Here is a 72,089-nt window from a genome sequence, read left to right as displayed (position 1 = left end):
TGAAGCCAGGAGAGTCGACTTGCTCAGGGACCCAGCCACCCACACCCAGTCAGTAAGAAAGCAGTAAGCTCACCTTGGCTCTCCCTTGACTTCCGATTTTCGTGGTCAGGGAGAACTTGATCCGATCCCAGGACCTATGTCGATAGCTGTGTGTAAGGCATCTGGCCTTTGCAAGTCTCAGTCTGCTCAGCTGGACAAATAATACCCTACCTCCTGAAAATAAAGTGTGACACAAAGCCAGCTGCTCAGAGGGCGCTTTGACTTCGGTATCATCACCACTGTTACCATCCTTGTGGCTTCTGATATTGAGTTGATGCCAAATCACACAGAAGTGGGGTCTGGGCTTATTGGAGTGTCTCAGGGACCCTCGATCCCCTGATTTAGTCTTCATATCTACCTCTGTCACAGACTCTTGCTCGTTTTCTCACCTACCATCTGGTTCAACTTCCTCACAATCTCCACATCTAGGTAGCATCTCCAATAAGGTGTAAAGTGATGGTCATTACAATTAGTTCATGGGAAATAGGTGGCTCTTAGCACCAAGAGAGTGGCTGCAATTTGAGACTGTGACAGTCCCTGGGGAAATATGGGCAGCAGGGGACCATGCTTTCTCTGTGTCAGCCAAGCCCTGCCACCACTATTAATCTACATATGACTTCCACTTCTGAAGCCAGGGTCAGGGACCTACCTCCAGCTTCACGGCTGATGTTCAAGGAAGCCCACCCACCTCATCCTTTTGGAATTGTGAATCACTACATTGTACACCTGTAACTTACATAATATTGTACGTCAACTATATTTCAATAAAAAATAATAATGGAAAACCACTTCTGGGAATGATTCACTGTGAGACCCTGGCATCAGAGATCCAACTGGTCACTATTCCCTTTCCTGGGATGCTGTGCTTGACCTTACTTCTCTTGGTAACTTGGCTGATGGGAGCACTCTTTTTTCTAAACATTTTTTTTTTTATTGGAGCAAAATTCCTTTACAATATTTTGTTAGTTTCTGCTGTACAATGAAGTGAATCTGCTATATGTATACCTATATCCCCTCCCTCTTGGACGTCCCTCCCAACCCCCAATCCCACCCATCTAGTTGTCAAAGAGCACTGAGCTGAGCTCCCTGTGCTATACAGCAGGTTCCCACTACCTATCTGTTTTACACATGGTAGTGTATTTATGTCAAAACTAATCTCCAAATTTGTCCCACTCTCCCCTTCCCCCTCTGTGTCCACATGTCTGTTCTCTACATCTACGTCTCTATTCCTGCCCTACAAATAGGTTCATCTGTACCATTTTTCTGGATTCCACATATATGTGTTAATATATGATATTTGTTTTTCTCTTTCTGGCTTACTTCACTCTGTATTACAGACTCTAGGTCCATCCACATCTCTACAAATGACCCAATTTCATTCCTTTTTATGACTGAGTAATATTCCATTGTATATATATACCACCTCTTTTTTACCCATTCATCTATCGTTGGACATTTAGGTTGTTTCCATGATCTGGCTATTGTAAATTGTGCTGCAATGAACATTGGGGTACATGTGTCCTTTTGAATTATGGTTTTCTCAGGGCATATGCCCAGGAGTGGGATAGCTGAGTCATATGGTAGTTCTATTTTTACCTTTTTAAAGAACCTCCATACTGTTCTCCATAGTGGCTGTATCAATTTACATTCCCACCAACAGTGCAGAAGGGTTCCCTTTTCTCCACACCCTCTCCAGCATTTATTGTTTGTAGATTTTTTGATGATGGCCATTCTGACCGGTGTGAGGTGATACTTCATTGTAGTCTTGATTTACATTTCTCTAATAATTAGTGATGTTGAGTATATTTTCATGTGCCTCTTGGCCATCTGTATGTCTTCTTTGGTGAAATGTCTATTTAGATCTTCTGCCCATTTCTTAATTGGATTTTTTTTTATATTGAGTTCCATGAGCTGTTTGTATAATTAGGAGATTAATCCTTTGTCTGTTGCTTAATTTGCAAATATTTTCTTCCACTCTGAGAGTTGTCTTCGCATCTTGTTTATAGTTTCCTTTGCTGTGCAAAAGCTTTTAAGTTTCATTAGGTCCCATTTGTCTATTTTTGTTTTTATTTTCATTACTCTAGGAGGTGGGTCAAAAAATAACTTATGGTGGTTTATGTCAAAGAGTGTTTTTTCCTATGTTTTCCTCTAAGAGTTTTATAGTTTCTGATCTTACATTTAGCTCTTAAATCCATTTTGAGTTTATTTTTGTGTATCATGTTAGAGAATGTTCTAATTTCATCCTTTTACATGTAGCTGTCCAGTTTTCCCAGCACCACTTATTGAAGAGGCTGTCTTTTCTCCATTGTATGTTCTTGCCTCCTTTGTCATAAATTAGGTGACCATATGTATGTGGGTTTATCTCTGGGCTTTCCACCCTGTACCAGTGATCTGTATTTCTGTTTTTGTGCCAATACCATACAGTCTTGATTGCTGTAGCTTTGTAGTGTACTTTAAAGTCAGGTAGCCTGATTCCTCCAGCTCCATTTTCCTTTCTCAAGATTGCTTTGGTTATTTGGGGTCTTTTGTGTTTCCATACAAACTGTAAAATTTTTGTTCTAATTCTATGAAGAATGCCATTGGTAGTTTGATAGGGATTGCATTGAATCTGTAGATTGCTTTGGATAGTATAGTCATTTTTACAATATTGATTCTTCTAATCCAAGAACATGGTAAATTTCTCCATCTGTTTATGTCACCTTTGATTTCTTTCATCAGTGTTTTATAGTTTTATGAGTACAAGTCTTTTGCCTACTAAAGTAGGTTTAGTCCTAGGTATTTTATTCTTTTTGTTGCAATGGTAAATGGGAGTGTTTCCATAATTTCTCTTTCAGATTTTTCATCATTAGTGTATAGGAATGCAAGAGATTTCTGTGCATTAATTTTGTATCCTGCAACTTTACCAAATTCATTGATTAGTTCTAGTAGTTTTCTGGTGACATTTTTAGGAATCTCTATGTATAGTATCACGTCATCTGCAAACAGTGACAGTTTTACTTCTTCTTTTCCAATTTGGATTCCTTTTATTTCTTTTTCTTCTCTGATTGCCGTGGCTGGAATTCCAAAACTATGTTGAATAATAGTGGTGAGAGTGGACATCCTTGTCTCATTCCTGATCTTAGAGGAAATGCTTTCAGTTTTTCACCATTGAGTATGATGTTTGCTGTGGGTTTGTCATATATGATCTTTATTATGTTGAGGTAGGTTCCCTCTATGCCAATTTTCTGGAGAGTTTTTATCATAAATTGGTGTTGAATTTTGGCAAAAGCTTTTTCTGCATCTCTTGAGATGATCATATGTGTTTTTTTCCTTAATTTTTTAATATGGTGTATCACATCGATTGATTTGCATATATTAAAGAATCCTTGCATTCCTGGGATAAATCTCACTTGATCATGGTGTAAGATCCTTTTAATGTGTTGTTGGATTCTGTTTGCTAGTATTTTGCTGAGGATTTTTGCATCTATATTCATCAGTGATATTAGCCTGTAATTTTCTTTTTTTGTGTGATGTCTTTGTCTGATTTGGTATCCAGGTGATGGTGGCTTCATAGAACGAATTTGGCAGTGTTCCTCCCTCTCCAATTTTTTGGAAGAGTTTGAGAAGGATAGGTGTTAATTCTCTAAACGTTTGATAGAATTCGCCTGTGAAGCCATCTTGTCCTGGACTTTTGTTTGTTGGATGATTTTTAATTACGGTTTCTGTTGCATTACTTGTGATAAGACTTTTTATATTTTCTAATTCTTCCTGGTTCCATCTTGGAAAATTGTACCTTTTCAAGAATTTGTCCATTTTATTGGCATATAGTTGTTTGTAGTAGGCTCTTATAATCCTTTGTATTTCTGCGGTGTCAGTTGTTATTTCTCCTTTTTCATTTCTAATTTTATTGATCTGCGTCCTCTCTCTTTTATTCTTGATGAGTCTGGCTGAAGGTTTATCAATTTTGTTTATCTTCTCAAAGGACCAACTTTTAGTTTTACTGAGTTTTGCTATTGTTTTCTTCATTTCTATTTCATTTATTTCTGCTCTGATCTTTATGATTTCTTTCCTTATACTCATTTTGGGTTTTCTTTGTTCTTCTTGTTCTAGTTGCTTTAGGTGTAAGGTTAGATTATTTATTTAAGTTTTTTCTTATTTCTTGAGGTGAGATTGAACTGCTCTAAACTTCCCTCTTATAACTGTTTTTACTGCATCCCCTAGGTTTTTGGTCACCTTGTTTTCATTGTCATTCGTTTCTATGTATTTTCTTTTTCTTCATTGATTTCTTTGGTGATCTCTTGGTTATTTAGTAGCACACTCTTTAGCCTCCATGTATTTGTGTTTTTTACAGGTTTTTTTTTCCTGTAATTGATTTTCAATCTCATAGTGTTGTGGTCAGAAAAGATGCTTGATAGGATTTCAATTTTGTTAAATTTTCCGAGACCTTATTTGTGACCCAAGACGTGATCTATACTGGAGAACGTTCCATGTGCACTTGAGAAGAAAGTGTATTCTGCCACTTTCAGGTGGAATGTCCTATAAATATAAATTAAATCTATCTGATCTATTATATAATTTAAAGCTTGTGTTTCCTTATTTATTTTCTGTTTGGATGATCTGACCATTGGTGTAAGTGGAGTGTTAAAGTCCCCTACTGTTATTGTGTTATTGTCGATTTCCCCTTTCATGGTTGTTAGCATTTGCCTTATGTGTTGAGGTGCTCCTACATTGGGTGCATAAATATTTACAATTGTTATATCTTCTTCTTGGATTGATCCATTGATCATTATGTAGTGTCCTTCCTTATCTCTTGTAACAGGCTTTATTTTAAAGTCTATTTTATCGGATACAAGTATTGCTACTCCAGCTTTCTTTTGATTTCCATTTGCATGTAATATCTTTTTCCATCCCTTCACTTTCAGTCTGTTTGTGTCCCTAGGTCTGAAGTGGGTGTCTTGTAGACAGCATATATATGGGTCTTGTTTTTTATCCATTCAGCCAGTCTGTGTCTTTTGCTTGGATCACTTAATCCATTTACATTCAAGGTTATTATTGATATGTATGTTCCTATTACCATTTTCTTAATTGTTTTGGGTTTGCTTTTGTGGGTCTTTTTCTTCTCTTGTGTTTCATGCCTAGAGAAGTTCCTTTAGCATTTGTTGTAAATCTGGTTTGGAGGTGCTGAATTCTCTTAGTTTTTGCTTGTCTGAAAAGCTTTTGATTTCTCTGTCAAATCTGAATGAGATCTTTGCTGGGTATAATAATCTTGGTTGTAGGTTTTTCTCTTTCATCACTTTAAGTATATCCTGCTACTACCTTCTGATCTGCAGAGTTTCTGCTGGAAATCAGCTCAAAACCTCATGGGGATTCCTTTGTATGTTATATTTTGCTTTTCCCTTGCTGCTTTTAATATTTTTTCTTTGTATTTAATTTTTGTTAGTTTGATTAATATGTGTCTTGGTGTGTTTTTCCTAGGATTTATCCTGAATGGGACTCTTTGCGCTTTCTGGAATTGCACAAATATTTCCTTTCCCATGTTAGGGAAGTTTTCCACTATAATCTCTTCAAATATTTTCTCAGACCCCTTCTTTTTCTCTTCTTCTTCTGGGACCCCTATAATTCAAATGTTGGTGTGTTTAGTGTTGTCCCAGAGGTCTCTGTGATTGTCTTCAATTCTTTTCATTCTTTTTTCTTTATTCTGCTCCTCGGCAGTTATTTCCACCATTCTGTCATCCAGCTCATGTATTCGTTCTTCTGTCTCAGTTATTCTGTTATTGATTCCTTCTAGTGTATTTTTCATTTCAGTTATTGTGTTGTTCATCTCTGTTTGTTTGTTCTTTAGTTCTTCTAGATCTTAGTTAAACTTTTCTTGTATTTTCTCAATCTGTGCCTCCATTCTATTTCGGAGATTCTGGATCATCTTTACTATCATAACTCTGAATTCTTTTTCAGGTAGGTTGCCTATTTCCTCTTCATTTATTTGGTCTTGTAGGTTTTTACCTTGCTCCTTCATCTGTGACATAATTTTTGTCATCTCATTTTTTTTTTTTTTGGTGGGTGGGATTGTGTTCCTGTCTCGCTGGTTGTTTGGCCTGAGGTTTCCAGCACTGGAGTTTGTAGGCTGTTGGGTAGAGCTGGGTCTTGGTGCCAAGATGAGGACCTCCAGGAGCCCTCACTCCAGTGAATATTCACTGGGCTCTGAAGTTCTCTGTTAGTCCAGTGGTTCAGACTCAGAGCTCCCACTGCAGGAGCTCTGGCCCAACCCCAGGCTTGTAAGCCAAGATCCCACAAGGTGCATGGGGCAGCAAAAAAAAAAAAGAAAAAAGAAAAGGAGCAGAACAATAACAAAAGTAAAAAATAAAATTAAATTAGAAAGCAAACATGTATGTTAGAAAGAATAAAAAAGTATATATATAGATGAAACAACTGGAAGGTAAAACAGAACCACAATAGTAAAAAAAGAAAAGAAAAAGAAAAAAAAAGCAGGAAAAAAGGCCTTGGCTGTGGGGGGTGGGGAGGCGGGGCTTAAGTAGGGGTAGGGTTTAGGTGGTGGATGGGGCCTATGCTTAGGACCCACAGGGCCAGAAAATGCCCTGAGGGGGTGGGGGGTGGGGCTTAAGCTCAATGCAGCCAGAGAGAACCAGGTGTGCCTCTGGCCTTGGAGGGGAGAGGATTGGGTCCAGGAGCCCAGCAGGCTTCCCAGGGCCAAGTGGGTGGGGGAAATGCCCAAGGCACCTCCCCTGATCCCCTGACCCCACATGGTCCCTGCTGCCCACCTCTCCTCCTCTTCCCCACTCTTCCCTCTCTCCTACACCCTTAGGATCCCCACAGCTGAGGGGGCCTCAGACGACAGAGGACCAGGCCCAGGAGCACAGCAGGCTTCCTGGGGCCGGAGTGGGTTGGGGAAACACCCTCTGCACCTCCCCTGATCCTCCAATCCCAGAGAGCCATCCCCACCCACCTCTCCTCTTCTTCCCCCGCCTCCCTCCTATGCCCCTAGGACCATTTCGTCCTGGAAGGGGCCTCTGAGGGCGGAGGACCTGGACCAGGAGCCCTACAGGCTTCGTGGGGCCTGACTGGGGGGGGGAGATGCTAGGCGCACTCCCCCATGATCCTCCAAGCCCCTGAGGGTCCCTCCAAGCATGGGAACGCCTCCCCCCTCTCAGCTACCCCTCAGGGGCACTTGCTTGTCCTGTCCAGCCTCCACTTCTTCTCTCCCCTACCTCCCCCCTCATCCTACCCAGTTGCTTGGGGGTTACTACCATCTCCTTGGGTGTTGTGGTCCCTCACCTGTGTCCAGCAGGTGCCCTAGGTGTGGGGAGATGGGAACTCCACATCCTCCCCCGCCACCATCTTGACTCCACCCCTGATGGGAGCACTTTTGGGGACACCAGAATCCCTGGAATTACTTGACCCAAGTAGCTGGTCTCCCCAGCATAAGAGCAACCATGTCCCGAGCCCACAGCCCATCTTGCTTGGGTCCTTCCTTCTCTCAACCTTCCTCACTCCCATGCTCACATCTACAGTCACACTTGGATGCTTAAGGCCCCTGCAGAATATATCAAGACCAGCATTCTTCTCACAGTCCCCTGGGGCATATTCACTCATCCAGTTAAAAACAGATATTGAAAAGATTCAGAGTGATTAGTGGTTTTAGCTTTGGTTCAGTTCATATTGCAGATCAAGAATTATTTGAAGATCTAGTTCAGTTGGTAGTTCAACTGAGAGGTGTGTGAACAAAGAATATTGCCTGCCACTTCAGTTAACAAAGGATGTTGTGACCATAAAGCCATCAGCCACTGCACCCACCCTTCTCCCCATCCCCACCACGCCACCCCGCCATAGTGTATCCTGAGGGGAATTCAGGAGGGAGAAAAAGAGGATTCTGGCCTTAGATAGTTAAGGTGCATATCAAAGGGATAATTTCAGTGAGCCCAGACTGTTGCATCTTCCCATACATAGAAAAGCAGTAAAATCATTAACTTGAGATGTCTGTTTTTTTGTGATTAGCAGCAATCTTTTGATGTCCCACTACACAGTTTTATTTCAGCAAAAACTCCAATATATCTTGGCTCTTCCCTGTCGACTGAAAAAAATGCACAACGTGAGAGTTGTGAGTTAAGTTTTACTGGGCCCGAAATGAGGACTATAGCCCAGGAGACAGCATTTCAGATAGCTCTGAGGAGCTGCTCCCAAGAGGTGGGGGGAAGGTCAATATATATGTGATTTTGGTGAAGGGGGAGTATATGCAGTCAAGCACATATTTTTTTCAGAAGCTTTCTGCTGGTCCCATGAAGGTCACTGCTGGTGACAAGGAGCAGACGTCACCATGAAGGATTTTAGTGCTTTTCTGGTTATGAGGAGATACAAGAATTGGGCTCATAAAATCGTCTCTTGAAAATATCTAACTCTCTGAAGACTTGTTCTGCCAGCTTTTCCAGAGTACAGAGGGCCTCATTCCTGATCTCTACACTGAACTCCTTTCAGGGTATGTTGAAGGTCAGCAGCTGCAGCAGCTCATAATTTGATCCTTGTAAAGGTAGATGGCAAGTGCTAATTTGTAGGTGATCCCTTATCTCTTTGGAACAGTCCCTCAGAGAGATCTGACAGGCTGTATCCCAGGCTTAAGTCCTCAGTAAGTCTGCCCAATAAAACATAATTCTCAGCTTTTAGGTTGTGCATTTTCTTTCAGTTGACAGGTGCTATATCCAGTCCACAAAAAAGAGAACCCCACACCCTCCTTCTGTCTTCCTGGCCCAGGAAGTGAGTGGGGTGGGGAGAGGAGGACAGGGTGGAAGGGCTTGGAACCTAGTGGAAACAGTCCCCTGACCTCCCTCTTCCATGGCGGGGGAGTTGTTGCTGGGAAGAACTGACCTCCCCAGAGCCTATGTTGCCCATAGCCTTGTGTCCAGGTGGTGCCAAATAGCAGCTCAGCTCAATGGAATATGAGCAGAAGAGCTGCCTGTCACTTCCAGGTTGGGACAGTGGAGATGCAGGTGGGAACCTGGGGCTGGAGTAGAGTGGATTCCAAGGAGAGTGGGGGACCTTGGGGGTCTGAGGGGAGAGGGCTTCTATATCTTGACTGGAGGAGTGGTTACATGGGCACATTTGTCAAAACTCATTAGTTGGTACACGTACATTTTATTGTATGTAAATCATACAATATATGAATGAAGCTAATTCTAAAAAAAATAAAATAACCTGGGCAAAAGAGCTTTACCAACTGTAAAGAGCTGTGAAAATCAGTGATTCATGATTTGTCCAACTGTACAATGTGAGTATAGAATTCTGTGGACCTCCTCAGATACAGGGTTTATGCTGGAGCCCAGGCTGGGACTAAGGAAGAATTGGCAGCAAAGGGCTTTATCTGGGTGGGAAGTCCTAGACCCTGCCCAGAAGACAGGAATCCAGAGTTAAGTGTGGACAGCCAAGGAAAGGAATGTAGACATTGAGCAGGAGTGGTGCTCTGCCCTGGTCCCTACTCTGGGTGAGGAGGCAGGAGCCAACAGTGCAAACAGAAGTGCATAGAATGGTGTGAATTACTCTCAATTACATCAGCAGGACAGAGCATTGCCCTGGGCATGTCCCTACTACTTCTCCATTTAAACTCCCTCCCTGTACTGTCTTTCTGCTGTCTTTCTACCTGCACCCTACAGTCTGAGAACCTCCCAGGATGGAAAACCAATCCTACTCCTACTTCTGTGCTTACCTCTGCCGTGGCCCTTTTCAGCCCTCGGTCTAAAGCCCAAGTCTTTCCAATGTGTGGAACCTCCTGGGATCTAGTCCTGCTCGCCTTCCAGCTGCCTTCCCAGTCCTCAGCCCTGATTTCCATTCCTGTGTGACTCTTTGCAGTTCCCCCAAAGTACCACTTCTTCTCATCGAGCCTGAGCGGGGGAACTTCCAGGAGGTTCTAAGAACAGGTCAGCTCTGGTGGTGCCCTCGGCTGCCTGGAGTCAGCAGCCACGTGAAGATGTAAGCAAGCTGTGCTGTGGCCTGTGCAGTCATGGTGGCAGCAGCCATAGAGATCTGGGGAGGGGATGAAAAGGGAGAGGGAATCCTGAGACACGGAAGCAGCTATAACTTTGGTGAGGTCAGCATGGTCTGAGGGAAGTGGGCCAGGGCTGCACTCTTCACTCTTTCTGGTAGTCCACCCTCTCCCTAGAGGATGGGGAGAGCTGCTTTCAAACTGGAGTCATCTGCATAGACGAGTATTTACTCCTTGACAAGGGGAACTATGTTGGCAGCTCTTACAACTGCAGGCATCAGGCATTATCACTATCTCTCTAGTAGTAGTGGGAAACTGAGGCACAGAGAGATGACATCTGTTGCCCAACGTTCCAGGCCTGGAATTTGAAGCTATGCCTCTGGCTCTAGAGGCCATGTCCCTTACCACCAAGCCATACTGGCTCTGATCCTGGCACCTTGATCCTGCAAGGTGCATGTGGATAAACTACTTCCTCCCAGGCCATGTAATTGAGGCCTGGCCCCTGGGGCATGCTGCACGGTCCTCTAGATTCTCTGCATGTCAGCAAGCTGGATGCAGAACCATTAACTAAGAGCCCAAGAATCCCAGAGGATGGGAGAACCATGGAATAGAAGGAGTCTGGCCCCTTCCTCACTCTCAGAGGGGAGCTGCCCAGGACAGCTGCCCAGTCAGGAACATCTATATGGGTTTAAATAACTGAGAAATCAACTTTCCTTGTATTAAACCCTGATGTTTTTGTTTTTTTTTAAACTAAGATCTATTTGTTACAGCAGCACACCTTAGCTTATTTTTAGTTGCAAAGAAGAAAAACAGTAACTTTATAGTGGAGAAACCTGGCAGATATGACCTTAACCAAGCAATCAAGATTAACATCACCAGTTGATACGACATATCAACATCATGTAACTCCTGATAAGATGCACTGGGGCTCTGTACCCATGTTCCATTTCATGCAAGGCTACAAGACACATCATTTCTGTGGGATTCTTGCCAAAAAGACATAGCCTCAATCTTATCCTAAGAAAACTTCAGACAAGCTCAAATTTCTGAAAAACTGGTCAATAAAATAAATACTCCAGAACTGTCACAGAGTGTGGGAGACTGAGGAGACATAACAACTAAATGCAAAGAATTGGATCCTGGACCAGAGAAAGGACATTAGTGAAAACTGGCAAAAGTCAAATGAGGTCTATTAGTTAGCAGTATGCTTTCAACGCTAACTTCCTGGTTTTAGTAATTGCAGTGTGGTTATGTAACATGTGAATGTAAGAGGAAGGTGGGTGAGGGGCTACTAGAACTCTCTGAACTATTTTTGAAACTCTTTGAGAAATCTAAAATTATTTCAAAATAAAAAAACTAAAATAAATAAATGAAAATGAATGTGGTGATGAGCTACCATCAGATGGCCTTTCTGGTGGCTTTGGTCTTAATCATCATCAGCAAGCCTGGACAATAAGGACCCACACTGGGTTACACCTTTAAAAGTTTTTATTACAGAAAACCCCATTCTTCCAAGTCCAGCTCAAGGCCCCCCTTATTTACTAAAACTGGGCTTCTGTGCATATTGGATTGAATGGTTTTCTTGCTCCCAGGGTATCTGCTGTGGAGTTGAGGACTCTGCCTTTGATTGTAGTTCTCTGAGAGGAGGGGCTGGGCCTCTGTAGCCATGTTCCATTCTGCACAAGGCTTAGAGACACCTAGTCAGCAGGGCACTGACAGCATTATGCCCCTGCCTGGGAGGTTAGGCAGGGGAATCTGACAACTTTCAGCAACCCCTGTGCACCCACTTTGGGTCTGGTGGTGACAGTGTCCTAGACAATGTCACTGTGGGCCCGAGACTACAGCCAGTTCAATTGCTGAAGAGCCAAATATCAGTGCTGGGGTCAACACAGGGCATTATGGCTGCCCCCCACCCCCCGAGTGTGAGGATGGGGACAGTGGCATGTTGATCCCCAGAAGTGCAGGGCTGTAAGCAAAAGATGCCAGCAAGGTGGAAGGGTCTGCTTCTCAGAAGCAAATTAGACAGGGATCAGGGAGGTCCTGAGAGCCCACACACAAAGGTGCAAAGATTTCAAAGGCAAGTAACTGGGAAGTGGTGCTGGACAGTGGCTTGAAGGAAGCCCAGCCCAGAACATATCAGGACAGATTTGGTCATTGAATGAATCAATGCTTTAATAATAAGGAATAATGTGGCTATCACAGGGCATTACCTGGAAGGCTGTGACTGCTACTGCTACTCACTGAGCAGTTAAACAGGGGACAGGGGGGTTTGAGGGTGCAGATCTCAGAGCAGCAACCTCAGCAGGAGAAGGCTGCCAAGGGTCAAGGGTGTGAAGAAGCCTTTAGAGCCAGTGTCACTGGTGGAGCTCGGGGGAGTGGGAGTGGGTGTTGAGGAGGCATCGGAGCTGTTTTCACACTTAAACTTCAGGAAAGTGACTCCTCCAACCGTCCGATTTCCAGGAGCCAGGAACTCACAGGTGGAGTTGCTGACATTGGAGCAGCCTTTCAGCACGAGCTTTGTCTCTGTGAATTCAAAAGAGACAGTAAGGACTTCACAGCCCCTTTGCCCTTCCTCCCCAGTCTTCTCAATGACCTGCAAGAGCTGAAACAGGTCTGTTCCTGACACAGGAGCTTGGAAAAAGGAGCCCAGGATCAAGAACACCAAATGGTAATGGCAGAGTGGCTGTGGAGGTGAGGGCCTAGATACTCTTTCCAAATCAGTCCTGGAGGAAACCGAGGCTCCTGGAGGTGGATGCGAACCTGAGCCCACGGGTTAGGGCCAGAGCTGAACCTGAGACTGAACTCTTCAGTGTTTTCCTGAGTAGCTGGCAGGTGGTGAAATCCAGGGACAGGCTCAGACCCTCCGTAGTCCTCTGCTCTCAATCCAGGAGGGAGTCAGCATTTCAGACCTGCTCCTGGCCTCCCCTCTTCTAGGCTCTGCTTTCCATCCCCACTCCTCTCTGGACCTGAGTTCTCTCTGCCTGAGTTTTCCCTGAGAAGAGGGAAAAACATACCATGCAGAGAGACCCCTGTGTCTTAACTCTAAATCTGTGTTGTGATGTGTTTAACCCCGTTTTAAGGCGCAGGTCCTAGGAAAAGACAAGGGAATTTGCAAAGATGTGATTGTGATTGCAGCTACCTTTTACTGAGTACTTACTATGTGTCAGTATTGCTCTGTAGGCTGCAAGTCAAACAGCCCTGGAGGAGAGGCAGCTCACAGGGGAGGAAGGGGCTGGAGGAGATGACTGGCTACTTGTTAGAGTCAGGGCTGCAATTTGAGTTTAAGACTGACTCCATACATGCTCTGAGAAGGAGGGGGAAGCCTCCACATCCCAGTAAAGAAAGCAATTCGTTGCTGCTTTAGAGCAAATATCAGTGCTGGAGGTTGAATTAGAGTGTGTTAGGAAGATGTGTTGCCTGGCACATGGCTACAGTATTTTTTTTTAGCATCTTTATTGGAGTATAATTGCTCTACAATGGTGTGTTAGTTTCTGCTTTATAACAAAGTGAATCAGCTATACATATACATATATCCCCATATCCCTTCCCTCTTGTGTTTCCCTCCCACCCTCCCTATCCCACCCCTCTAGGTGGTCACAAAGCACCAAGCAGATCTCCCTGTGTCATACAGCTTCGGCAAAAACAAAAACAAAATCCTACATTTATGGTGGCTTTGATCTGTCTGGCTTTCAGATTAAGTCAAAGGTGGCACAGTGGTTGAGAGTCCGCCTGCCGATACAGGGGACACGGGTTCGTGCTCCGGACCCCTGGTCCGGGAAGATCACACATGCCGCGGAACGGCTGGGCCCGTGGGCCGTGGCCGCTGGCCCTGTGCGTCCGGAGCCTGTGCTCCGCAACGGGAGAGGCCACAACAGTGAGAGGCCCACGTACCGAAAAAAAAAAAAAAAAAAAAGCCTTTTTTATTTATTGGTTTTATATTGAATGATGGTTAATTTGTATCTCATAATGGTTAATATCAAATTACTTTTGTAGAAAAGAACAGTTGGTTGGGTTTTTTTTTGAGAGAAATCATCAGTATTGTTTATTTTCAAGTTTGCAATGACTTTTTTTTAAGTATGAAATGCTGTATTGGTTGTACACCACCACCGCAGGGGAATAGATCATGGCTAAAATGTTAAATAGATTTTTTAAAATTTTGTTGTTGTTGTTGTCCTTTTTTCAATTAGTTGGATATTAAAGCCCCGTTTGACTCTTCCTTCCAGGTGACCCAAGCTGTCATAATCCAATACCTCTCAGTGACATGCAGAGAAGGGAAGTATACATATAAAAGGAAATAAAAGTCAGACCCACCCATACCTACAGAACAGCTCACCCTAGTAAAGAAATAAATGTCAGGAGTGACATGATGCCCTTAAACGAGCCTGGCTTGATTACAAGCCATAAGAGAACAGGGTTCAAGAGACCGACAGCCCAGGAGGAATGAACTCTGGACTGAGGTGGCAGAAATAGCAACCAGCTCAAAGCTACATTAACAGCCTCCCTATCTCAAAGGCATCCTGACCTTATTCCCTCTTCTTACTAACCTCCTCCAGGCCTTTTTTGTTAATCCAGAATTTATGATCCAAGGCATGACATGTTTTAAACTCAAGTCCCATAAAAAGGAAATGACATACCATTCTTAAATTCTGCAATTAGACTGACACATCTTTCTTCTTTATAACATTTCCGGGTTGTCTCATTACAGGAAGTTTCACTAGATCCATAACATGCAGAGCACCCTGTGTTGCTGGACACCTCTTCCTGTGGGGGATCTGGGTAGAGTAAGAGTCATTAACTCAGAACAGTGTTATCACAAATATCACGGTACTGCCTTGGGTGGAAGGGGAAAGGCAGACAAAGACGCTAGCCAGAGAGACCTCTCAGGGTCTCTCTGCATGCTCAGGAATCTCAGATCCTGCCATAAAAATACCAGTCATCCCATCCCATGTCCCACCAAAATATTTACAGCACACAACCTCACAGACCTGCCCTTACAGGCCATCCAGTCTTCAAGAACTGTGGTCAGTGAGGGTGTTGGGATGAGGAGGGAAAGGTAAGATTTTGAGCTAAAACCAACCTATAGCTAATGTCAACGGTAGCCAGCTATTCTGAACATTAGCCAACAGGTGTGTGACTATTACTAAATCTAGCTCCGAACAAACGAACACAGGCCATCATTTAACAACGTGACTTGGATAAAAAAAAAAATTACATTGAGACTCAGCTCTGCTATTAATGAACCATGCTCTAGGACTATGGCCACATTTTCTCCTCTTCAAAAAGAAGGCTTTTTTCCCTGGTGGCGCAGTGGTTGAGAGTCCGCCTGCCGATGCAGGGGACATGGGTTCGTGCCCCGGTCCGGGAGGATCCCACGTGCCGCGGAGCGGCTGGGCCCACGAGCCATGGCCGCTGAGCCTGCGCGTCCGGAGCCTGTGCTCCGCAACGGGAGAGGCCACAACAGGGAGAGGCCCGCGTACCGCAAAAAAAACAGAAGGCTTTGATCTAAGCCAACAGTTCTCAAATGGTGGTCCAGGGACTCCTGGGGATCCCTGAGACCCTTTCAGGGAGTCCACTAGGTCAAAATCATTTTCATGATAATACTAAGATGTTCTTTGCTTCTTTTACTCTCTTTCTCTCATGAAAATACAATGGAGTTTTCCAGAGGCTACATGTGAGATTGCAACAGACTAAGAGAACAAGCAAATCTGAGAACCCAGCTGTATTCTATTAAACCAGAAATTAAGGAGCTTTGAGAAAACATGGAGCAATGCTATTCTTCCCACTAAATATTTTTTGTTTTGGAAAATAGTTATTTCTATGTAAAAACAAATGTTATTAATGGTAACATGTAATCAGTTTTATTATTTTTTAGTGAACTAATAAATATTTTAAAAATTTCTTAGCCTTATTTTTAATACAGTTAATATTGATAGATATAGTCCACAGAAACAAACGTTATTTGGAGTCCTCAATAATTTTTAAGAGGTAGAGTCTTGAAAGAGGTCCTGAGGCCACACAATTTGAAAGCTACTAATGAGCATCTAGTACCCTCCCACATATCTCGGAGCGCTGTGATTTCTGTCTTTACTGAGAAAGGGGAAAGCATGGTAGTAGCGCTGGTTTTCCTCATTTGTTTCTCAAGTAGTTGTTGTATGTCAGCAGTTAATGTTACCCAAATATTCACTGAAGTGCCTAGACTTAAGATGTCCACCCAAGAGTGAGAACCATAGGTAGTGCAGGAAGGGACGGAGCAGGGAGGACAGAGGAAGGATGTGGCCAGCACCCACCTATGGTGTCGTTGGTGTCATTGCACGCCTTTCCTTGGCAACACTGGCTTGCAAAATGGAAGGTTTCATGAGCAGATACATGGACTGTGAAGGTCTCAGCCACGCTGCAATTATCCGCAGAGCAGGCCTTATCCTCATACCATGTGATGTTTCCTCCTACACAAAGGCAAACACAGGCTGTCAGTCCTGGGTACAGAGCGTTCAGGGAGGGCAAAGGTCCTGAAGAGCAACTGCTTTAGGCAAGGGCAGAAAACACACCCTCAGCTCAATGCAGTTTGGGGGACACTGGAGAGGGTTTCCTGCAAAAAGAAAAATCCTTCTCCGTGAGGTAGTTCCTTTGTTTAGCAACAGATTATCAGAGAAGCAGCTTAAATTCCAGGTGAAAGGCTGATGGGGAGCTTAGAAGTGGGTGGTTCAGGCTGACACACCCAGAGCCCACTGAACAGTCTTAGCATCTAAATATAGACAAGTAGATGTGATGGGTCTATGTGCAACACGATGTTGAACCTGAAGTTAATCAAGCTTCTAGACCAGAGCTATCCAATATGGTAGCCCTAGCTCTATGTGGTCACCTACAAATCAGTCCTCAGTCACACTAACCATATTTCAAGTGACCAATAGCTACATGTGGCTACCACATAGGACAGCATTGACATAGACATTAACATCACTGAAGCAAGTTGTACTGAACAGCATGAGTGCAGTTTACAGGAAAGACCAGGAGTAGGGGAACAAGTGAAATGACATTACAAAGAAGCAATCAAACAAAGCCAGAATATAAGACAGCTACAGGATAAATGGCCCCATTTCTCCAACAAATCAATGGGATTGAGCAAAGAAAGTGATGTTAGTTATTATTAAACAAATTAGACACAATAGACCTAACAGCAAAATGCAATGTGAGGATTTTGTTTGGATCCAGATTCCAATGCATCTACTAGAACACATCTTTGAAACACTTGGAACATTTTTAAGGTGGCCTGGGTATTACAAGAAATTTTTAAATTATAGCTAATTTTCTTAGGTGTGATAATTGTATTGTAGTTATATAAATAGGGGGAAAAAGTTCTTATCAGAGATGAATAGTGAAGTGTTTATAGGGGAAATAACATGCTATCTAGGGTTGCTTTAAAATATTATGGGGAGAGGGTAAATTAGGAGTTTGGGATTAAAATATACACACTACTGTATATAAAATAAATAACCAACAAGAACCTACTGTATAGCACAGGGAACATACTCAATATCTTGTAATAACCTATAATGGAAAAGAATCCATTTTCCTAAAATGGAAAAGAATTCATATATATGTGTGTCTGTGTGTGAATCACTTTGCTGTACACCTGAAACTAACAGAACATTGTAAATCAACTATATTTCAATAAAAATTTTAAAAATAAAAATAAAATACTATGGGGAAAAAATAGCAAAATGTTAATTGTTGACACAGGATGGTGGTTACATGGGAGTTCATTATAGTCTTCTACCTGCTTCTGTGTGTGTTTGAAATGTCCATAATAAAAAGTTTAAAATAAGTCAAAATGCTCTGAGAGAGAGGTAACAATCACGCCAGCAGAACACCCTAGAAGGAAGTCTGAGTGAAAATATGTTGGATCTGGAACAGGAAGGAACACTGAGAAGAGGGAAAGGGGGGCAGAAAATGGAAAAATGAAAACACCTAGAGCAAATTGCCTGCTTTGTAATGTAGCTAAGAGCTGCCCCTGCTTCTCACGTTCACTAATACAGGTCTAGCATGAAGTCTGAGTCAGGTGCCGCAATTCCAAGGAGCCACAGGGCTTGTCTGCTTGCTTGGCTCTACCACTGTTACTGACTCCTGCATGCTGCTCCTCCTGAGAGGCGCCTTCATGACCCCCTCTCTCCTTGCACAGCCCAGCCTTAGCCTTGCTTTCCTGGCCAACCCCTCCAGCACCTGCCCTGTGCAAGTTCCAGAAATGGGAATGATGAGCATCCCCCAGGCTCACCTAGAGAAAAGTTCGTCAAGAAAGTGGTACAGCTGATACTGGCATTTGCGGGACACTCAACGGCATTTCCGTAAACACAGGGGTCTGTCAACGAATTACACTGCACACAACTCAAGGATTCTGGGAAGACAAGATGTTCGGTATCGTCAACATTCAGGAGACATTTACAGAGTGTGCTCTGGCCAAAGCACTGCACTCACCTCAGGGTAAAAGAATAGCCAGGATGGCATCCCTTCCCTCTGGGGTCCCCCAAACTTTAAGCTGTGAGATGGAGCCACCCCCATTAAGTTTATCCCCACTGTCCACCATTCTCCATTGGGAAGACCCAACCTTGACCCACAGCACTGAGTGGTACCACAGGGGGCAGTGTGCACAGAGAGGTCTCATGGCCTCCACTGCCCACACCTTGACATGAGAGGTCACATGAGGGGATCCCAGGGCACCAAGAGTGAGAAGACCGTGGTGAGGTGGAAAGAGGGGTCTTCGTTCCAAAAGGGGGCCATGTGGTTTCCCTCACCTACAGCTGCAACCGTGAGCATGACGATGATACCAGCGAAGAGGAAGCCCTTCATGGTGCTGGACGTATGTCGTTGAGGATGAGGACTGTGGCCGCGGAGCCTTAAGCCAGAAGAGACACAAAGAGGGCAGTCTGGGGAATCAGAAGGCTGCTGGGGAGTGATATTCCCTAGGATTGCAATCAAACTTCAACAGACCCAGCCCATCCTTGTGACAGAAGGAATCAGCATCCTCAGCTGGGAGCACCGAGCCAAGATGTAGATTCCACCCTGCCCTTATATCCACAAAAGTCGGGTTTTCCCAATCCTAGATGCCTGCAAAGGCGTCCACACACAAGTACAAAACACAGCCCAGGGCATTTCCTACAGAGCCACTATGGGTACAAAATGGGCAGAAAGATGACTGCCAACCCCACTGAGGATGGGAGACCAAGAAGAACGCTGGGCTCTCATGTCCCAGAGCATAATGTCCATCCTGTAGGTGGTATCTTGCCACATTCACATAATGCATAGGAGCTCTGTCTCTGCCATCGCCACTCCAACAAGCAGGCACATATTGAGCACTTACTCTTGTTCCAAGCACTTATGTGCATTGATTCATGTAATTCCTCCACCCAGCAGGCAGGTACTATTTTTAGCATCACCTTATTTCAAAGGGGAAATCAAGGCCCAGAGAGGTTAAGTAAAGCACTCAAAGTCAAGGTTGCACTCCTGGGAGGGGTTAGAGCTAGATTTGGCCCAGGCCTCTAACCACACTGACTCTAACACACACGACCCCCAAAGCCCCGGACCTGGACATGCTCAACCTACAGAGCTCAATCAGAAGCCCCAGCACACTTCTGACTGGTCTGTCATCAATCTCTCTGCACATGAAAGTCATCTAATAGCTAAGGTTTAGCTGTATTTATTAAGATCCTGGGAGTTGGGGGTTAGCAGATGTACACTCTTATATATAGGATGGATAGACAACAAGGTCCTACTGTATAGCACAGGGAACCATATTCAATATCCTGTGATAAACCATAATGGAAAAGAATATTTTTTAACATCTTTATTGGAGTATAATTGCTTTACAATGGTGTGTTAGTTTCTGCTTCATAACAAAGTGAATCAGCTATACATATACATACGTCCCCATATCTCCTCCCTCTTGTGTCTCCCTCCCACCCTCCCTATCCCACCCCTCTAGGAGGTCACACAGCACGGAGCTGATCTCCCTGTGCTATGCGGCTGCTTCCTACTAGCTAGCTATTTTACATTTGGTAGTATGTATAAGTCCATGCCAGCTGGGACAAAGGGAAAAGAATATTTTTTAAAAAAGAATGTCTCTATGTGTATAACTGAGTCACTTTGCTATGCAGCAGAGATGGGCACAACATTGTAAATCAGCTATACTTCAATTAAAAAAAAAAGATCCTGAATCAGAGCTCCTAGAATTTTAATTTGCCTGTGTATCAAAAAGCATGGAAGGGAAATGTCTGGGTCTGCACTGAGCCCTTATTCATCGTTAGCTCATTTATACTATGAATAGTAACCAGGAGCTACCTGTGGCTACTTACCTTTGGATTCACTGAAGGAATAAAAAGGAAAGATACTGTTTCTCAGTCACCAGCCATGTTCCAGTGCTCAGTGGCCACATGTGGCTGGTGGCTGCTGTATTGGTCAGTGCAAGTATGGACCAAGTCCCAGGCCACAGTGCTGCTGTAAAGATTTTTGCCCACTCCACAGCTGAGAAAACTGCAGACGGAGGGATAATGGAAGCTGCCCAAGCTCACCCAGCTTGTAAGACGAAAAGTGGGACTCCATTCAGGGTCCTTCCAGGTCCAAAGCCGAGTTGTACCATAATAGCTGCCACTTACTAAGGAGCAACTGACTTTCATTAGGGCGTTGCAGGCCACTGCCTGCATCTCACCTCACCACACCACACACACATGCTCCCCCACATACACACCACACACACACACACACACACACACACACACAAACACACAAACACTATGATCCCCTAGTTAACTGATTAGGAGTCGGTGAAAAGAAAGAGAAATTAGCCCCAATGGAGGGAGACAGACAGCCCATCAATTATCTAATGGCCCCAATAGTTAGAGATCCTAGGAGAAAAATTAAGTATGTTTGGTTTGAAGCTTGTGGCAGATGTTCTGTGCATTGTACCCTGCATCCCCCAATGCCCAGTCACCACTCCAGGCCCAGAACCCCAATAGAGAGAGAGGTTCAGGGGTTGGGCCTCCTGGGAAGGGCCTCTCAAGCCTTGTAGGTGTAAAGGAAGAGGAGATGGGAGGGCAAGAAAGGAGGGGAACGAGTCCACAGCAGCCACATCAGTTAAGTGCACAAATCACCTCGGCCCTGCGGTATAGACCTGATGATTCGCCTCATTTTCAGAGGGAAATAATGGAAGCCCAGAGAGGTCAGGACCCTACCTAGGGACATGTAGCAGAAGAGGCAGATCTTGGAGGCGGTGGGACTCAGGGCCCTGTGCACCACCTCTGCAGAAGAGAGGAGCCAGTGAGCTGGGGGTCAGGGCAGGGGCCCCACAGGGAAAATGAGACCAAGTACATCTGTACACCGCTTTGCAAAGTCCTTCCTATTCATCCTATTGTTGGACATCTTCAGCTGTCTGAGAGGGTCTTACCTCAATTGTTCTCATCTTACACAGAGGAGCAAGAGCTCACAGAAGCTGTGAGAAGGACGCAGCACCACACACACACACACACACACACAGAGCAAACCCCAGCACCTCTCCACTCCAGCCTTCCCCTTCCCGGGCACTGCTGGAGGAGCAAGAGAATGCCAGGAGAATGCCCTGGACCCCAGCCAGCGCTGAATGCCCTTCCCCTGCTTTCAGCTTCTCCCAGGCTGGGTCCTGTCTCACAGCCCAGACCCAGTCCCTTACCTTCTCTGTCTGGCCCAGAGATTGCCCCGACGAAGGTGGATCCTGGCAGAAGGTTGGAGAAGGTGTGTGAGGGCCCTTATATAGCAGGTGGCTGCACAGTCAGAAAGCACGGCTGCCTACAGGGAGGGGCTTCTGGGCCAGACTGGGCCCTGCCCAGCCCTAGGGACATAGGTGGCTTAATCCTAGGCAGCGATGATGTTGGTCAACTCTCTGAAGCCTCCAGGAATTGGGAGAAACTTTGGTCAAGACCTGCCTTTGGCAAAATGTGCGAGAGAGCAAGGTGCGTCCCTGGCACTGTCTCCTGCTGGCTGTCACCCCCCAGATGGATTCTGTGACCGGTTAATGCGTCACAAGCATCCCCTCATCCCAACCTGGTAAAGCTCTCACCTTGGTTAGCCCGTTTACAGCTGAGGAAACCAAGGCACGTAAGAGAAACATAACAGATTTGCCCAAGGTTACACAGCTGGGACAGGGTCAGAACTCAGAATCAGGTTACATGGGGTTTGTGTGGCTCGGGAAAGGGTCTCAGGTACCCTTGGGAAAGTGTTTGAACTTCACTAAGTCTCAGGGTCCTACAGACAAGACGAGGATAAACTCACTGGGTAAACTTACAGGGTAGAGGGACCACAAAGTCCCTGCCTGCAGGATGCCCTGTGCACCTCAGTGAGGGGCCTACAGCTACAGCTGCTGCAGCTTCCAACACCCCAGGCAGTTTGTCTGGTAGTGCTGTCTGGGCAGCCACTGTTGGTGAGAGCTCAGGTCAGCCCAGGATTCTCCCAGCCCCGCCCTCACATTGTGCTGTGTGTGCTCCTGGCTTTGAATGTGGATTTGAGTTCCCTTCTCTCCTGCTCTTCCTGCCACTTCAGATATTCACACTCACTCACACACACACAGGCACATGCACACACTCATACACACTCTCTCTCACACACACACACACACACGGGTTGGGTGGGGGACTGAGGATTCAGGGGTTGGGGGTACGCATCACACCAACATCTCCGGCCTACAGTTGAACCTTAGAGATCCCTGCTCTTGAAAATACTCCTTGTTCATTGCTGTTCACTCTGTGCTGGTCTGTAGCTCAGCTCTCCCTCTTTCCCCAAACTCATGCATTTATTCAATATTTTTGGAGGACCCACCATGCATCAGGCCCACTCCAGGCATTTGGGAGGTATTTGAGCAAAGAGACAGAGACTTTGCCTTCCTGGAGTGTAGTCTAGAGGGGGAGACATGACATAAACAAAGCGATAAATAAGCAAATTACAGGGTAGATTAGAATGTGGTGACTGCCCTGGCAAAGAGACAGAGAAGAGCAAAGGTGAGGGATCAACCATACTGGGGGAAAAGGGGGCACATGATTCAATTTTAAATAGAGAGGTCTGCATTGGTCTCATGGAGAAGGCAAAATTGGGGTCATTTCTATAAGCAGAGCCTCTGGCCATCTCTTGTTTTCTCCTTTCTTCCTCTTCTGTCATCAGTCTGACTACAACAGCAATTTCCAAAACAAAGGTAGCTCTCTCCCTAACAGAATCCTATTCAATCTTCACCATAGCCAGCTGGCAGGGCCCAGTGGGGGAAGTGAGAGCAGGAGCAGCCAATGGGATGTGGGTGGGGGAGGGTCTGAGGATAGAGGAGTTGAAGAGCCCACATACGCTGCCTTTGAGATAACAGCCCTGGGTGTGTGTGGAGGGGGGTGGGGTGGGGGGGTGTTGTGCTCCAGTGTCTAGCCAAGGACAGACTGGAAAATCAATCTGATCAATGTTAATTCTTTTCGGAATGTTTGGGTCTGAATACAGACTTTGCTCCTCATGTCCTGTAAGTTACTTACTAACCTGGCTTGCTGGTCCTGAGCTTCCCATCTGTAGAAAGAGAACAACAGACTGAAGAAACACCTGCTGATTATTTCATCCTGGAATCCTTACCCTGTTCCATTGTGTTTTTTCCAGTGTCATCTAACAGTAATGCCATGGGGGCATTTGATCTTGTGTGATGCAGTGGCAATCCCTGAGCTGGACTGTGCATGACCCCTAACAGCAGGCCTGGGTCTGCCCCTCCCAAGGCCCTGGGCAAGATGAGTATCATTATCCCTTTGACAGATGAGGAGACTGAGCCACAGAGAGGCCTCTCTTCCAGGTCTTCAGATACCAAGGCCAACACAGCTTATGTGGGACCAGCCTCTGCCCACAGAGTTGAGAACATCTACCCAGCTCTCCTCCTCCCTGTTCCAGGGTCACCTCTCTGTCATCACTGCGGGGCTATCAGGGTCCAAGGGCTGGGGTCAGTCACAAGGTATTATAAGCAGACACCCCGCTAAAGCAAACCCTCCTGACTAGCCAAGAAGTCCAGGGACCCAAGAGAGACAAGGTCTCAACACACATCCCAACTTTTGCTCTTAAACTAAGGACAGTGGGCACACCTCAGTCACCCTGGCTCCATTATCCCCTTAGAAGAAGACAAGGCTGGCTGTCCTTATGACCACTCTGTGGGGCAATCTGGGACTCACTTGGATCCTGGAGAGTTATCCTAGGGTGTGAACCAGAACCACTGTGGGAAATGGGCTTCTCCCATTTCCCTCGATCATTAGCAGACAAAGCTTTGAGGTGAGTTCTTAGAAGAGTCCACTCTGTTTTGGAATAAACATGCAGAGATGTGCAGGATCAGGGCAGGATGGCCAGAGCAGGAACTCCAACAGGTGTCCAAGCTGAGAGCTAAGCAAAGGGTTCAGTCGAGAACCTCCACCCCTGCTTCGTCTGCTCTCCATCTATGTTTGCTTCTGGGAGCTTTCGTTGACTGGCTTGTTCCTCCACCTTGGAAACGTGAGAACAGGCTAAAAATAATGAAATTGCTGTCCCTAACTGCAGGCACCATGCAGGAGAAATGTGCATGACCTGAGAGATAGTCCATGCTCTGTGTAAGGTGGTAAGCCTCTGAGTCTTGAGTTCCCCTTTTGTCAAATGGGAAAAGCATTGCCACTCACTCCTTAAGAGTAATTCTGAGAGTTAAAGGAGATCTCTTGGACAGACACTTAGTATACATCCATCATGTTGTAGGGACTCCAAAAAATGATTACTCCCACTACAGTTACTGCTCCTAGAGTTTGCACCAGTGACACCACAGCCTAGGGGGACACACCAGGTCACATAGGGCAGGGGTTAAGGTGGGGCCCGACCTCAGAGCACGCTGCTGCCACCTACAGATCGATTAAGCCTGTACCATTAGTTGCAAGTTCTCTGAGTCTCAGTTTCCTCACCTGAGAGAAAAGGGACATCCACAATATCCAACTTTTCATAAAGATTAAGAGGAAACACATGGTGCTCTTTGCATGGGGTATACACTATTATAAATTTGGTCCAAGGAAATTTTGCTATGATTACCGTCAACTCAGTCACTGACAGTTTTCCTGGGCTTTCTTTGTGGCAGGCAACAAATCAATGCCTAGGACCAAATCAGTAATCATCTCAGGACATTTTCAATATGACCATCTCTCAAAAAACTCCAGGCTCTAAATATATTTTAAGAGTCATGTACCAAAATGTTCATTGCAGCTCTATTTACAATAGCCCGGAGATGGAAACAACCTAAGTGCCCATCATCAAATGAATGGATAAAGAAGATGTGGCACATATATACAATGGAATATTACTCCGTCATAAAAAGAAATGAAATTGAGCTATTTGTAATGAGGTGGATAGACCTAGAATCTGTCATACAGAGTGAAGTAAGTCAGAAAAAAAAAAGACAAATACTGTATGCTAACACATATATATGGAATTAAGAAAAAAAAATGTCATGAAGAACCTAGGGGTAAGACAGGAATAAAAACACAGACCTACTGGAGAACGGACTTGAGGATATGGGGAGGGGGGAGGGTGAGCTGTGACAGGGCGAGAGAGAGTTATGGACATATACACACTACCAAACGTAAGGTAGATAGCTAGTGGGAAGCAGCCGCATGGCACAGGGATATCAGCTCGGTGCTTTGTGACCGCCTAGAGGGGTGGGATAGGGAGGGTGGGAGGGAGGGAGACGCAAAAGGGAAGAGATATGGGAACATATGTATATGTATAACTGATTCACTCTGTTATAAAGCAGAAACTAACACACCATTGTAAAGCAATTATACCCCAATAAAGATGCTAAAAAAAAAAAAGAATTATTGCATCTGACATTATAAAACCAGTTTGTCTGCCTGATCTACTAATGTGAACTTCCACTGGGTTGGTGAGAAAGGACAGAAAAAACAACAGACAGGCCTGGTTTGACACCTGTCTACACCAGTTATGAGCTGTGTAACCTGTTTAGGATTCTCAGTATCTCCATCAAAACAAAGGGACAGAGATGTTCATGGTTGCTCATTCACATAGTGGCTGACACACAAAGAATGGCAACTGCCTTTCCCCCATCCTTTCTCTGACAATTGAACCTTAAATGTCCTCATTTATTCAACAAATATGTGTTTGGGCATTTACTCCATGCCAGACACTGGGTAGTGTGGTTTCAAAGTTAATGAGACATATGAGTTCCTCGCCATCCCTAAAATTTTAAGCTAATAACAACTACAAACAAACAAGGAAACATTTTTTAAGTAAATAGACAAAGATAATTGCAAATTGAAGATTTGTTATGGAAACAAAATGGTAACTGAGTTAGGAAAGAATAGGATTGAGGCGGGAAGACCTCTCCAAGAGGTGAGAAGGAAACAGGCAAGGGAAGAGGGAGGTCAGATGTCTCCCAGAACAGAGCAAAAAACATGAGCAATAAAGGTTCCTCAGTGAAGAACATGCCTTGCTGAAGGAACTGGCAAAAAGGCACACCAGTGTATTGAAGAATCACAAGGTTACATCCACACCTTAATGAGCTCATTTCAACATTTTATGTTGGCTCTTCTCACAAACAGCTTAGATGAAGTGCAAAGAGTACCAGGCTTTTTGACAGAAAGTGAGAGTTCAAAACCTAGTTTTGCAATTTACTAGTCAGGTGTTAACTTTTATCCATGAATCACAATTTCCTTACATAAAATGGTAAAATTAGTAATACTTACCTGGGAGAAAATGGATGGTGACTCCCTGCCCTTCATCCATGAAATAGAATGGGAAACAATTAATTTGTCACTGGTTTTATCATTCCTAACGAATGTGGTAGGTGAGCACAGTCTCAGAAACAAGACATCCCTTACAGACCATGTCAAGTTTACTGTGTCCATCTGGAGCAGAGTCAAAGTCATGCTGACTGGGAGACTATACTTTCTTAATATAGGATTGAATTACATTGTCTTGAGAAGAATATTAAGACTCAATTTTGCTTTCTAGGCAATGAGTGAGGTAACCTGCAATTTTCCCATTGTTGAAGAGTCTGAACTGATCCCAGCTAACCCCCTCCCCCACTCCGTAGCTCATTCTTTCTCTCTTCAGAACCAACAACCCCGGGCAGAGGACAGCCTCCATTAGCAGCTGGCCAGAGCCCAAGGTGATAGCATTGGTGAGATTCCAGAAGGGAACAAGGGATGAGATTCTGTGTCTCTAGGGATGCAGTGGAGTTGAGTTTCCCTGGGGAGTGGGAAGGAGGGAAAGCTGAGATAATACTGGAGGCTTCATAGGAAACAGAGGGAGATAAATCAGGGAGGAGTGAGAAGAGGTAGACCCAGAAGAAAGAAGAATCATCCAGGACCCTCCTTCCCTCCTTCTGCTTCCTCTTTGAGACCCAAGACAGAAGTGAGTTGACTCAGGCTCCTTCTGGATGTATCGGCCTACAGCACCCAACAACCTGTCACTGAATGCACCTCCACCAGTGAGCAAAACTGCCCTGCTTCAGAGAGGTGTTACAACCACTTTCTCATCACTCTGATGACAGATGGTAGTGCTGTTTTTGTTTGTTACTTTTCAACATAAAATCTAGAAAATCTATGGCAGCTTCAAATATTTGCTTGGGAAACCGGGGGGGCAGACAATTCATTCTCTTATTCAGTTTGTCCTAAAGTCAGAAGCTAGAATGGTGAAGGGCCAAGAAGAACTGACAAGCTTAAAGGAAGAAAAAACAAGTACAAGGGCAGCTGAAGACAGACAATACATAAGGCTATTTCCTGCATCTTGCTTACAAGGCTGCGTCTATATGCTTACTGGTACAGGGACAAGCTTTCCATGCCTTTGGGACTCATTCAAATGGCATACTCCTATAGGGAATACCATGCTACTTCAGAAATTAAAAATGAGTTTTTAAAGGGTGACACAGTGAAAGGCCTATACTGACGCTGGTGGCAATAAGGAAGTATGGAATATAAGGCTGGTTTCTATTTCTGGTTTTCATAGGCGGTGTGATTTTGGTCAAAGTCCTTCCCTCATATGTGCCCCAGGAAAGACACTGATAAGTCCAGAATTCAGTCTAGTTTCAATTGTATTATTTTAACAGAACCAACTGGTCTGAGGCTTCAGTCCCCAGAATTTGAATCTCTTTTCTGAGTACAAATATGGTTCTTGAGATTGGGCAACCTGACTTTAGTGCAGACCATGTGCAAACCCATCACGCAAAGCCTTTTAAAACTATCTCATAAGTTAAAATGTATTTGAAAAGTTCATAAGGGAAAAATAAAGACAAAATCCTTGACAAAAGAAAACATGGTCAAAGAAACCTCACATTTTACAAACTGGGTTCCACTTCAGTAATGGCAACATTAGAAGCTCTGTGGATCCCCTCCCCAATGAAATAAGCATAACTGGTGAGAATTATTAAAAATATAACCATGTAAAAAATCTCTGAAATTGTATATACATATATGTGTGTGTATATATATATGTATATATATATGTGTGTGTGTGTGTGTGTATATATATATATATATATATATATATATATATATATATATATGTATAACTCAAATAGCAACCATAAGTTGGAGTGTGGCTATACTAATATCAGATAAAAAGGATTTAAAATGAAAAAGTATTGCTGGAGATATATGGGGACTTTTAAAATGATAAAAGTATCAATCCATCAGGAAGATATAAGGGTTATGAACAGATGTGTACCTAAAGAATACATGAAGATGCCAAACAACTAGCAAGATAGGAACACAACCCCACCCATTAGCAGAGACACTGCCTAAAATCATAATAAGGTCATAGACACCCCAAAACACACCACTGGACGTGGTCTTGCACACCAGAAAGGCAAGATGCAGCCTCATCCATGAGAACACAGGCACCAGTCCCCTCCACCCAGAAGCCTACAAAAACCACTGAACCAATCTTAGCCACTGGGGGCAGACAACAAAAACAGTGGGAACTACAAACCTGCAGACTGCAAAAAGGAGACCCCAAACACAGTGAGTGAAGCAAAATGAGAAGACAGAGAAATACACAGCAGATGAAGGAGCAAGGTAAAAACCCACCAGACCAAACAAGTGAAGAGGAAACAGGCAGGCTACCTGAAAAAGAACTCAGAGTAATAATAGTAAAGATGAGCCAAAATCTTGGAAATAGAATGGAGAAAATGCAAGAAACGTTTAACAAGGACCTAGAAGAACTAAAGGGCAAACAAACAATGATGAACAACACAATTAATGAAATAAAAAATTCTCTACAAGAAAACAATAGTAGAGTAACTGAAGCAGAAGGATGGATAAGTGACCTGGAAGACAAAATAGTGGAAAAAACGACTGCAGAGCAGAATAAAGAAAAAAGAATGAAAAGAATTGAGGACAGCCTCAGAGACCTCTGAAACAACATTAAATGTACCAACATTTGAATTATAGGGGTCCCAGAAAAAGAAGAGAAAAAGAAAGGGACTGAGAAAATATTTGAAGAGATTATAGTTGAAAACTTCCCTAATATGGGAAAGGAAATAGTCAATCAAGTCCAGGAAGCTCAGAGAACCCCATACATGATAAATCCAAGGAGAAACACTCCAAGGCACATATTAATCAAATTATCAACAATTAAATACAAAGAAAAAATATTAAAGCTGCAAGGGAAGGGCAACAAATAACATACAAGGGAATCCCCATAAGGTTAACACTGATCTTTCACAGAAACTCTGCAAGCCAGAATGGTGTGGCAGGACATATTTAGACTGATGAAAGGAAAAACCTACAACCAAAATTACTTTACCTAGCAAGGATCTCATTCATTTTCCAAAGAGAAATTAAAACTTTTACAGACATGCAAAAGCTAAGAGAATTCAGCACCACCAAACCAAATTTACAATAAGTGCTAAAGGAACTTCTCTAGGCAGGAAACACAAGAGAAGGAAAAGACCTACAATAACAAACCCCAAACAATTAAGAAAATGGTAAAAGGAACATACATAGTGATAATTACCTTAACTGTAAATGAATTAAATGCTCCAACCAAAAGACATAGACTGGCTGAATGGATACAACAACAAGACCTGTATATATGCTGTCTATAAGAGATCCACTTCAGACCAAGGGATACATACAGACTGAAAGTGAGGGGATGGAAAAAGATATTCCATGCAAATGGAAATTAGAAAACACTGGAGTAGCAATTCTCATATCAGACAAATTGACTTTAAAATAAGGACTAACACAAGAGACAAAGAAGGACACTACATAATGATCAAGGGATCAATCCAAGAAGAAGATATAACAATTATGAATATTTATGCACCCAACATAGGACCACCTCAATACATAAGGCAAATGCTAACAGCCATAAAAGGAGAAATTGACAGTAACATAATAATAGTAGGGGACTTTAACACCCCACTTTCACCAAAGGACAGATCATCCAAAATGAAAATAAATAAGGAAACACAAGCTTTAAATGAAACATTAAACAAGATGGACTTAATTTTTATTTATAGGACATTCCATCCAAAAACAACAGAATACACTTTCTTCTCAAGTTCTCATGGAACATTCTCCAGAATAGATCATATCTTGGATCACAAATCAAGCCTTAGTATATTTAAGAAAATTGAAATCATGTCAAGTATCTTTTCCAGCCACAACACTATGAGACTAGATATCAAAAACACGAAAAAAATCTGTAAAAAAATACAAATACATAGATGCTAAACAATAAACTGCTAAATAACCAAGAGATCACTGAATAAATCAAAGAGGAAGTCAAAAAACACCTAGAAACAAATGACAAAGAAAACACGACAGCCCAAAACCTATGGGATGCAGCCAAAGCAGTTCTAAGAGGGAAGTCTATAGCAATACAATCCTCTCTCAAGAAACAAGAAACATCTCAATAAACAACCTAACATTACACCTAAAGCAATTAGAGAAAGAAGAACAGAAAAACCTCAAAGTTAGAAAAAGGAAAGAAATCATAAAGATCAGATCAGAAATAAATGAAAAAGAAATGAAGGAAATGATAGCAAAGATAAATAAAACTAAAAGCTTGTTCTTTGAGAAGATAAACAAAATGGATAAACCATTAGCCAGAGTCATCAAGAATAAAAGGGAGAAGACTCAAATCAATAGAATTAGAAATGAAAAAGGAGAAGTAACAACTGACACTGCAGAAATACAAAGGGTCATGAGAGACTACTGCAAGCAACTATATGTCCATAAAATGGACAACTTGGAAAAAATGGATAAATTTTAGAAAAGCACAACCTTCCGAGGCAGAACCAGGAAAAAAATAGAAAATGTAAACAGACCAATCACAAGCACTGAAATTGAAACTGTGATTTAAAATCTTCCAACAAACAAAAGCCCAGGACGAGATGGCTCCACAGGCAAATTCTATCAACATTTCGAGAAGAGCTAACACCTATCTTTCTCAAACTCTTCCAAAATACAGCAGAGGGAGGAATACTCCGAAACTCATTCAACAAGGCCACCATTATCCTGATACCAAAACCAGACACTGATGTCACAAAGAAAGAAAACTACAGGCCAATATCACTGATGAACACAGATGCAAAAATCCTCAACAAAATACTAGCAAACAGAGTCCAACAGCACATGAAAAGGATCATACATCATGATCAAGTGGGGTTTATCCCAGGAATGCAAGGATTCTTCAATATACACAATTCAATCAATGTGATAAACCATATTAAAAAATTGAAGGGGAAAAACCATATGATCATCTCAATAGATGCAGAAAAAGCTTTTGACAAAATCCAAAACCTATTTATGATTAAAAAAACCCTCCAGAAAGTAGGCATAGAGAGAACTAAACTCAACATAATAAAGGCCATATATGACAAACTCACAACCAACATCATTCTCAATGGTGAAAAACTGAAACCATTTCCACTAAGATCAGGAACAAGACAAGGTTGCCCACTCTCACCACTATTATTCAGCATAGTTTTGGAAGTTTTAGCCACAGCAATCAGAAAAGAAAAAGATTCCAAGTCGGAAAGCAGAAGTAAAACTGTCACTGTTTGCAGATGACAAGATACTATACATAAATAATCTTAAAGATGCTATTGGAAAACTACTAGGACTATTCAATTAATTTCATAATGTAGCATGATACAAAATTAAGGCACAGAAATCTCTGGCATTCCTATACACTAATGATAAAAAATCTGAAAGTAAAATCAAGAAAACACTCCCATTTACCACTGCAACAAAAAGAATAAAATATCTAGGAATAAACCTACCTAAGGAGACAAAAGATCTGTATGCAGAAAATTATAAGACACTGATGAAAGAAATTAAAGATGTTACAAACAGATGGAGAGATATACCATGTTCTTGGATTGGAAGAATCAACATTGTGAAAATGACTATACTACCCAAAGCAATCTACAGATTCAATGCAATCCCTATCAAACTACCACTGGCATTTTTCACAGAACTAGAACAAAAAATTTCACAATTTGTATGGAAACACAAAAGACCCTGAATAGCCAAAGCAATCTTGAGAACGAAAAATGGAGCTGGAGAAATCAGGTTCCCTGACTTCAGACTATACTAAAAAGCTACAGTAATCAAGACAGTATGGTACTGGCACAAACACAGAAAGATAGATCAATGGAACAGGATAGAAAGCCCAGAGACAAACCCATGCACATATGGTCACCTTATCTTTGATAAAGGAGGCAGGAATATACAGTGGAGAAAAGACAGCCTCTTCAATAAGTGGTGCTGGAAAACTGGACAGGTACATGTAAAAGTATGAAATTAGAACACTCCCTAACACCATACACAAAAATAAGCTCAAAATGGATTAAAGACCTAAATGTAAGGCCAGACTGTATCAAACTCTTAGAGGAAAGCATAGGCAGAACGCTCTATGATATAAATCACAGCAAGGTCCTTTTTTGACCTACCTCCTAGAGAAATGGAAATAAAAACAAAAATAAACAAATGGGACCGAATGAAACTTCAAAGATTTTGCACAGCAAAGGAAACCATAAACAAGACCAAAAGACAACTCTCAGAATGGGAGAAAATATTTGCAAATGAAGCAACTGACAAAGGATTAATCTACAAAATTTACAAGCAGCTCATGCAGCTCAATAACAAAAAACAAACAACCCAATCCAAAAATGGGCAGAAGACCTAAATAGACATTTCTCCAAAGAAGATATACAGATTGCCAATAAACACATGAAAGAATGCTCAACATCATTAATCATTAGAGAAATGCAAATCAAAATTACAATGAGGTATCACCTCACACCAGTCAGAATGGCCATCATCAAAAATTCTAGAAACAATAAATGCTGGAGAGAGTGTGGAGAAAAGGGAACACTCTTGCACTATTGGTGGGAATGTAAATTGATACACCCACTATGGAGAACAGTATGGAGGTTCCTTAAAAAACTACAAATAGAACTATCATATGACCCAGCAATCCCACTACTGGGCATATACCCTGAGAAAACCTTAATTCAAAAAGAGTCTTGTACCAAAATGTTCATTGCAGCACTATTTACAATAGCCAGGACATGGAAGAAACCTAAGTGTCCATCAACAGATGAATGGATAAAGAAGATGTGACACATATATCCAATGGAATATTACTCAGCCATAAAAAGAAATGAAATTGAGTTATTTGTAGTGAGGTGGATGGACCCAGAGTCTGTCATACAGAGTGAAGTAAGTCAGAAAGAGAAAAAAAATACCGTATGCTAACACATATATATGGAATCTAAAAAAATTTTCAGAAAAAGACCGTGAAGAACCTAGGGGCAAGACTGGAATAAAGACACAGACCTATTAGAGAATGGACTTGAGGATACGGGGAGGGGGAAGGGTAAGCTGAGACAAAGTGAGACAGTGGCATGGACATATATACACTACCAAACGTAAACTAGATAGCTAGTGGGAAGCAACCACATAGCACAGGGAGATCAGCTCGGTTCTTTGTGACCGCCTGGAGGGGTGGGATAGGGAGGGTGGGAGGGCGGGAGACGCAAGAGGGAAGAGATATGGGAACATATATATATGTATAACTGATTCACTTTGTTATAAAGCAGAAACTAACACACCATTGTAAAGCAATTATACTCCAATAAAGATGTTTTAAAAAATGGGCAATAGATCTGAACAGAAATCTCATAAAAGTTATGCAGATGAGAAACAAACATATGAAAGTATATTCAGCATCATAAGTCATTAGAGAAATGCAAATTAAAACAACAATGTGATGCCACTACACACCTATTAGAATGGCTAAAATCCAAAATACTGACAACACCAAATGCTGACAAGGATGTAGAACCACAGGAACTCTCATTCAATTGTTAGTGGGAAAGCAAAATGGTAGGAGTAGGAATTATATCAATAAATCTACAATATACTTAATAACATATGTATGTTCAGGGTACTGGGTCAGGCACCAGAGATCCTGTGTCTTGTTAACAGCTAATATTTTTGAGTGCTTATCTTTCTCCAGAGAAGTTTATTTTTGTTAGCTGGAATCCTGTACATAGATTATATATATACTCATTAAATACTCATAGAAACACCATAGGGTAAACCTTATTATTATTTCTATTGTAAGATATGCAAACATGAGTCTCACAGCGGTAAATTAACTTGCTGAATGTAAATGATATAAAGATGTAGAGAGCCAGTGAATTTGGAGAAGAGAAGCCATTATCCTGGAGGATAGTGAAAAATGCCAGACCTTCTCTCCTAAGGCTGGTAGGGATTCCCAGAAACACAAAAAGGAGGAAGGGAGTAAGTAGATAAAGACATATTTGAGTATGCTGACATTTTAGGGACTATCCACTAAGATGACCAACTTTTTCTGTCAAGTCAATTTCCAGGAAATTCCAAGAGAGTTTTAAGACATCAAATTATTTCTGGAGAGAAATCTCGAGCTTGGTGAGAACAGCCCCATAAGACGCAGGTCCTGGGGTTCAGATGATGTTAGCCCCTTATTCCACTCTCAGCCTTCCATTTTCATTTAGACCTTATGAAGATGTGATCAAAGTGCTTAGCATTCAGTAGGCCTCAATAAATCGTAGCTGTTAGCATGTAGCATAGCTTATGATGTTGTGTTCCATTATATTACTGTTTATCATTGCTACCTGGGAGTTAAATTATAAACTCAGTCTGTAATGGGCTGAACCAGATATTTGTAAATTCACATCAGACAGAATATCATCTGGGCCAGTAAGAACTTTTCAAACTCTTTGATCATGACCAATTTTAAGAAATAGATTTCACATTGCAACCCAATACATACACACACCGAAATCAAGCAAGACCCTATGGGGCCTTCCCAAGGACAGAATCCCTATGTCCTCCACCTCTTGTTTGTAAAATACTTCTAGCCTCTGAGACCTTCCTGAGTTCCAAAGAGCAAATTTAATCAGAAAAGTTAACCGGTCAAGCAAGACAAAATAATAATAGTTTAGCCATAAAACAAAGTCAAGGATTGTTAGTTCCTCCTCAAGGGCTATAGATAATATCCAGAGCCATATCCTTAAGTTGTTTTAGAGATACTAAAACCCCCACCAGTTGGAAAAAGTTAACCAGAAGGTTGATGATTGTGATATGCAAAACATCACACTGTTATCTAACCATCAGCCAATCAGAAAATTGTGAACAAACTGATCATGCACCCTGTGACACTCTCCCTCACACTGTGTTTAAAAACTCTTCCCTAAAAGCCATTGAGGAGTTTGGGTCTTTTGAGCATGAGCTGCCCATTCTCCTTGCTTGGCACCCTACAATAAACGCTGTACTTTCCTTCACCACAACCAGATGTCAGTAGATTGGCTTTGCTCCATGTTAGGTGAGCAGACCCAACTTCAGTTCAGTGAAAACACAACTTGAATAAGTTTCATAAAATAATACTTAATCCTTAGTACAAGCAATCTAATATTCTCTATTCTATTTCCTCTTTTGTTTTGTTTTGCTTTGCTTTGTTTTGTTTTTTCTATACTGATGGACAGAAAGTATGGCAATTATGATCACAGACTCTAGGGACAGCCCAATTGGGTTCAAATTCTACTTCTGAAGTTGAAGGATACAAAATTTACAAACAGAAATCAATTGCATTTCTATACACTAAGGATGAAATAGCTGAAAAAGAAATAAAGAAAACTATTCTGTTCACAGTAACATAAAAACAATAAAATACTTCAAAATAAGTTTAACCAAGGAAGTGAAATATCTGTACATGAAAACCACAAAACTTGCTGAAAGAAATCAAAGAAGATGCAAACAAATGGAAAGACATCCTGTGTTCATAGATCAGAAGAATTAATATTGTTAAAATGTCCATACTACCCAAATCCATCTATAGATTCAATGCAATCTCCATCAAAAAACCAATGACATTTCTCACAGAAATAGAAAAAACAATCCTAAAATTTGTATGGAACCACAAAAGACTCCAAATATCAAAAGCAATCCTGAGAAAAAAGAAGAAAGCCAAAGGTATTACACTTTCTGATTTCAAACTATACTACAGAGCCACAGTAACAAAAACAGTATGGTACTGGCACAAAAATAGACACATAGACCAATGGAACATAATAGAGGGCCCAGAATTAAACTCCTGTTTATACAGTCAACTAATATTCAACAAGGAAGCTAAAAGCATCCAATAGGGAGAGGATAGTCTCTTTAACAAATGTTGGGAAAACTGGACAAACACGTGCAGAGCAATAAAATTGGACCCCACAAAATTACTCACAAAAATTAACTCAAAATGAATGAAAAACTTAAACATAAAACCTGATACTATAAAACTCCAAGAAGAAAGGTTAGGGAAAGAAAAACCACTCCTGGACAGTGGTTTTGGAAATGATATTTTAGGATATGACACCAAAAACACACACAAAAAAGCAAAAATCAGCAATTGGGACTACACAAAACTTAAGAGCTTTTGCAAAGCAAAAAGCAAACAAACAAACAAAAACCACTTACAAAATAAAAAGATAACCTACAGAATTGGAGAAAAATTTTGCAAACCATATATTGGATGAGGGGTTAATATCCAAAATATATAAAGAACTCATACAACTCAGAATCCAAAAAATCCAGTTAAAAAATGGACAGAAGAACTAAATAGACATTTTTCCTAAGAAGACATCCAAATCACCACAGGCACATGAAAATATGCTCAACATCACTAAACATCAGGGAAATGCAAATCAAAACCACAATGAGATACCACCTAACACTTATTAGAATGGCTATCATCAAGAAGACAAGAGATATGTTGTCAAGGACATGGAGAAAAGGGAACCCTTATAAACTGTTAGTGGAAATGTAAATTAGTTTAACCACTATGGAAAACAATATGAAGGGTCTTCAAAAAATTAAAAATAGATCTACCATATGTGACCCAGTAATTCCACTTCTGGATGTATACCCAAAGGAAATGAAAACAGGATATCAAATATATATGTACACTCCCATGTTTATTGCAGCATTATTCACAAAAGCTAAGATATGGAAACAATCTAAATGCCTATCAACAGATGAATGGATAAAGGAGATGTTTTATACATATATATATAACATGTAATGAAATATTATATATATAATGGATATTATATACATATTATATATACATAATGGAATATTATTCAGCCATGAGAAAGGAGGACATCCTGCCATTTGCAAAAACAACATGGATGGACCTTGAGCACATTATGCTAAGTGAGATAAGTCAGACAGAGAAAGACAAATACTGCATGATATCACTCATATGTAAAAATTTTAAAAACCTAACTTGTAAAAACAGAGAATAAAATGGTAGTTACCAGGTGTGTGTGGGGGGGTGAAGAGACAGGACAAATGTTGTTTAAGGCTATAACTTACAACAAGTAGTAAATAAGCCCTAGAGATACAATGCACAATACAGTGAATATAGACAACAATATTGTATTATACTAATCATCAAACTTGCTAAGAGACTAGGACTTAATTATTCCAACTACTTAAAAGAAAGGATAATTATGTAATGTGATAGAGGTGCTAATTATCCTTACAGTGGAAATCATATCAATGTATAGAACTAAAATGTTGTAACTCTTAAATTTACAAAATATTATATGTCAAATATATTTCAATATAAATAAATAAATATCCCAGTTCTGCCAGGTATTAACTCTGTGACTTAAGGGCTCTGTGCCTTAGTTTCCCCTTGTGAAAACTGGAAATAATAATAGCCCTACTCATAGGGTGGACACGAAGATTAAATGAGGAAATACATGTAGAGCACTTCAGACAGAGCTTGACAGTGAGGGATGTTTACATGTTTGTACAGTGACAATAATTACTATTTGTAAAAGCTAGTCAAGACCCACTGTATTGACTTTATGACTCAGTAACAGGTCAGAGCCAGTAGTTTAGAAACCATAGTCTAGGGGCTTCCCTGGTGGCGCAGTGGTTGAGAGTCCGCCTGCCGATGCAGGGGACGCGGGTCCATGCCCCGGTCCCGAAGGATCCCACATGCCGCGGAGTGACTGGGCCTGTGAGCCATGGCCGCTGAGCCTGCGTGTCCAGAGCCTGTGCTCTGCAACAGGAGAGGCCACAACAGTGAGAGGCCCGTGTACCGCAAAAAAAAAAAAAAAAAAAAGAAACCATAGTCTATACTATAACCTGGACTGAGACCTTCAGATCTGAATAGGCTGCCCAGCCACACAGCACCCAAGGAGGGCAGTGTCTGCCGCCAGTGTGAGCAGGCTCCCAAGCGAGCAGTCAGCAGAGCTGGACCCTGTCACACAGGTGTCACCAGGCTGTCTGCACCCTCACGTCATGGTAGTATCCCCTCTCTGTGATTCACAGCTTACCAGGACACCTTAGGACCATCTGCTACCTTTCAGTCCTTGCTCACTGAATAGAGAGGCTGCATTGGTGAAGAAGAAGCTGCTCCTTATGATAACATAAAAGGGGGATATGTCAGTGGCAAGATTTCCTTATTCTGCTAACTAGGGCCAGAGACAGAGAATTTGGAGCCTACAGTCAGGGAAGAGGAGGTCTGCTGAAGTGCTCTCACTTTCTTTCCAGGGAGAGGGGTGCCTTATCATAATGGAGAAAGCTAGGGGCCAAAGAGCCATTCTGCAAGGGCCCCTGCCAAGGACCACTGCTGACATCGGCTCAGAGAAGGCTGCAGTGTTGATGAGACCTCACGCAACGAGAAAAGTAAGGTGTTAGTGACATTGCATGTGACAGTAGGAAAATCCAGTGAGAAGGAAGAACCTTAAAAAGTTGCATCTTTTCCATCTTTGCCACTCCTGAAAGTGACCCCTTGGCCCCAGCAGCAGCGCTTCTCACACCCCTGATTCATACCCCTTCACAGTGCCCAGGCATTTGAATCTAATGCTGGCTTGACCCAGAGGAAGCAGGAGTCCATGAAGGCAGCCATTCTGTGTGTCAGAAAGGAAAGTTAACAGCCCTGGGATTACTTCTGTCGTCCAGAAAGCAGAAATTTTCTCACAAATGTCAGTGTCACATATGAAGGACCAAGGAGCCAACCTATTGGCTATGATGTGACAATCTGAGCAGCAAATATTAATATATAAGCAAGACTCTGAAAGACCATGAGTTCACAGTGACCCTCAAAGAAAAAAGTTCAGCCAGTGGAAGGTAATATGTTTCATTTCTATCCAGTTTACCAAGTAGGGAAGGGTAATAGCCTGGATAACGGGCCCCAAATATATTAGTTCCTAATCCCTGGAACCTTAGAATGTTACCTTAGATAGCAAAGACTTTGCAAATGTGATCAAGTTAAGGATCCTGCATTGGGATCCTGGGTGATGTGGGTGGACCCTAATTGCCATCACAAGTGTCCTTATAAGATACAGGCAGGAAGAGATTTGACACAGAGAAGAGGAGAAGGTGATGTGTTTGTGAAGGCAGAGATTGGAGGGATGCAGCCTCAAGCCAAGGGATGCCAGCAGTCAAGGAGAAGCTGGAAGAGGCAAGAGATGGATTCTCTCCCAGAGCCTCTGGAGGGGGTGTGACCCTACCAACACTTGGATTTCAGTCCAGTGAAACTGATTTCAGGCTGCTGGCCTCCAGAACTGTGAGGGAATAAATTTACGTTGTTTTGAGCCACAGCTGAATGGTAATTTGTTACAGCAGCCACAGAAAGCCAATACAGGAAGTGTTCACGGGAAATGGGTTTTTGCTTCTTCTGCTAAGTACAGACTTACAATGGTTTGACTCATGTTTTTTTGACTTCACAATGGTGCAAAAGTAATACGCATTCAGTAGAAACCATACTTTGAATTTTGATCTTTTCCTGGGCTAGCAATATGTGGTACTATACTCTCTCATGATGCTGGGCAGTGGCAGTGAGCCACAGCTCCTAGTCAGCCATGCAGTCATGAAAGTAAACAACCAATACACTTAGAACCATTCTATACCTGTACAACCATTCTGTTTTTCACTTTCAGTGTTATATTTAATAAATTACAAGAGATATTCAATACTTTATTATAAAATAGATCTTGTGTTCTTTGATTTTACCCAACTTTAAGCTAATATTAGTATTCTGAGAACATTTTTTAAAATTTTATTCTTTTTTATGGCTGAGTAGTATGCCATTGTGTGTGTGTGTGTATATATATATATATATATATATATATATATATCTCACATCTTCTTTTTTTAATATTTATTTATTTGGTTGCATCAGGTCTTAGTCGAAGCACATGGTATCTTTGTTGTGGCATGTGGGATCTTTCTTTGCAGTGCATGGACTCTTCCTTGCAGCACGTGGACTTCTTTCTAGTTGTGGCATGGGCTCAGTAGTTGTGGCACACAGGCTTAGGTGCCCCGCGGCATGTGGGATCTTTTTACCCCCACCAGGGGTCAAACCCGTGTCCCCTGCATTGGAAGGTGGATTCTTAACCACTGGACCATCAGGGAAGTCCCAGTGTTCTGAGAACTTTTAAGGTAGGTTGGACTAAGCTATGATGTTTGGTAGGTCAGATGTATTAAATGCATGTTCTACTTATGACATTTTCAGCCTACAGTGGGTTTATTGGAGCTTATCCCTTGTAAGTTGAGGAAAATCTGCACACGTCATTTTCTGTATAAGCAGGAGGAGGGGAAAAGATTAGGATCTAACTCTAAATGTACCAAATAGAAGCAGATAAAACAAGATGAACCAGGAGGAGGGGGTTCAAGAGTGTGTTCCACAGGGAAGAAGGAGCCAAGTTCCTAAAGGAAAGCTCGTTCACCTAGATTCAATGCCCTGACAAAGATCCTCTCCCTGACCAAATTCTAGCCAGGCTCCTCTTCTCCACTGGACCTCACCCTGGCCTATAAAGACTTGCACAAAACCCCAACATAGTTTCTAATGGCTCAAGATCACAACCCTAGGATGACCCCAACTTAAAAATCCCTACTGAGAAAACCCAAGGCTGCCAGAAGAATTGACTGCTCCAGCCAGCACCTGTTTCCCAACCTGTGTGGGAGGGCAGCGGCCTAACTTCTATAAGCACCAGTTAGCTAACGCAGATGGGCTTCACATGGACCAATCCCCTCTTTACTATTTTTGTAATTTTTCACTTCCCTGTCTCTGCTCAAGCCCCTGGACCCCTCAATTCCGCATCCCTAGTCCCTCATTCTCTCTTTAAAACCTCCTATCACCCCTGTACACATCAAAGTTGAGTTCAATTCATGCTGGACTCTTTTCCCTACTGAAATTGTATATTACTGATTAAAATCTGTCCTTACCACTTTAGCTAGTCCAGGTTTCTTTATCTTTGACTCCTACACATCCTGGAAATTGGATCCTCCAGGGCCCACTGATTATAACAGAATACAGAGGAGGATTCCAGGGTGTTTAACTCTGCTAGCAGGTCAAGTCTCCATACCACATTGATCAGGCTCTTAGATACACAGCAGTGGCCAAGTCAACACCAAGAGAACACAACTGGGGAAAGACTACATTGTAAAAACAAAACAAGAGGGCTTCCCTGGTGGCGCAGTGGTTGAGAGTCCGCCTGCCGATGCAGGGGACACGGGTTCGTGCCCCGGTCCGGGAAGATCCCACATGCCGCGGAGCGGCTGGGCCCGTGAGCCATGGCCACTGAGCCTGCGCGTCCGGAGCCTGTGCTCCACAACGGGAGAGGCCACAACAGTGGGAGGCCCTCGTACCGCAAAACAAAACAAAACAAAACAAGACAAAACAACAAATTTATGAGAACAGTGTGGACTTTAAAGTCTTACTGACATGTTTAATGGAGATCACTTAAGAGAGGTAGTTTTGAATCACCTGGAACTACATACATATGTCAGGACCCAATGAGAGCTACCTGCTCAGCTACCCAGAGCAAGGACGTGGCTGGAAGGATACCATTTCTGCTTTAAAGTTCTCGTAAGATTACAGCATGATGGGGAGGAGTAAGAATAGTGATATTCATGAGACCCGAGGGAGGCAAACCCTAAGAAAGAGTAGGACAAAAAGGAAGAAAAGTTAAACAATTATCCATCAATTCCTGGGTTAGAGCAGTTAGAAGCAGTGCTGGTGTCCCCGCCATGGTGGACTTTGCAATCCTATAAAGCTGTGCATACCTTCTCAGTGCACTAAAAGGATTAAATTGTTTCACAGGCAGCTGACACATCAGGCTGTGACTAATTCAACACGTAGAAGTGTTTTGTTCGTTTTACAATGAATGCATTTGGGGAAATGTAATTTGTTAACCCCAAGTACAGATATTTAGATGATTGATGATTGTTTGCTATGTTTAAAAAAAGCTAATTGTTAGCATAAGATTAGCGACGTGGGTATTAAATAGCATGTGTCGGGCCTCAGGCAATACAGAATCCTCTCCACTGATGAACTCTAGGAGGTGTGAGGTGTGATGCACAACTTTACTTTCTCCTTCTTAGAAAGAGAGAGGCTGGGAGGAGGAAGGGAGTTTCCAGAGTTCTGATGGGAAAGGAGGAACGGAAGGCTTATCTGTACTTAGCCCCACACCCAGGCAATGGCCAATGTGACTGGGTGGAGGAGAGAGCCTCAGGATCATCCTTACTTGGGGTGGGGTAGGTAGGAGGGTGGAACACTGGATTTTGTTTCTCTCTCTAGGCAGAGCAAGTGGGGAGAGGTACACAGGTCCCAAGTGCTGCCTCTCCTCTTTGCCCCTAACCCTAATTCCCACTCAGCAACTTCTCAAAAGTGTATTCTTCCCGGGGTTCCATCTGAGCTCAAAGAGCAAGGCAGCCGGGTGGGGGTATCAAATCCAAGATATCATGTCCCGTCTGCCCTATGTGCACCAGCTTGGGGCCTCCAGAGCTCACTGAAGCTGTGAAGGGGCAGAGGTAGGACTCAACAACAAGGCTACTGACTCCAAACCAACCCCAAGACCACAGCTGCCCCCATCACCCGTCCTACTGCTGCCTGCTCCTGGCAGACACAGCTTGGATCCCCAGAACCTTCTACAGTGGTCCCAACACATGTTTTATCCATGCTTCACATAGATCTCAGGCCACTCTGGAGATCTCATGAAGCACATCGGGCCCTCCCATCCCCTCCCCCCACCATTTCCATACGGGTGGCATCTGCTTACAGTAAAAGCCAGGGGCAGGTAAAGGAGCAGGTTAATCATTTAGAGCATTTCCCTGTACATTTATGATGGAGTTACTGTGCAACTCATGGGCCTCAGCATACAGAAGACCATCTCCAGAGAATTCCTGGCAACAGCCCTGCCATCAGATTATGGAGCCCTGGTTGAAACACAGCTTCCTCAGTAGCAGTGGTGAGGGGTGGGAGGAGTGTCAGTCCTCTCAACTGTTCTTTGGGGTAAGGTTGCTCTCAGCTGGGTTTGACATCTATAAGCTAGAAAAAAATTAACATCACACAAACACACACATTAGGCCCAAAAAACTCAGCCTTCCCCCAGGGGAGCCCCTCGCAAACATGGTGTTTTCTACAGGTTTCCAATGAGCTTTGAGGTGTGTCCAAAGCAAACTCTAATAACTGAAGGACCGCCCCCCACCCCACCCACTGAGGAGGACTCAAGGTCACCTTTTCCTCAGGTCCAGAACTCTCCCTCTCCAGAGTGCCATTCTGGTGTCTCCATCTCAACCAGGATATTGATGGGGAACTGAAATTCAACACCACTCCAGCTAAGCTCAGCTTGGCTTCTCAAACCTGTTTATTCTCCTATTCCCTCTCCCATTGTAGGCACTGGTACTGTAATCCAGCCAGTCAGCCACTCCAGAAACCAGGGTCATCTTAAATTGTTCCATCTCCTACTAATGTTTCTGGCCTCTTAACTGGGACATACACAGTCCCAAGCTCGCTCACCAGACCACAGTTCTAATTTCTGTTGAGGTTTACCTCTTTATGAGGGAAGAAGATCAAAGAGCTTCTCTCCAGCACCCAAGGCGACTAGCACATATCTGTCCCCTTCTCGGCTTCCACACCCACTCTGTGGTGCCCTCTTCACCCTCAGCCCCACTCCCTCCGCCTCCCCTTCGGCCGCATTTCTGGCATGAGCTCAGACTTAGTTGAGCAGCAGTAATCCCCATGCTGGCCAGTTACTCAAACTGGGAAGTGGGTGCCCATGTAGCCTGCCAGCGCTTCCAGCCTGGAAGATTAAGGTGAGGATAGCCGTGTCCATAGTGAGCACAAGCTACAGTCTAACAGGGGAAGGCAATTCCAGGCACCCATCTGTAAGGGGAGGCTCAACCGGAAGGGGTATCATTGTGGAGTCAAACAACCTGCCGCTAGGGCCTCCAGTTTATGCTCCCCACAGCCAGCACCCAAATACAATCCTTCCTGCTGGCTGCGCCCACATGTGTACCCATCCATGGAAGCTCTGTAACCTCTCTCTTCCCACCAAAACTGCTCTTGGGAGCAACTTGAGATCTGCATTCACACCACTGTGAATCAGAGCCGCTGAATTCCCCCCAGCCCCAGGGACGTGCACATGTGAAGCACCTGTCACTATGGACTTCCAGCTTGGAAGTTTCTAAGAGAGAGGGGCTCCCATCTCCCACCTCCAGGAGAGGCTGATCCAGGCCAGCATACAGCGGTATGCCATGAGGTGGATACAGAGGGACACAGTGTGTGGCCCAGGCCCTGAGAGGCAGAGGCAGGGGCCTGTTCTTAGCCTCACTCCCTGATCATAGCCTGAGACACACCCCCTCACCTGGCCAGGCAGCAGCACGCAGTGGCACTGCGCAGGGAGAAGCACACCCTTTGCAGGAGGCTTGGGCAGAGCGAAGAGACACCACATGTCTGACAAAGTTCTTTGTAAACTGTGGAGAACCAGAGCTGTGAATGGTTTAGTGTGTGCCCTGTGATGATAATGACAGGAGAGACTGCCATTGTTGGGGGGATGGAAAAGCTTCCTGAAACAATAAACACACAGACATCAGTGTTCATGTTACTTGAGCCCTACAGTGAGCCCATCACTAGTGCTTTCTCCTTTGATTCTGAGAACTGAATGTCCATGCTTCATGGGGGCAGCAGAGTGTGACAAATGTCACCTTTTGCCGAAGCAAGCATTCATGGTCATACTACCTTGCACAGAGTGGGGAATGTCAATCCAACATATACCCAGGAGGGCTAGAACAGAAATAAAGTCACTGGATTTTGGAATCAAAAGAATCTGAATTCAAACTCAGCCCCTAACTGTGCAATAGGTGCTCATGATTTGGCCTTTCCAAACCTCAATGTTTTCATCAGTGTAGTAACAATAATAGCAGTAGCTGCTACTTACTGATCATTCACTACATACCAAACATGGCACTAAATATTTTACATTTCACTGGATTGTCCAAAGAGCTATGAGTTGGATGTTATCATGAGGGAAATAATATCTTCCTTAGGGTAATGTTATAAGAACCAAATGAGGTAATATATGCAAACCATAGTTGGTGCTTTAAAAACTGCAATTGAGTCCAGCTCTGTGAAAGATATGGTAGGAGGTGGGGAAGAAGCAAGGTAGGAGGAGCTTAAGAAAAGAAGTACAAAACTTAGATGTAAACTTCAAGAAGGTTATAGACAGTTGGGAAGATAAGACATGAGTGCGTGAACCAGAAAACTGTGAGACGCTCTCCCTGCCATGGGAGAGTAGAATTTCTCTAAGGAGGGATACAAACAGATTTTGAGGAAGCAGAGAATAAAGAAGAGGGAATACCAAGCTGGGGGAAAAGTAAGCCAAGATATGAAAACAGGTGGAGACTTTAGGGTCATGTGCTGGTGAGGGCCTGGACAAGAGTACCTGCTATTTCACATTGTACTCTGCTATCTCAGGGCAAACCATGAGTCACTCCTCTGACAGATCTTGGCTCTTCACATAGTTGCAATCAGCTCCAGCCAACACCAGACTTAGCACTCGTCGAGTCCAAGCTCCTCTTTTTCAGATGAGGAATCTGAGGCTCAGAGAAGATACAAAGCTTGGCTGATGCTGAAAGAGAGCTATCTAGGTCTTCTGATTCCCTCTAATGCCCATTGTCCCCACCACTAATTGCCATCAACATCAGGAGAGCCAGAGAAGGCTCACCCTACCTTGCAGCTGCCCCACTTCCCCAATCCTGAGAGGAATAGATAGCCAAAAGCTTGCTCTTGCATCCAAGTAGGGTCTGGAAGACAATACTAATATTTCCAGAGATTCACGGACCCTCCTGGGGTAGATTATACTCCCCTGTCTCATTGATGGCAGGTCATAATGACTTGCTAGTGTGTAATAGTTTTCCATTCTCTCTCTCTCTCTCTCTCTCTCTCATATTTTGTCGTAGTAAAATACACATAACAAAATTTACCTTCTTAACCATTTTTGTTTTTTTGCGGTACGCGGGCCTCTCACTGTTCTGGCCTCTCCCATTGCGGAGCACAGGCTCCGGACGCGCAGGCTCAGTGGCCATGGCTCACGGGCCCAGCCGCTCCGCGGCATGTGGGATCTTCCCGGACTGGGGCACAAACCCGTGTCCCCTGCATCGGCAGGCAGACTCTCAACCACTGAGCAACCAGGGAAGCCCCTTCTTAACCATTTTTAATTGCACAGTCCAGTGGTGTTAATCACCATGCTCTCTTTTCTCTCCATCATGACAACCGGCAATTCTTTAAATAGGATCTTCTCCATCAGCCTGGGTCCCCGGTTAAAATGACATGGAGAGGAAATGCAACTGACTCAGATAGCATGAGCAAGGAATACATCTTTGATGTTGTAGCTTCCAGCATCTTGGGGTTGCTTGTTACACCAGCAGTACCTAACCTCTCCTGGCTGATACACAGGATAACACACTGTCATCTCCAACTTGCTATTCACACTGCTGTCTAAAGACCATGAAGGTTCCATGTCATAGCATCTGACTTGAACAAAAGTAGAAGATACTGTTTCTACCCTCTAAAATCTCAAGATGCAGGATAGAGACCAGGAATGGAACTAGCTGAAAAGCAAGGGCAAATGCATACGACTGAACAAGTGCATTCATCAGCATGGGCATGTTGAAAAGGACTGATCCTCCAGGCTGCTGAGAAAGGATTTTCTTCAGAAGGGAGTCTTTTGAGACTGGGTGTCACATCCAATCTTCTCAAACTAAAGAGAAAGACAGGGAGGAGGAAAGCCAGGGTAGGGGAAAATAAGTTTCTTGATCACTGACTATCATCTCAGGCAGGGGTTTTATTGCTATCTATCCTTGATAACATGTGGGTAGACACCTATCAAAGAGATGTGATGGTGTCAAGTTGTCCAGTCCTGACCTGGGACCGCCCACCACTTGCACAATCCCTGGCAGCTTGTCTCCAGGAGAACAGGGTCTTAGAGTATCCAAGGCCTCTGCTACATGCTAACAAGAGACAGATGGTGTTTGCACTTCTTTCAAAGACAGATCTGTGTCATGTGAAGGTGGAGGAGGAAATAAGAGCTCTACAAACATACTCAGTCTCTCTTTATGGTACCCATTTGTATACCTGGCAGCTGTCCAACTCATCAAAATCCCACTCTTCCTGAACATGTAAAATGGGTGAAAAATGACTTGGGTCAAAGTTTAAGGAGCCAGGTAAGGCCCCAGAGGTGAAAGAGTCAGGCTGAGCATAGCCAGTGTCCACCCTAGAGAAGGGTGACCAACTATGCAGCTCCCCCTCATCTTTGGGACCCTGGTGGACCCACCAATATCTATTATGCCCTTTGTAAGATCCTGAGCATAAGGAAAATATAAAAGCTTACAGTTTTCTTACCTAGACTCTGAAGCCAGAGCACCTGAGTTCAAAGCAGCTAGAACAGTACCTGCAAGACTAGATCTGAAGAAGGTTTAGCTTCAGTTGCTGCCACAGTGCTCTCATCCATCATTTCCCATGGAGCTCATAAGCCAGGAACACAGATGTGCAGGATTGGTCTGAGTCTGAGGCTTGGAATAAGTGAGATTCAGATGGGGCCATGGGCCCTTGGTCTGTGGAAGTCCCACTTCCCGGGACCTGCAGGGAAAATAAAGAGGCAGTTGTCATATGTGAAGAAACCACTGGACCAACCATGAAGATCCCATCCCTGAGTCCCAGCTTTTTTCTTTAGTTCAAGAGGTAGAGACGGAATTTATCAAAAGCCACAGCTTGGGGGCTAGGAGCGAGGTTTCATCCCAAGGCCCACATTTGTTCATCTGAGAAGTGAGCGAGTCAAAGTAAGGATGTATGGCAGAGTATCTGGTGGAAAGGAGCAGGGCTGCAGGGCCTGATGTGCGGGGCATACTGCCCTATCTTGTGACACTTGCAGCAGCCCTGCAAGGAGACCCTAGGAGACCAAGGTTACAGTGCAGGTCCGGGCTGAGGTCTGGGCCCCATTATCAGTCTGCTTCCCTGAGACTGTTCCTCAATGGAAGCCGAGACTCTGGATCCAGCTGTTGTGAGGACATGAGAGGAGATGAGTAAAAGAGAAAATGTCACCCCTGCTGTTTCTCACTACTGGCTTCAAAGCACTTTTCCCCACTGACTAATTCACAGGGCGAGAAAGTGCTTTCTGGCTTTCATCATAAACATGCAAGGAGCTGAAGTGGGGTAGGGGACTTGAACTTGACTTGAAAGGGAGTTAGGTTGGAGATGTGGAAGTTTTCCAGATGGTGGAGTAAGTCTATATGTCAAAACTGAAAGGTCTATGTGGGGGCTATGAATGGATCAGTTTGGACTGGGTGGTGGGTGTGTGAAGGCAAGCAGCAGGAAGACATCTTGGGTTCAAACTAGAAGGTAACTGTCTTAGTTTCCTAAGGCTGCCATAACAAGGTTCCAACAACTTGGTGGCTTAAACAATAAAAATGTATTCTCTCAAGTTGTGGAGACTAGAAGTCTGAAACCATGGTATCAACAGGGTTGGTTCCTTCTAGAGGCTCTGAGAAAGAGTCTGTCCTATGCCTGTTTTGGCATCTGGTGGCTGCAGCAATCCTTGGTTTGTAGATACATGACTCCAATCTTTGCCTTCATCCTCACATGGAGTTCTTCCTGTGTATGTTTCTCTCCTCTTCTTATAAGGACACAAGTCATACTGGATTGGGGCCCACCCTATTCAAGTATGATCTCATTAACTAAACTAGTAACATCAGAAATGACCCTGTTTCCAAATGAGAGCACATTCTAAGGTATCAAGGGTTAGGACTTCAATATATCTTTCTTGGAGGACACAACTCAATGCATAACAGGTACGTAACCACCGGGTTTCCCCACTCTCTGTGCTCCAGTCCCCCTCTCCAGATCCCTCCAGTTCTGTCCTTTCTGGTGCCCATTCAAGCAGCAAGCACTGCTCCCCCAGGGACACACTCATTCCTGTATGAAAGTGCTCTATCTGGAAATATAAATTGATAGAGCTACTCTGAAAAACAGAATGGAGGTTCCTCAAAAACTTAAAAAGATAACTACCATATGATCCAGCAATTCCACTTCTGGGTATATAGCTGAAGGAGATGAAATCAGTGTGTCAAAGAGATATGTGCACCCCCATATTCACTGCAGCATTATTCACAATAGCAAGACATGAAAACAATCTAAGTGTCCATGGATGGATGAATGGATAAAGAAAATGTGGTATGTAACTTAATATCAAAAAACAAATAACTCAATTATAAAATGGGCAGAGGCTAGTGGTTAGGATTCTGAGCTTTCACTGCTGTGGTCCAGGTTCAATCCCTGGTTGGGGAACTGAGATCCTGTAAACTGTGCAGCATGGCCAAAAAAAAAATAATGGGCAGAGGAACTAAATAGACATTTCTCCAAAGAAAACATACAGATGGCCAACATACATGACAAGATGATCCATACCACTCATTATCAGGTAAATACAAATCAAAACCACATTGAGATATCACCTCACACCTGTCAGAATGGCTATCATCAAAAAGACAACAAATAAAAAGTGTTGATGAGGATGTGGAGAAAAGGGAACCCTCATGCAGTGTTGGTGGGAAGGTAAACTGGTACAGCCACTGTGAAAAACAGTATGGAAGTTCCTCAAAAAATTAAAAATAGAACTATGATACAATCCAGCAATTCCACTTCTGGGTATTTACTCAAAGAAAACTAAGACACTAATTTGAAAAGACACATACACCTCAATGTTCATAATAGCATTATTTATAATAGTGAAGATACAAAAGCAACTTAAATGTCCATCAATAGATGAATGGGTAAAGAAGATGTGGTACATAGATATACAATGGAATACTACTCTGTCATAAAAAAAATGAAATATTGCCATTTGTAAAAACATGGTTGGACCTACAGGGTATGCTAAGTGAAATAAGTAAGACAGAGAAAAGCAAATACCATATAATCTCACTTAAAATGAAACAAACAAAACAAAACAGAGACAGACTTATAGATAGAGAAAACTGGTGGTTACCAGAGGGGAAGGGGGTAGGGGTTGGGCAAAATAGGTGAAGGAGATTGAGAGATAAAAATTTCCAGTTATAAAATAAATAAGTCATAGTTATGTAATGTACAACATGAGGAATATATATGATAATACTGTAATAATTTTGCATGGTGACAGATGGTTATTGGACTTGTGGTGATCGTTTCATACTGTATTTGATTGTTGAATCACTATGTTGTATGGCTGAACCTAACATAATATTGTACATCAACTACACTTCAATAAAATACTTTATTTAAGAAAGGAAAATGAGATATATAATATATTATATATATAGGAATACTATTCAGCCATTAAAAATAAGGAAATCCTGCCATTTGTGATGACATGAATGGACATTGAGGGTATTGTGTGACATTATTTGGTGTCCGGGGCCACACACTTGGAAGGGGAAGGAGCTTACACCTCCACCTTCTGACCTTGGACACATTCTTTCTCTACCACACCAAACAGCTCTGACACATTTCTGTCACAAAAATTATTTATAGAGAGAGAGCTGAACAGGAGATGGAAGTCTCTGAGGAGAGTGCTAAGGGCTGTCCCTGTCTGTGTGCTGTGAGGGGAGATGATCTGAAACTGAAAGATGATCTAGGACTCAGTGGATTATCTGGACAGAAATGAATGAAGGAGGTTCGGTCCCTGCCCACCCTCTAAGGTGTCCAGGGTAGAAGAATATCTGAGTTCAAAGAGACTACATGCTCCATTCCTGATCACTCAAGGACCCTTATCTCCATATATGTCTCTGCGCTGGGACATGGGGAACCCAGGTCCCCCTTTGCTCTGGTAGCAGCCAGTATGTTGGGCCACAACCATAGAAGAATCCCTGGGACCTGTAACCCTGTCCACAACTCCACCCAGCCAGGAGTGGAAGAGGCTCAGGATGGACAATGAGGGGCTCAGCCCACTGAGGCCTCTCCTGGAGTCCAAGGATAGGCTCCTCACTGGAGCCTCTTCCACTAGATCATTCTCACTATGGCCAGCATAGAAGTGGTGTGTGGGATGACAAGGCTGGACTTGGGTGACAGGGTGAGGTAGGATTGCCATGAGCTGGTGTGGTTGGATAGGTTGTTGTGAATGTGTGAGTGGGAAGAGGGAAGAAGGGAGGGAGGGAGGGGGGGAGGGAGGGAGGAAGGGAGGGAGGGAGGAAGGGAGGGAGGGAGGAGACAATGCACATGTGTGTGAGTCACCTGCCATGCTCTGGGTCTGATAAGCATTTGGAAGACTCTCCCGACACCATCCTTTCCCACATACATAACCACAACAGCAAATGGTGGTTTAATTCTGAACTCACATATAATCAGCATGCCCTGGCTCCAGCAGGCTCTGGGTACTCCTGAGAACAAATTAAAGTGGCACCCGGGTGAGAGTTCCACTTCTAGCACAATAGTGTGAAAAGCTCTGCAGACCAGTCAACTACTGAAAATTACTATATTTTAAATGTAAGTCTCTGCAAATGGTCCTAAGGGCATATAGTAAGTTTTAAAAGTTATTCAAGAAAATTTACTAAAATTCAGTAAAAATAGTTGAAACATTATCTGAACCAAAATCCATGCTCATCCCCTCTCCCAGCTCAGTGAGATGGAAACTTTACTCCATACTGTTACAGTCAAGAACACAGAGCTCCTTCTCACCCTTCCTCCCAGTCAGAGGACTGTCCTCCTGGGAGAGGCAGAAGTCAACATTTCTCATCCTGCCCTTGGCCTCTTCTTGCTAAGGATAAGTTCCAGGGGAGTGTGGCTGAAAGGTAGGGGTTCCCTTCTTCTTCACAACCAACACTCCTGGGATGGAGGCTCTACCTTGAGAATACTCCAATACTGGAGCCCTGATCACCCCTTACCCAGCTCATGGAACAAGTTTCCATGCCAAGAGAGGCAAGAAAAGTTCTGAGACTGTTGCCCACCACTCCAATGAACACTCAGCTCCTAATGCAAGTGTGTCACTCGGAGAGAAGCCTGACATTGTTCCCACCTCCAGCACCAGAGTCACTGCTCAGAGATTTTGCCCGGGGGGAGAATCATACCAGAGAACAGAGAAAGAAGCAAACCAAAGAACAGAGAGCTCCAAATATCTTCCCAAAGGAACTGACTTCATTTGCAACAGAGTGAGAAATGTTTAAACCTAAAGGTGTTCTAAAAACAGTGAAGGTTGTGGTGAAAGGCAGCTGGGAAGTAAATGATGTTTTCATTGGAGATACAGACTAAACTATATGTCCACTGGTTTACAGAGAGAACAGGAAAAGAGAAAGCTATGAAGAGCCCTCTGGAGTCAGAACAAATTTCAAACACTGACTTTGGGAACTATTTCTTCAAAGGAGACAGAATTTGGTTTGGAGGGAGAGTTGCTTTGGGGGTTGGGGTTTTTTTTGGTGGGTGGATCATCTCAAAGAATGCAATTTTAGTATTTCTAAGGGCAGACAATGGTCTATAATGACTCACATTAAGAATATCCTAAGGTACATGGGGACATGCCTTAATAAATAGATAAGAATGTTGTATAACTTGCATATCACTTAATAATTGAGTGACCCTCAAGTACTTAAAAAAAAACCTCTTGTTCTCTTGAGTAATCTAATTTCTAATGCTTACTGAGCAAATCTTTAAATATTTTAATGAAATTGTAATGCAAGTAATAACTGCACATGTTTAACATATAAAATAGTACAGAAAGGCTAATGAGAGAGAGTTAAAAAAAGACGGAGAGAACAAGAAGGAGAGAGGGAAAGGAAAAAAAGAGGGAGAGAGAGGGAGAGGTGTAACGACAAAGGGAGGAAGGGAGGGAGAGAAGAAAGGGAGAGGGAATGAGGGCCTCTAAATGAGTTTCCCTGCCTTTTAGCCTTGCTCCTTTGAGGTAACCACTTTTAACTGGTTCTGACTTCAATTCTTTTATGGTCACCTCAATATCTTTTGGTTGGGTCAAATCACTATTTCTTGATTAACCAATAGACATTGGTTATTTTCCTACTATAATAGAAAGAATTTAGGTTCTTTCACCACTACTACCTCCTACATAGTTATATTGATATTTTTAGCTGTGTTTTAACTGTGTTTTCAATTATATCTAACAGCAGTAATAATCAATACACTTAAAGCTTTTCACTAACCATAGACAACATCCTCTAGCTCCTCACTGGGCAAGTGAAGGTTTCCGAATCTTCACTCTCCTCTCCACCTCTACTCTGTTCCCTCACAAAAGAAGTCTGAATTTGGTTGGATTAGTCTATGAGGCCATTTATTCCCAGGACTCATTGAAAACAATAGAGTAATCTTTGTAATAGCTGGGCATAGTCAGGAAAAAAGATAGTCAAATAAAGACTGCTAAAACCACTGTCACCCCAGGGGGGACTGTGGCCTTACATAAGGTGCATATACATAATGTCCCCTGAGGAGCATCCTTAGAGACTTCCCCCTGTGGAGATGGGGGAAAAAAGAGCAGGAGGGGTAACAGACATCATGAAAATAATCCAGCCAAGTAAGTCACTACATACAAGTAAGCAAGCAAATAACAATAACAAACCCCTGGGATCGGCAGGGGGTGGGGGTAGGGGGGATAGTACTCAGAGTTGCTACCGTATAGTATCTAAAATGTGCAATTTCCAAAAAACATTATGAGACATGCAAAGAAACAGGAAAGTATGACCCACGCACTGAAGGAAAAGCAGGCAAGAGAAACTGCCTGTATGAATGATGTCAGGCAGGGTTCTCCAGAGAAGCATAACCAACAGGTTGTATATACATAGACAAAGATTTATTTTAAAGAACTAGCTTATGTGATTGTGGAGGTTTGGCAAGTCCAATATCTGCAGGGTAGGCTGCCAGCTGGAGGCCCAGGGTATAGCTGCAGTTCAGGTCTAAAAGCTTGCTGGCAGAATTCCCTCATCTTCTGGGAGGTTGTTTTTTTCTAAAAAGGCCTTCAACTGATTGGATGAGATTCATCCACATTATGGTACGTAATCTGCTTTACACAGTCTGAAACTGAGCAGGACTCTGTGGGAACTTTCCAAGTACAAAAGCCTTTCCTTGTCCCCTGTTTCTTGTTTGTAGGGAATGCAGAAAGGAGGAGCAGTCAGGAAACAATAGTGCAGCAATAAAGCAGGGTCCTGGTTCCTCCTAAAGAGATATCCATAATAATTATCTTTGAGTTCTTCTTCTACAGGTGCTAAGGCCCCCACCCAGGTGAAGGATGATAACTGCATGCTGAGCACAGGATTCCTGGAATACCACCGTTACCTCACCACCAACCAGTAAGAAGAAAGTCACACACCCTGCAGCCCTCACCCTAAGTTTTGCCTATAAAAACACTCCCCTGAAAATCATCAGGGAGTTTGGATTTTTTGGGCATGAGCCACGTGTTCTCCTTGCTTGGTCATGCAAGGAAGCTTTCTCTGCTCCAAACTCCAGTGTTTCCGCTTGTTTGGCCTCACAGTGTGCCAGGCACACAAACTTGCATTAGACACCAAGTCTACTGATTTAAGTGGTAATCTTACCTTAAAAAATACCTGGGTCCTGTGGTCCAGCCAAATTGACACACAAAAATCACACAGGGGTCTCATTCCGGGACAGTAGCCTGGTAACAATAGGACAAGTGTTATTTCCCAATGTCATTGACACTAATAAACTGCTTCAAAGATTGTAAAATATGCATTCTATAAGAAGTCTATGATAAGTCATAATGACCAATTTTATTATCCCCACTTAATATTGTATTTCTTTTATTATTTTTTAATTAAATTTTATTAGAGTATAGTTGATTTACAATATTGCATTCGTTTCTGCTGTACAGTGAAGTGTGTCAGTTATATATATACATATGTCCACTCTTTTTTAGATTATTTTCCCATATAGGCCATTACAGATATTGAGAAGAGTTCCCTGTGCTATACAGTAGGTCCTTATTAGTTATCTATTGCATAGCAGTGTGTATTTGTCAAGCCCAGTCTCCCAATTTATTCCTACGTCCCCAACATATAAAAGTAACTATCACATTTCTACTCCTTGTCAACTAGGCACCCATACACATCTCATTAAATCATACTACATCTCCGAGTAAAGACAATAACAAGGTCACACTTCCACCTGATACAACCATCTTACATATAAGGAAAATCGCCCTAAGCTGTTCTCCAGAAGAGGATACAAAGTCTTTGGGTTATGTTTACTCTTCCCCTTGATATTCCATAACTTAAATACTATGATGTAATGTTAGCAATACTTAAATACTGTTATGTAAAGCCGATATATCTTATCTTATATGATAAGAGGATAAGAAAGATAGAGAAGAAAACAAATATATTTGTTTTATATAAATATGTAGAGATACACACACACAAACACACACACATACTTATAACAAAATAAGAAAGAAATACTGATGACAGTTATAGTCCTTGGTTCTATAACTGGTCATGTAGTTGTAGCTGGTATTTATAATCACCTTCTTCTACTACCCATTCAGCATTCCCTTTGCCTTCATTAGGCACTTCAGCTTGTTTTAGTTCTTTACCTGGTGGAGTGACCCAAACTTCCATTCCTGGGCCATTAGTAGTCCTGCCCGGTTTGAGTTGTTGTATCTTCCACTGACTTTAACCACAGGACACGTTAATACTGAGAGATGCCCCAAGGGATTCCAGGCATACTCTTTGCTATGGGCTGAATGTGTCCCCCCAAAGTACACAGGTTAAAATCCTAATGTTACCTGAAAACTGGGTTCACCTTTTGGTAGGTGTTGAGCCAAAAGATACAACCAAGCCAAGGCATGGGAGAAGGAAGGATTTATTATTACTTGCAACAAATAAGGAGAATACTGGGGCTCTTTCCCAAAGCAGTATGTTCCCAAACAGCAAAATTGGGGAAATTTGAATCTAAGGGTATGTGCATATTTATGAAGGAGCTTGAGAGAGAATTCAGCATAGAATTGGGTAAAGGTCAACAGAGTCCGAGCTTTAGTTGAAGTCTGGAGGGTCAACATCATCATTCCATCCTTCACCTGGGTGGGAGCCTTAGTTCCTGCAGAACTCAAAGATATATTATTATGTATATCCCTTGAGGAGGAGCTAGGACTCTGCTTTATCACTGTACTGTTGTTTGACTGCCTTTTCTCTGTTCCTGCATTTCTTTTTTCCCCTTATGATTGTTAATTACTGAGACCTGTTCAAGGGCAAGCATTGCAGCCAGGTTTAGGTCACAAAATGTCTTAGGCCAAATTGGGTTCTCTTATGTCAAGAAAGCCATTCCTGGTTCGCTTTCTCCAAAGACCCCCTAATCCATCTGCTTACACTCATACTCAGTATGCTGGTATTTGGAGGTGAGGCCTTTTGTAGGTAATATGGATTAGATTAGGTCATGAGAATGGAGCCATCATGATGGGGTTAATGCCCTTACAAAAGGGGAAGAGACACAGGATTTCTCTTTCTGAATGCATGCACCAAGGAAGACCATGTGAGGACATAATCAGGAAGAAGGTCCTCACCAAGACCCCAACCATGCTGATACCCTGATCTCAGACTTATAGCCTCCAGAACTGTGAGAAATAAATGTTTATTGTTTAATCCATCCAGTCTATGGTACCCTAGTATGGCAGCCTGAACTAAGACACTCTTTCTTCCTTCCGTTGTGGAATAGTAGTTCAATTTCCCCTTGGCAGTCAGGATCAAACACCTCAGCCAGCACAGCAGCTCCCTTCTTTGCCTATTGATTCAGAGGCATGAGGAACCCAAAGAGGCCAAGTGACAATTTTAACTTCCAGCTTAATGGAATTGTTATTATATCTCCTGGTCAAATTGTTCTTCCCACGGGAACTAAGACCTCTAGGCCAGCAGAGCATAAGGTCTTGAGGACAAGAAGCCAAAATTTTGCTAGTGGGTCACTAGAGGTAATAGTAAGTGGTGCCGCTTCCATTTCACACCTTGACTCCTAGGCCTGTGAATCCTGGCTATGGGAGAAACAGCACATATAATGGACACTGATTCAGAGCATATACAGTCTTCTGGAGAACCTTGCCCTGGCCCTGCAAGGTGCTGTCACATAGCTGGCACTGTCACTGTGTCTTTAAAAAGCCATTCCACTAATTCTATCAAATCAGCTGCTTCGGCATAATGGGGAACATGGTAAGATCAGTAAATTTCATGTGCATGGGCCCATTGCTACACTTCTTCCTCTGTGAAGTGAGTTCCTTGAACAGAAGAAAGGTTATGTAGAATACCATAATGGTGGATAAGGCATTCCGTAAGCCCACTGATGATAGTTGTGGCAAAAGCATAGCATTAAGGGAAGGCAAATCTGTTTCTAAAGTAAGTGTCTATTCCAGTAAGAACAAAACGCTGCCCCTTCCCTGATGGAAGTGGTAAAATCCACAGAGTTACTGGCTAATCACCCTAGAGAATGATGTTATGTCAAGGACGTAGTGTTAGTCCCTGCTGCTGACAGATTAGGCACTCAGTAGTGGCTCTAATCACGTCAACCCTGATGAATGAAAGTCCATGTCGCTGAGCCCATTGGGCGATGACAAAAGTGGCTGGTGAAAGAGGTTGACTGACATCCACATACCTGGTCATGGTATCCACTTGATTATTAAAATCCTTCTCTGCTGAGATCACTCTTTGGTGATCATTCACATGGGACACAAATATCTTCATGTTTTTCATCCATTCAGAGAGGTCTATCTACATACCTCTTCCCCAGACTTCCTTGTCACCAATTTTCCAATCATGTTCCTTCCAAGTCCCTGACCATCCAGCCAACTCTTTGGCCACAGTCCATGATCAGCATATAATAATACAACTGGCAATTTTTCCTTCTAAGCAAAGTGAAAAACCAGGTGCACTGCCCAAATTTCTGCTCACTGGAAGGATTTCTCTTCACCAATGTCCTATAGGGATGTCTCAGAGAGGGGCTAAAATGCTGCAGCTGTCTACTTCTGCGTGACGCCTGAATACTGTGAGGAATCATCTGTAAATCAGGCTCAAGTCTTCTCTTTCTCTGTCAAGTGATGGCAGGGAACTCCCCATGAGGCCATACTTACAGGCTGGGAAAGAGAAGGCAGTGTACCAGGAGTAGGGACCATGGGTATTTGGGCCACCTCTTCATGTAAATTTCTGGTGACTTCAGGGCCTTCCCAGGGCTAATATCATATATACCACTTCTGTCTGATGATGGAGTGCTGCCGTATACACCCAACTTTATGGTATAGTGGGTCAGATAACACCCAGTTCACGATGGGCAGCTTGCATTGTATGGTAACATGGCTTTCCATGGTTAAGCATTCTGTCTACTAAGGACCAATCGAAAGCCAAAAGCTGCTTCTCAAAAGGAGAGTAGTTATCCACAGAGGATGGCAGGGCTTTGCTCCGTTTTGGGTTTATGCTCTGATTCACATATAGAGGTCTGCCAAAGAACCCAAACTGCATCACTATCTGCCATTGACACCAGTACCATTGGATCTGCTGGATCACATAACCTAAGTAGCAGAACAGGTTGCATGGCAGGCTGTATCTGTTGCAGACTGTTCTCTTGTTCTGGGCTCCATTCAAAACTAGCAGCTTTGGGTCACTTGGTAAAGGGACCAGAGTAACACACCCAAATGAGGACTATGTTGATTCTAAAATCCAAAGAGGTTCACTAGAGGGGAATTCTCTGTCGGTCCAGTGGTGAGGACTCAGTGCTTTCACTACCATGGTCCTGGGTTGAATCCCTGGTTGGGGAACTAAGATTCTGCAAGCTGCATGGCATGGCCAAGAAAAAATAGAGGTTCACTAGGGGTTGTGCCTCTTTCTTGGTAATAGGAGAGGCCAGATGCAACAACTTATCCTTCACATAGAAGGGATATCTCGACTTGCCCCACACCCCTGGACCTCTAGAAATTTCACTGAGGTGGAAGACCCTGGGATTTTTGTTGGATTTATTTCTCACCCTCTGAAACAAAAATGTATTACTAATAAGCCTAGAGGGGTTGCTACTTCTTGCTCATTAGGTTCAATCATAACAGTGTCATCAATGTAATGGAGTAGTGTGATGTCTTACGGAAGGAAAGGCAAGCCTACAAACTAAATTATGACATAGGGCTGGAGAGTTGATATAACTCTAAAGTAGAACAGTGAAAATGTACTGCTGACCTGGCCAGCTGAAATCAAACGGCTTCTGGTGGTCTTTACTAACAGAGATGGAGAAAAAGATTATTTGCCAGATCAGTAGCTGCATACAAGGTACCAGGGGGTTGTTAATTTGCTCAAGCAATGAAACCACATCTGGTACAGCAGTTGCAAGTACAGTCACTAACCAGTTAAGCGTACAATAATCTACTGTCATTATCCAAGATCCATCTATCTTCTGCACAGGATAAATAGGCGAGTCGAATCGTGGAGGTGTGGTGGAAATCACCATCTCTGCAATTTTCAAATCTTCGATGGTGGTACCATTCTCTGCAATCCCTTCAGGGGTGCAGTACCGCTTTTGGTTTACTATTTTTCTAGGTAGAAGCAGTTCTAGTGCTTCCACTTGGTCTTTCCCACCATAATAGCTCTCACTCCAGAGATCAGGGAAACAAAGTGGAGATTCTGCCAGTTGCTGAGTATGTCTATTCCAATTATGCATTCCAGAACTTGGAAAATAACCACAGAATGGGGTTAGGGACCCATCGAGCCTACTGTGAGATAGATCTGAGCTAAAACTCCATTGACCACTTGCCTTCCATAGCCCCTATTCTAATTGCTGGACCACAGTGACATTTTGGATCTCCTGGAACCGGTGTGAGTTCAGATTAAGTGTCTGGTAGTTCCCAAAAGGTCTGATTATTTCCTTTTTCCCAGTCACCCTTGTAAAAGGCTGTATGTGTCTCTGGGGAAGGCTGGGAGGAAGACTAACAGTATAAATTTTTGGCAGTATATCATGGTTCTTCCTCAAGGAAACCTGGCCTCTCTTTCCTTCCAGGAATTCTGGACCTGTAAACAGGATCAAGTCTGAGAATTGATTGAGGGGTCATGACTCTATGTTCTTATGACTCAAGTTAGATTTTTGTTTACTTGACCTAGAAATATACTTATACAGATAAAGTAAAAATTTTGTTGACTGCCTATCTATTTCACTTCTTGGAACACCATGGTCAACTAGCCAATACCACAGGCCTCTGAAAGTCAAGCTATTCTAATTTCCGCTTTAAATCTGCTATTCATTATGGTAACCACACCCACCTTGCAGCCACATGGCCCCTGCCACTTCCTGATCCAATTATACCCATTACATTTAGTTTTCCCAGTTCACTGACAACAGTTCTTACTAAGTTCCCAGTCTACAGAGAAGAGTGGTAACAGAGCTCTTCAAGATGCTGGGGCAACCCTCACAAATCTATTTCTCACAGTCATGGTGAAAAGTGTGTCCTCTGAACTCTCCCAGGGTCGATGATAGGTCTTAGATGACAAATCCATTCTAACATTCCAAGCACCTTAAGCCTTTGATTACTCTCTCTGCAGTGTACCAAGGCAGGTCTAATGTTTCAAGTTCACTCACTGTGGGCCACCTCTCAGTCCATGGTTCAGTCAACAAACCAAACTTTTGCAGCCCATTCTAACTCCCTAAGCTGCAACATTAATTCATAATCTCTGCTTAGTGGGCCCATATCAGTAAATTTGACCTGATCCAAATTTATGTTTCTTCCACCATTATCCCATACTCTTTATATCCATTACCACACACATTCCCCAGATTTCAGTCTCTATAAATTGGAAAAATCAAGTACTTATTTTAGAGTGTAGCACACCTCCTCATGGATTACACTTCATACTTCACCTTTAGGGGTCTAAAGGGGCTAGGACTCCAGTCCAGTTAGAGGTCTAGAAATAAAGAGTGGTAAGTGGTAAGTGGGGTGGGTCCTAAGGAGAATCAGCAGTGTCTTGCAATGCAAGTCCCTCAAGGAGGCGATTATAGTTTCCTCAGGCAATGCAAGATCAATCTCAGATGGGATTGGAAGACTGCTTCCACTGGTGAAGAAGAGTCATCAGAATTTAGGGGTTCATAATTTTAAAATGGGCAAAGGACCTGAATAGATATTTCCTCAAAGAAGATAAATGAAAGACCAACGGGTACATGAAAAGAAGCTCAACATCACTAGTCATTAGGGAAACTCAAATCAAAACCACAGTGAGATATCTCTTCATGCCTGCTAGAATGGCCATCATCAAAAAGACAAGTATAACAAATGTTGGCATGGATGTGAACAAAAGGGATCTTTGTGCATTATTGGTGGGATTGTAAAGTGGTACAGCCACTATGGAAAATAGTATGGAGGATCCTCAAAAAATTAAAAATAGAACTACCATATGATCCAGCAATTCCACATCTGGGAATATATCCAAAAGAAATGAAAACATTATCCAAAAGAAATTAAAACACTAACTCAAAAAGATATCTGCACCCCCACATTCATAGCAGCATAGTAAAGACATGGAAGCAGCCTAAGTGTCAATAATGGATGAATGGGGAGAGGAATCAAGATGGCAGAATAGGAGGACCCAGAATTCATCACTTCTCACAAGTACATCAAGAACACATCTACAAATGGAACAATTCTCATAGAGCACCTGTTGAACCTTAGCGGAAGACGTCAGACACCTAAAAGGACAAGAAAAATCCCCTCACAACTGGATAGGATGAAAGAAAGAAGAAAAAAAGAAAAGAGGAGTTAAAAAAGGGACCAGCAACCTGGCAGGAAGCTGAAAGTGAGTGGTGAGTCCTCACCACACTCAGAAAAACTCCCTCATGATGGTGAAATCAGCTGGGACAGAAAAGGACCTTCAGGAGACCAAAGGAGAATGCAGCAGATGATCTGTGGAAGGCAGGACAAAGTAAGAACTGCAAACATATGGTCTACACCACAACTCTGCACATTCCAGCCTGAGTCGTGGGTTGCCTGTTGTGAAGGGGGGCTGGGTGCTGGAAAGTGGAGTTTGGAGCATGGACCCAGGGAGGACACAGCTGTTAACTGTGAAAAGACAGCGTGAAGGGACAGGAGTAACGAACTCCACAACCAGGAAAGTTTTTGGAAAAAGTCCAAAGCACCACAGAAGCAAGGTGTCATTGTTGAGTAGCGTGCAAGGGGCGGGGCTCCAGTTACAACCCCTTTTCCCACCCGCCAGCTTCTTCACCCTCTGCAGGCACTGGGAGGGGTTTCCATATGAGGGGGCCACACAGCCCTTGGGCTGGGGTCTCCTCCAACCACATGGGCTCTGGGGGCCTGAGGGCCACCCATCCCAAAGCCTCTTTAAGAATCATCCCTGGGCCCCCCTGCCTGGGACGGGAGTCCTCCAATGCTGGTGGGGACTGAGTGCTAAAGCATGCAGTTAGGAGAATGGAGCCGGGGAGAGGAGTGCTGTTAGCTGCACGGTTACAGCAGGGGGGCCTGGAGTGAGGTCATGCATGGCCAGGAATGCCCCTAGAGGAAGCACGGTCTGCCTGGAAAGTGACGTGCCATTGTTGAGTGGAGCACGGGGGGTGGGGATGCCATCACCCTCACATGCCAGCTCCTGCTTCTGCAGGCACTGGGAAGGACTCCCAACAGAGCGAGTGTGCCACAGTCTATTGCAAGTGCTTACTGGTCCAGGCTGCCACAGGCAACTCACACACACCCTAATTGTAGCTGCCCCCCAGTTGTGGCCACCGTACCTCTCCCTGGCCTGAGTGAGTAACTGTGTACCTATCAGCTGATGTTTTTTCTCCCTCTTGCATGGGCAAGCAACAGACACCTGAGGGTGGTGCACATGCAGAGGTGGGGCTAAGATGCAAGGGCAATGTGACTAAGGAAGAGGAATGGAAATATTTCTGTGCAGCTGCACGAGCAGCAAATTAAATCCCTGAGATCAGCTTGGTAAATCCTGCACCTGTGAAATACCTGAATAGACAATGAATGTTCCCACAATTGAGACCGGTCTAGCCTTTGCAGCAGTGGAATTTAGGGGCAAGTACACGTGGAAGTCAGGTCAGGTCAGAGTCTGAGCTGGTCCCACAGTGCCCACAGTAAGGCCAGAGACCACCCTAAAGGTATTGGAAAGCCTCCTGGTGAGGCAGGGATTGGCTCTGGCTCACTGTGGGAAAAAGGACACTGACCAAAGAGGCCCAGAAAAATATTCTTATTACTATTATTTTTTTGTTTGTCTCATTTTGTTCAGTTGCTGGCATTGTTGCTTTCCATATTTTTTATATTTATTTTTTATATATTTATTATTTTTAATATATATTTTTTACTTTTCTATTTTTACTTTATTTTTCGTTGTTTTGTGTTTTTTTCTTGTTTTGTTCTATGTTTCTTGTTTTATTTTTTCTTCTTTTAATGGTTTTTATGTGTATATTTTATGTGTTCTTTGCTTGTTTTTGTTTGCATTCTGTTTTTGAGTTATTTTTCATTTTTTGTTTTGTTAGTTTAGTCCATATTGACCATTCTTATTTTTTAATTCTTTTGTTTGTTTGTTCTCATTTTTTCTCTGTGTGTGTGTGTTGTGTTGTTGCTGCTGTTTGTTTGCTTTGGTTTTTGCTATTTGTCTTCGGTTTTGTTTCTCTGTTTGTTTTCTTTTCAGTTCTTTTTTCTTTTCCTTTTTTCTTCTTCTTTTCTTTTCTTTCATTTTTCTCTGGCCACAATGTGCAGCATTCAGGCTCTTGGTTCCCCAGGCAGGGGTCAGGCCTAGGCCTCCAGTGTGGAAGCACCAAGTCCAGGAGGCTAGAACGTCAGAAAATTCCAAGGCCCAGGGAACATTAATCCATGTGTGTGCTCCCGGAGGTCTCCATATCAACACCAAGGCCTGGCTCCACCCAACTGCCTGAAGGTTTCTGTGCTGGATACCTCACACCAAACAACTAGCAAGACAGGAACACAGAACCTCCCATCAGCAGACAGGCTGCCTAGAGTTGTACTAAACTCACAGACACCCCAAAACACATCACCTGACGTGGCCCTGACAATCAGAGGAAAATGACTCAACTCTAACCACCAGAGTGCAGACACCAGTCCCTGACACCAGCAAGCCTACACAAGCCCCTGGACCAACCTCATTCACCAAGGGGCAGATAACAGAAGCAAGAGGAACCACAACCCTGCAGCCTGTGGAAAGGAGACTGTAAACACAGTAGGTTACAAAAAATGAAATGACAGAGAAAGATGTTGCAGATGAAGCAGCAAGGTAAAATCACATGAGATGAAGAGGAAATAGGCAATCTACCTGAAAAAGAATTCAGAGTAATGACAGTAAACATGATCCAAGGTCTCAGAAATAGAATAGAGGCACAGATTGAGAAGATACAAGAAATATTTAACAAAGATCTAGAAGAACTAAAGAACAAACAAACAGAGATGAACAACACAATAACTGAAATGAAAAACACACTAGAAGGAATCAATAGCAGAATAACTGAGGCAGAAGAACGAATAAGTGAGCTGGAAGACAGAATGGTGGAAATAATTGCCAAGGAGCAGAATAAGGAAAAAAGAATGAAAAGAAATGAGGACAGTCTCAGAGACCACTGGGACAACATAAAACGCACCAACATTCGAATTATAGGGGTCCCAGAAGAAGAAGAGAAAGAGAAAGGGCCTGAGAAAATATTTGAAGAGATTAGAGTTGAAAACTTCCCTAACAAGGGGAAATAGCCACCCAAGTCCAGGAAGTGCAGAGAGTCCCATACAGGATAAAGCCAAGGAGAAACACACCAAGACACATGTTAATCAAACTCACAAAAAGTAAATACAAGAAATACAAAGAAAAATACAAAGAAAAAATATTAAAAGCAGCAAGAGAAAAGCAACAAATAACCTACAAAGGAATCCCCAAAAGGTTATCAGCTGATGTTTCAGCAGAAATTCTGCAGGCCAGAAAGGAGTGGCAGGACATACTTAAAGTGATGAAAGGGGAAAACCTACAACCAAGATTACTCAACCCAGCAAGATCTCAGATTTGATGGAGAAATCAAAAACTTTACAGGAAAGCAAAAGCTAAGAGAATTCAGCACCACAAAACCAGCTTTACAACAAATGCTAAATGATCTTCTCTAGGCAGGAAACACAAGAGAAGAAAAAGACCTAAGAAAACAAACCCAAAGCAATTAAGAAAATGGTAATAGGAACATACATATCAATAATAACCTTGAATGTAAATGGATTAAGTGCTCCAACAAAAAGACACAAACTAGCTGAATGGATACAAAAACAAGACCCATACATATGCTGTCTACAAGAGATGCATTTCGGACCTAGGAACACATAGAAACTGAAAGTGTAGGGATGGAAAAAGATATTCCATGCAATTGGGAATCAAAAGAAAGCAAGTATAGCAGTGCTCATATCAGACAAGGTAGACTTTAAAATAAAGACCCCTGATTTACAGGACATTCTATCCGAAAGCAGCAGAATACTGCTTTCTTCTCAAGTGCACACAGAATATTCTCCAAGATAGACCACATCTTGGGTCACAAATCAAGCCTTGGAAAATTTAAGAAAATTTAAATCATATCAAGTATCTTTTCGACCACAACACTATGAGACTATATATCAATTACAGGGAAAAAAAAAACTGTAAAAAACACAAATACATGGAGGTTAAACAGTGTGCCACTAAATAACCAAGATATCACTGAAGAAATCAAAGAGGAAATTTAAAAAATACATAGAAACAAATGACAATGAAAACTTGACAACCCAAAACCTACGGGATGCAGCAAAACAGTTCTAAGAGGGACGTTTATAGCAATATAATCCTACCTCAAGAAACAAGAAAAATCTCAAATAAACAACCTAAACTTCCACCTAAAGCAACTAGGGAAAGAAAAACAAACAAAACCCAAAATTAGCAGAAGGGAGGAAATCATAAAGATCACAGCAGAAATAAATGAAATGGAAACAAAGAAAACAATAGCAAAGATCAATAAAACTAAAAGCTGGTTCTCTGAGAAAATAAACAAAACTGATAAACCTTTAGAAACAATCATCAAGAAAAAAAGGGAGAGGAGTCAAATTAATAAAATTAGAAGTGAAAAAGGAAAAGTTATGACTGAAACTGCAGAAACACAAAGGATCATAAGAGACTACTACAAGCAACTATATGCCAATAAAATGGATAACATGGAAGAAATGGACAAATTATTAAAAAAGTACAACCTCCCAAGACTGAACCAGGAAAAAATATAAAATATGAACAGACCAATCACAAGTAATGAAACGGAAATTGTGATTAAAAATCTTCCAACAAACAAAAGTCCAGGACCAGATGGTTTCACAGGCGAATTCTAACAAACATTTAGAGAAGAGCTAACACCTATCATTCTCAAACTCTTCCAAAAACTTGCAGAGTGGAACACTGCCAAACTCATTCTACAAGGCCATGAACACTGTGATACCAAAACCAAAGACACCACCCACAAAAAAAGAAAATTACAGGACAATAACACTGATGAACATAGACACAAAAATCCTCAACAAAATACTAGCAAACAGAATCCAACAACACATTAAAAGGATCATACACCATTATCAAGTGGGATTTGTCCCAGGAATGCAAGGATTCTTCAATATGTGCAAATCAATCAATGTAATACACCATCTCAACAAACTGAAAAATAAAACCCATATGATTATCTCAATAGATGCATAAAAAGCTTTTGCCAAAATTCAACACCGATTTATGATTAAAAACTCTCCAGAAAATGGGCAGAGAGGGAACCTACTTCAACATAATATAGGCCATATATGACAAACCCACAGCAAACGATTCTCAATGGTGAAAAACTGAAAGCATTTCTTCTAAGATCAGGAACAAGACAAGGATGTCTGCTCTTGCTGCTATTAATCAACATAGTTTTGGGAGTCGTAGCCATGACAATCAGAGATGAAAAAGAAATGGAAAGAATCCAAATTGGCAAGGAAGAAGTAAAACTTTCACTGTTTGCAGATGACATGATACTATACATAGAATATCGTAAAGACACTACCAGAAAACTACTAGAGCTAATCAATGAATTTAGTAAAGTTGCAGGATACAAAATTAATACACAGAAATCTCTTGTATTCCTATACAATAACAATGAAAGACCAGAAAGAAAAATTAAGGAAACAATCCCATTTACCATTGCAACACAAAGAATAAAATACCTAGGAATAAACCTACCTAAGGAGGCAAAAGAACTGTATACAGAAAACTATAAGATACTGATGAAAGAAATCAAAGAGGACACAAACAGATGTAGAGTTATACCATGCTCTTGGATTGGAAGAATTGATATTGTGAAAATGACTATACTACCCAAAGCAATCTACACATACAATGCAATCCCTATCAAATTACCAATGACATTTTTCACAGAACTAGAACAAAAAATTTTTAAAACTTATATGGAAACACAAAAGACCCTGAACAGCCAAAGCAATCTTGAGAAAGAAAAACAGAGCTGGAGGAATCAGGCACCCCATCTTTAAACTATATTACAAAGCTACAGTAATCAAGAATGTATGGGACTTCCGGGAAGATGGCAGAAGAGTAAGACGCGGAGATCACCTTCCTCTCCACAGATACACCAGAAATACATCTACGCGTGGAACAACTCCTACAGAACACCTACTGAACGCTGGCAGAAGACCTCAGACCTCCCAAAAGGCAAGGAACCCCCCACGTACCTGGTTAGGGCAAAAGAAAAAACTAAACAGAGACAAAAGGATAGGGACGGGTCCTGCACCAGCGGGAGAGAGCTGTGAAGGAGGAAAAGTGTCCACACACTAGGAAGCCCCTTCGCGGGTGGAGACTTCGGGAGGCGGAGTGGGGGAGCTTGGTAGCCGCGGAGGAGAGCACAGCAACAGGGGTGCGGAGGGCAAAGCGGACAGATTCCAGCGCAGAGGATCGGGCCGACCGGCACTCACCAGCCGAGAGGCTTGTCTGCTCGCCCGCCGGGGCGGGCGGGACTGGGAGCTGAGGCTCCGGCTTTTGTCGGAGCGCCGGGAGAGGACTGAGGTTGGCGGCGTGAACACAGCCTGCAGGGCGTTGGTGCGCCGCGGCTGGCCGGGAGAGAGTCCGGGGAGGGGTCTGGACCTGCCGAAGAGGCAAGAGACTTTTGCGTCCCTCTTTGTTTCCTGGTGCACGAGGAGAGGGGATTAAGAACGCTGCTTGAGAGAGCTCCAGGGACGGGCGCGAGCCGCGGCTAAGAGTGCGGAGCCCAGAGACGGACATGGGACGCTAAGGCCGCTGCTGCCGCCGCCAGGAGGCCTGTGTGCGAACACAGGTCACTAGCCACACGCCCTTCCGGGGAGCCTGTGCAGCCTGCCACTGCCAGGGTCCCGGGATCCAGGGACGGCTCCCCGGGAGAGCGCACGGCGCGCCTCAGGCTGCAGCGTCACGCCGGCCTCTGCCGCTGCAGGCCCGCCCCGCACTCCGTGACCCTCCCTACCCCCCGGCCTGGGTGAGCCAGAGCCTCCGAATCAGCGGCTCCTTTAACCTCGTCCTGTCTGAGCAAAGAACAGACGCCCTCCGGCGACCTACACGCACAGGCGGGGCCAAATCCAAAGCTGAGCCCCTGGGAACTGTGAGAACAAAGAAGAGAAAGGGAAATCTCTCCCAGCAGCCTCAGAAGCAGCGGATTAAAGCTCCACAATCAACTTGATATACCCTGCATCTGTGGAATACCTGAATAGACAACGAATCATCCCAAATTAAGGAGCCCTGTGGATGAAAGGCTCTTGGTGCTGCAGCCAGGACTCAGTGCTGTTCCTCTGAGGTGGGAGAGCCAACTTCAGGACACTGGTCCACAAGAGGCCTCCCAGCTGCACATAATATCAAACAGCAAAAATCTCCGAGAGATCTCCATCTCAACGCCAGCACCCAGCTTCACTCAACGACCAGCAAGCTACAGTGCTGGACATCCTATGCCAAACAACTAGCAAGACAGGAACACAACCCCACCCATTAGCAGAGAGGCTGCCCAAAATCATAGTAAGTCTACAGACACCCCAAAACACACCACCAGACGTGGACCTGCCCACCAGAAAGACAAGATCCAGCCTCATACACCAGAACACAGGCACTAGTCCCCTCCACCAGGAAGCCTACACAACCCACTGAACCAACCTTAGCCACTGGGGACAGACACAAAAAACAACAGGAACTACGAACCTTCAGCCTGCAAAAAAGGAGACCCCAAACACAGTAAGATAAGCAAAATGAAAAGACAGAAAAACACACAGCAGATGAAGGAGCAAGATAAAAAACCCACCAGACCTAACAAATGAAGAGGAAATAGGCAGTCTACCTGAAAAAGAATTCAGAATAATGATAGTAAGGTTGATCCGAAATCTTGGAGATAGAATGGACAATAGAATGGACAAATTGCAAGAATCAGTTAACAAGGACCTAGAAGAACTAAAGATGAAGCAAGCAACGATGAACAACACAATAAATGAAATTAAAAGTACTCTAGATGGGATCAATAGCAGAATAACTGAGGCAGAAGAACGGATAAGTGACCTGGAAGATAAAATAGTGGAAATAACTACTGCAGAGCAGAATAAAGAAAAAAGAATGAAAAGAACTAAGGACAGTCTCAGAGACCTCTGGGACAACATTAAACACACCAACATTCTAATTATAGGGGTTCCAGAAGAAGAAGAGAAAAAGAAAGGGACTGAGAAAATATTTGAAGAGATTATAGTTGAAAACTTCCCTAATATGGGAAAAGAAATCATTAATCAAGTCCAGGAAGCACAGAGAGTCCCATACAGGATAAATCCAAGGAGAAATACGCCAAGACACATATTAATCAAATTGTCAAAAATTAAATACAAAGAAAACATATTAAAAGCAGCAAGGGAAAAACAACAAATAACACACAAGGCAATCCCCATAAGGTTAACAGCTGATCTTTCAGCAGAAACTCTGCAAGCCAGAAGGGAGTGGCAGGACATACTGAAAGTGTTGAAGGAGAAAAACCTGCAACCAAGATTACTCTACCCAGCAAGGATCTCATTCAGATTTGATGGAGAAATTAAAACCTTTACAGACAAGCAAAAGCTGAGAGAGTTCAGCACCACCAAACCAGCTCTACAACAACTGCTAAAGGAACTTCTCTAGGCAAGAAACACAAAAGAAGGAAAGGACCTACAATAACGAACCCAAAACAATTAAGAAAAATGGGAATAGGAACACACATATCGATAATTACCTTAAATGTAAATGGACTAAATGCTCCCACCAAAAGACACAGATTGGCTGAATGGATACAAAAACAAGACCCATATATTTGCTGTCTACAAGAGACCCACTTCAGACCTAGAGACACATACAGACTGAAAGTAAGGGGATGGAAAAAGGTATTTCATGCAAATGGAAACCAAAAGAAAGCTGGAGTAGCAATTCTCATATCAGACAAAATAGACTTTAAAACAAAGACTATTAGAAGAGACAAAGAAGGACACTACATAATGATCAAGGGATCGATCCAAGAGGAAGATATAACAATTGTAAATATTTATGCACCCAACATAGGTGCACCTCAATACATAAGGCAAATACTGACAACCATAAAAGGGGAAATCGACAGTAACACATTCATAGTAGGGGACTTTAACACCCCACTTTCACCAATGGACAGATAATCCAAAATGAAAATAAATAAGGAAACACAAGCTTTAAATGATACATTAAACGAGATGGAGTTAATTGATATTTATAGGACATTCCATCCAAAAACAACAGAATACACATTTTTCTCAAGTGCTCACGGAACATTCTCCAGGATAGATCATATCTTGGGTCACAAATCAAGCCTTGGTAAATTTAAGAAAATTGAAATTGTATCAAGTATCTTTTCTGACCACAACGCCATGAGACTAGATATCAATTACAGGAAAAGATCTGTAAAAAATACAAACACATGGAGGCTAAACAATACACTACTTAATAATGAAGTGATCACTGAAGAAATCAAAGAGGAAATCAAAAAATACCTAGAAACAAATGACAATGGAGACACAACGACCCAAAACCTGTGGGATGCAGCAAAAGCAGTTCTAAGGGGGAAGTTTATAGCAATACAAGCCCACCTTAAGAAGCAGGAAACATCTCGAATAAACAACCTAACCTTGCACCTCAAGCAATTAGAGAAAGAAGAACAAAAAAAACCCAAAGCTAGCAGAAGGAAAGAAATCATAAAAATCAGATCAGAA

The 72,089-nt window shown here is 43.0% G+C and overlaps 1 protein-coding gene across 4 annotated transcripts; it reads right to left on the bottom strand.

Annotated features, from left to right (window-relative positions):
• Positions 1-11,473: 11,473 nt before the first annotated feature.
• Positions 11,474-48,401, bottom strand: LYPD8 (LY6/PLAUR domain containing 8). Of its 4 annotated transcripts, none has more exons than XM_027096449.1 (6): positions 48,294-48,401; positions 18,790-18,890; positions 18,273-18,392; positions 16,291-16,446; positions 14,638-14,775; positions 11,474-12,526 (listed from the first exon to the last, which is right to left on the bottom strand). In XM_027096449.1, the coding sequence occupies exons 2-6, from the start codon at positions 18,842-18,844 to the stop codon at positions 12,288-12,290; spliced, it is 708 nt and encodes a 235-aa protein (XP_026952250.1). In that variant the 5' UTR covers positions 18,845-18,890; positions 48,294-48,401; the 3' UTR covers positions 11,474-12,287. The 4 variants fall into 4 exon arrangements, with proteins under 4 accessions (XP_026952250.1, XP_026952249.1, XP_026952248.1 ...); XM_027096448.1 differs by lacking the exon at positions 48,294-48,401 and adding an exon at positions 26,740-28,403; XM_027096447.1 differs by lacking the exon at positions 48,294-48,401 and adding an exon at positions 20,347-25,295.
• Positions 48,402-72,089: the final 23,688 nt, after the last annotated feature.

Source organism: Aethalodelphis obliquidens, unplaced genomic scaffold (assembly GCF_003676395.1).
Source record: "Aethalodelphis obliquidens isolate GAN/ISIS:26980383/991018 unplaced genomic scaffold, ASM367639v1 scaffold102, whole genome shotgun sequence".
NCBI classification, from domain to species: Eukaryota; Metazoa; Chordata; class Mammalia; order Artiodactyla; family Delphinidae; genus Aethalodelphis; species Aethalodelphis obliquidens.
The sequence above is the reverse complement of the archived record's forward strand: the minus strand, read 5'-3'. Positions and strand labels throughout refer to the sequence as shown.

Bases quoted from the DNA above. Each gene is read 5' to 3' on its own strand.
- LYPD8 (XM_027096449.1), bottom strand. From the start codon at position 18,844: ATGAAGGGCTTCCTCTTCGCTGGTATCATCGTCATGCTCACGGTTGCA. The intron at 18,393-18,789 runs GTGAGGGAAACC...TTGTCTTCCCAG, and splicing joins GCTCACGGTTGCAGCTGTAG to AATCCTTGAGTTGTGTGCAG. The intron at 14,776-16,290 runs GTGGGTGCTGGC...TACTCTACCCAG, and splicing joins TGACACCAACGACACCATAG to ATCCCCCACAGGAAGAGGTG.